Genomic DNA, 72,089 nt, shown 5'->3' with positions numbered 1-72,089 from the left:
CATAGATAACATAAGCACTAAAATTCAAAAAAACAGGAAAGTAAAGAACAAGGAGATTAAAGAACGGGTCCACCTTAGTGATGGCGGCTTGTTCTTCCTCTTGAAGGTCTTATGGAGTGCTTGAGCTCCTCAATGTCTCTTCCTTGTCTTTGTTGCTCCTCTCTCATGATTCTTTGATCTTCTCTAATTTCATGGAGGAGGATGGCATGTTCTTGGTGCTCCACCCTTAGTTGTCCCATGTTGGAACTTAATTCTCCTAGGGAGGTGTTCAGTTGCTCCCAATAGTCTTGTGGAGGAAAGTGCATCCCTTGAGGTATCTCAGGGATCTCATGATGAGAGGGGTCTCTTGTTTGCTCCATCTTCTTCTTAGTGATGGGCTTGAGGTCATGCCTTCTCAGTTGAACCGGCTTTGGATGCCATAAATGGTTATGGAAAAACAAAAAGCAATGCTTTTACCACACCAAACTTAAAAGGTTTGCTCGTCCTCGAGCAAAAGAAGAAAGAAGAGAGTAGAAGAAGAAGAAATGGAGGAGAGGGAGATGGATTTGTGGTGTTTAGGTTGTGTGAAGATGAAGGGGTGAAGAAGGTTTATATAGGGGTGTTGAGGTGATTGGTGAATGGGTGAAGAATAGAGAGAATGGTGGGGTTGGTGGGGATCCTGTGGGGTTCACAGATCCTGTGGTGTCAAGGAAAAGTCATCCCTGCACCGAATGGCATTCAAATTCACGTTTTGAGCCAATTCTGGCGTTAAACGCCGGGCTGGTGCCCCTTTCTGGCGTTTAACGCCAGTCTGGTGCCCCTTTTTGGCGTTAAACGCCCAGAATGGTGCCAGACTGGGCGTTAAACGCCCAACTGCTAGCCTCACTGGCGTTTAAACGCCAGTGAGTTCTTCCTCCAGGGTGTGCTATTTTTCTTCCTGTTTTTCGTTCTGTTTTTGCTTTTTCAATTGATTTTGTGACTTCTTATGATCATCAACCTACAAAAAATATAAAATAACAAAGGAAAATAGATAAAATATAACATTGGGTTGCCTCCCAACAAGCGCTTCTTTAATGTCAGTAGCTTGACAGAGGGCTCTCATGGAGCCTCACAGATACTCAGAGCAATGTTGGAACCTCCCAACACCAAACTTAGAGTTTGAATGTGGGGGTTCAACACCAAACTTAGAGTTTGGTTGTGGCCTCCCAACACCAAACTTAGAGTTTGACTGTGGGGGCTCTGTTTGTCTCTGAATTGAGAGAAGCTCTTCATGCTTCTTCTCCATGGTGACAGAGGGATATCCTTGAGCCTTAAACACAAAGGATTCTTCATTCACTTGAATGATCAGTTCACCTCTATCAACATCAATCACAGCTTTTGCTATGGCTAGGAAGGGTCTGCCAAGGTTGATAGATTCATCCATGCACTTCCCAGTCTCTAGGACTATGAAATCAGTAGGGATGTAATGGTCTTCAACTTTTACCAAAACATTCTCTACAAGTCCATGAGCTTGTTTTCTTGAGTTGTCTGCCATCTCTAGTGAGATTCTTGCAGCTTGTACCTCAAAGATCCCTAGCTTCTTCATTACAGAGAGAGGCATGAGGTTCACACTTGACCCTAAGTCACACAGGGCCTTCTTGAAGGTCATGGTGCCTATGGTACAAGGTATGGAAAACTTCCCAGGATCTTGTCTCTTTTGAGGTAATCTCTGCCTAGACAAGTCATCCAGTTCTTTGGTGAGCAAAGGAGGTTCATTCTCCCAAGTCTCATTTCCAAATAACTTGTCATTTAGCTTCATGATTGCTCCAAGGTATTTAGCAACTTGCTCTTCAGTGACATACTCATCCTCTTCAGAGGAAGAATACTCATTAGAGCTCATAAAAGGCAGAAGTAAGTCCAATGGAATCTCTATGGTCTCATTTTGAGCCTCAGATTCCCATGGTTCCTCATTGGGGAACTCAGAGGAGGTTGGTGCACGCCCATTGAGGTTTTCCACAGTGGCGTCCACCTCCTTTCTTTCCTCTCCAGATTCGGCCATGGTTATGGCTTTGCACTCTCCTTTTGGATTTTCTTCTGTGTTGCTTGGAAGAGTACTTGGAGGGAGTTCAGTAATTTTCTTGCTCAGCTGTCCCACTTGTGCCTCCAAATTCCTAATGGAGGATCTTGTTTCAGTCATGAAACTTTGAGTGGTTTTGATTAGATCAGAGACCATGGTTGCTAAGTCAGAGGGGTTCTGCTTAGAATTCTCTGTCTGTTGCTGAGAAGATGATGGAAAAGGCTTGCCATTGCTAAGCCTGTTTCTTCCACCATTATTGTTGTTGAAACCTTGTTGAGGTTTCTCTTGATTCTTCCATGAGAAATTGGGGTGATTTCTCCATGAAGAATTATAGGAGTTTCCATAGGGTTCTCCTAGGTAATTCACCTCTTCCATTGAAGGGTTCTCAGGATCATAGGCTTCTTCCTTAGATGAAGCATCCTTAGTACTGCTTGGTGCATTTTGCATTCCAGACAGACTTTGAGAAATCAAATTGACTTGTTGAGTCAATATCTTATTCTGAGCCAAAATGGCATTCAGAGTATCAATCTCAAGAACTCCTTTCTTCTGACTAGTCCCATTGTTCACAGGATTCCTTTCAGAAGTGTACATGAATTGGTTATTTGCAACCATTTCAATTAGCTCTTGAGCTTCTGTAGGCGTCTTCTTCAGATGAAGAGATCCTCCAGCAGAGCTATCCAAAGACATCTTGGATAGTTCAGAGAGACCATCATAGAAAATACCTATGATGCTCCATTCAGAAAGCATGTCTGGGGGACACTTTCTGATTAATTGTTTGTATCTTTCCCAAGCTTCATAGAGGGATTCACCATCCTTCTGTCTGAAGGTTTGGACTTCCACTCTAAGCTTACTCAATTTTTGAGGTGGAAAGAACTTTGCCAAGAAGGCATTGACTAGCTTTTCCCAAGAGTCCAGGCTTTCTTTAGGTTGAGAGTCCAACCATATTCTAGCTCTGTCTCTTACAGCAAAAGGGAATAGCATCAGTCTGTAGACCTCAGGGTCAACCCCATTAGTCTTGACTGTGTCACAGATTTGCAAGAATTCAGCTAAAAACTGATGAGGATCTTCCAATGGAAGTCCATGGAACTTGCAATTCTATTGCATTAGAGAAACTAATTGAGGCTTAAGCTCAAAGTTGTTTGCTCCAATGGCAGGGATAGAGATGCTTCTCCCATAGAAGTCGGGAGTAGGTGCAGTAAAGTCACCCAGCACCTTCCTTGCATTGTTGGCATTGTTGTTGTTTTCGGCTGCCATGGGTTCTTCTTCTTTGAAGAATTCGGTCAGGTCCTCAACAGAGAGTTATGCCTTAGCTTCTCTTAGCTTTCGCTTCAAAGTCCTTTCAGGTTCAGGGTCAGCTTCAACAAGAATGCCTTTGTCTTTGTTCCTGCTCATATGAAAGAGAAGAGAACAAGAAAGTATGGAATCCTCTATGTCACAGTATAGAGATTCCTTGAGGTGTCAGAGGAAGAAAAATGGAAGACAGAGGTAGAAAATTCGAACTTATCAAAGAAGATGGGGTTCGAATTTTGCATTAAGGAATAGTGTTAGTCCATAAATAGAAGGATGTGAAAAGAAGGGAAGTAATATTCGAAAATTAAGTAAAAAATTTTGAAAACATTTTTGAAAAACACTACTTGATTTTCGAAAATAAGAGTGGGAAAGAAATCAAATGATTTTTGAAAAAGATTTTGAAATTAGAAGTTAAAAAGATTTGATTGAAAACTATTTTGAAAAAGATGTGATTAAAAAGATATGATTGGTTTTAAAAAGATGTGATTGAGAAGATATGATTTGAAAAACATTTTAAAAAAAGATTTGATTTTAAAATTAATGACTTGCTTGACAAGAAAAGATATGATTCAAAAATTAAACCTTCCTCAACAGAAAAGGCAACATATTTGAAATTTTGAATCAAATCATTAATTGTTAGCAAGTCTCTTTGAAAAAGGAAAGAAATTGATTTTGAAAACATTTGATTGAAAAGATATGATTTGAAAAAGATTTGATTTTGAAAAACTTTGAAAACTTGAAAAAAAATTGATTTTCAAAACAAAATCTTCCCCCTTGTGCCATCCTGGCGTTAAACGCCCAGAATGGTATCCATTCTGGCGTTTAACGCCCAAAATGCTACCTTTTTGGGCGTTAAATGCCCAACCAGGTACCCTGGCTGGCGTTTAAACGCCAGTCTGTCCTTCTTCACTGGGCGTTTTGAACGCCCAGCTTTTTCTGTGTAATTCCTCTGCTGCATGTTCTGAATCTTCAGTCCCCTGTACTATTGACTTGAAAATAGAACCAAGATCAAATAAACAAGGCATGCAAGACACCAAACTTAAGATTAGACACTAGACTCAAGCAAGAAACATAAAGTATTTTTGGTTTTTATGATTTTTATAAAAATTTTTTGTGCTTTTTTCGAAAATTATATGGAAATAGAAAATAAAGGTTTCAGAATTCTCAATTTGAATTTCCAGGAATCATTGCAATGCTAGTCTAAGACTCCGGTCCAGGAATTAGACATGGCTTCACAGCCAGCCAAGCTTTCAAAGAAAGCTTCGGTCCAAAACACTAGACATGGCCAATGGCCAGCCAAGCCTTAGCAGATCATTGCTCCAATAGCAAGATTGATAGAGATCAACAAGCTATTGTGATGATCAGTTGAAACCTCGGTCCAATAAGATTAGACATGGCTTCACAGCCAGCCAGATTTCAGCAGATCACCATGAAACACTAGAATTCATTCTTAAGAACTCTGAAGAAAAATACCTAATCTAAGCAACAAGATGAACCGTCAGTTGTCCATACTCAAGAACAATCCCCGGCAACGGCGCCAAAAACTTGGTGCACGAAATTGTGATCACTACTTTTACACAAAATAATCCCCGGTAATGGCTCCAAGGACTTGGTGCTCAATCCAATGGCATAAACACAACTTCGCACAACTAACCAGCAAGTGCACTGGGTCGTCCAAGTAATAAACCTTACGCGAGTAAGGGTCGATCCCACGGAGATTGTTGGTATGAAGCAAGCTATGGTCACCTTGTATATCTCAGTCAGGCAGACTCAAATGGGTATAGTGATAAACGAATAAAGCATAAAGATAAAGATAGGGATACTTATGTATATCATTGGTGAGAGCTTCAGATAAGCGTATGAAGACGCCTTCCCTTCCATCTCTCTGCTTTCCTACTGTCTTCATCCAATCCTTCTTACTCCTTTCCATGGCAAGCTCATGTAGGGTTTCACCGTTGTCAGTGGCTACCTCCCATCGTCTCAGTGAAAACATTGCCTATGCTCTGTCACAGCATGGATAATCATCTGTCGGTTCTCGGTCAGGCCGGAATAGAATCCATTGATTCTTTTGCGTCTGTCACTAACGCCCCGCCTGCTAGGAGTTTGAAGCACGTCACAGTCATTCAATCATTGAATCCTACTCAGAATACCACAGACAAGGTTAGACCTTCCGGATTCTCTTGAATGCCGCCATCAGTTCTCGCCTATACCACGAAGACTCTGATCTCACGGAATGGCTGGCTCGTTTGTCAGGCGAGCACTCGGTTGTCAGGCGATCAACCATGCATCGTGTATCAGGAATCCAAGAGATATTCACTAAGCCTCATATGCTTGTAGAACAAGAGTGGTTGTCAGTCACTTTGTTCATAAGTGAGAATGATGATGAGTGTCACGGATCATCACATTCATCAAGTTGAAGAACAGGTGATATCTTGGAACAAGAACAAGCGGAATTGAATAGAAGAACAATAGTAATTGCATTAATACTCGAGGTACAGCAGAGCTCCACACCTTAATCTATGGTGTGTAGAAACTCCACCGTTGAAAATACATAAGAACAAGGTCTAGGCATGGCCGTGAGGCCAGCCTCCCAGTGATCAAAAGATTCAAAGATCTCCCGATGTCTAATACAATAGTAAAAGGTCCTACTTATAGAAAACTAGTAGCCTAAGGTGTACAAAGATGAGTAAATGACATAAAAATCCACTTTCGGGCCCGCTTGGTGTGTGCTTGGGCTGAGCAATGAAGCATTTTCGTGTAGAGACTCTCCTTGGAGTTAAACGCCAGCTTTTATGCCAGTTTGGGCGTTTAACTCCCATTTAGGTGCCAGTTCCTGCGTTTAACGCTGTAATTCCTGAGGGTGACTTTGAACGCCGGTTTGGGCTATCAAATCTTGGGCAAAGTATGGACTATCATATATTGATGGAAAGCCCAGGATGTCTACTTTCCAACGCCGTTGAGAGCGCGCCAATTGGGCTTCTGTAGCTCCAGAAAATCCACTTCGAGTGCAGAGAGGTCAGAATCCAACAGCATCTGCAGTCGTTTTCAGTCTCTGAATCAGATTTTTGCTCAGGTCCCTCAATTTCAGCCAGAAAATACCTGAAATCACAGAAAAACACACAAACTCATAGTAAAGTCCAGAAAAGTGAATTTTAACTAAAAACTAATAAAAATATACTAAAAACTAACTAAAAGATACTAAAAACATACTAAAAACAATGCCAAAAAGCGTACAAATTATCCGCTCATCAAGGATCCGTGGACCCCACAGGATCCCCACCTACCCCACCACCCTCTCTCTTCTTCTTCACCCATTCACCAATCACCTCAACACCTCTTCCCCAAAACCCCTCACCTATCAAATCCCATATTTCTCCTCACCACTCACATCCATCCTTCATAAAACCCCACCTACCTCACCATTCAAATTCAAACCACTTTCCCTCCCAAACACACCCTCCCATAGCCGAACCCTACCCCTCTCTTCACCCTATATAAACCCATCTTCACTCCTTCATTTTCACACAACCTAAACACTACTCCTCCCCCTTTGGCCGAACCACAAAGCCATCTCCATCTCCTCTATTTCTTCTTCTTCTACTCTCTTCTCTTCTTTTGCTCGAGGACGAGCAAAACTTTTAAGTTTGGTGTGGTAAAAGCATTGCTTTTTGTTTTTCCATAACCATTTATGGCATCCAAAGCCGGTTCAATTGAGAAGGCATGACCTCAAGCCAGTAGCTAGGGGATGGTTGGAGTTTATCCAACGCTCAATCATTCCCACTAGCAACCGGTCTGAAGTTACTCTATACCGGGCCATCATGATTCATAGCATCATGATTGGAGAAGAAGTAGAAGTTCATGAGGTCATATCCCAAGAACTTTATAAGGTGGCGGACAAGTCCTCTACCTTGGCAAGGTTAGCCCTTCCTCATCTCATTTGTCACCTCTGTTATTCAGTTGAAGTTGACATAGAGGGAGACATCCCCATTGATGAGGACAAGCCCATCACTAAGAAAATGATGGAGCAAACAAGAGATCCCACTCATCATGAAATCCCTGAGATACCTCAAAGGATGCACTTTCCTCCACAAAACTATTGGGAGCAAATCAACACCTCCCTAGGAGAACTGAGTTCCAACATGGGACAACTAAGGGTGGAGCACCAAGAACATTCCATCCTCCTCCATGAAAGTAGAGAAGATCAAAGAATCATGAGAGAGGAGCAACAAAGGCAAGGAAGAGACATTGAGGAGCTCAAGCACTCCATAAGATCTTCAAGAGGAAGAACAAGCCGCCATCACTAAGGTGGACCCGTTCTTTAATTTCCTTGTTCTTCATTTTTCTGTTTTTCGAAAATTTATGCTTATGTTTATCTATGTTTGTGTATTATGATTATTAGTGTCTTAGTGTCTATGCCTTAAAGTTATGAATGTCCTATGAATCCATCACCTTTCTTAAATGAAAAATGTTCTTAATTGAAAAAGAGAAGAATTGCATGAATTTTAAATTTTATAACAGATTAATTATTTTGATGTGGTGGCAATAATTTTGTTTTCTGAATGTATGCTTAAACAGTGCATATGTCTTTTGAATTTATTGTTCATGAATGGTTGGCTCTTGAAAGAATGATGAAAAAGGAGACATGTTACTGAGGATCTGAAAAATTATAAAAATGATTCTTGAAGCAAGAAAAAGCAGTGAATACAAAAAAAAAAGAGAAAAAGAAGCGAAAAAAAAAGAAAAAAGAAAGAGAAAAAGAAAAAGAAAGAAATAAAGTTGTGATCCAAGGCAAAAAGAGTGTGCTTAAGAACCATGGACACCTCTAATTGGGGACTCTAGCAAAGCTGAGTCACAATCTGAAAAGGTTCACCCAATTATGTGTCTGTGGCATGTATGTATCCGGTGGTAATACTGGAAGACAAAGTGCTTTGGGCCACGGCCAAGACTCATAAAGTAGTTGTGTTCAAGAATCATCATACTTAACTAGGAGAATCAATAACACTATCTGGATTCTGAGTTCCTATAGAAGCCAATCATTCTGAATTTTAAAGGATAGAGTGAGATGCCAAAACTATTCAGAGGCAAAAAGCTAAAAGCCCCGCTTATCTAATTAATACTGATCTTCATAGATGTTTTTGGAATTCATTGCATATTCTCTTCTTTTTATCTTATTTGATTTTCAGTTGCTTGAGGATGATGGTGTTTTTGCGGAAAAACGAATTTCCAACACACAAATCTAACCGGCAAGTATACCGGGTCGCATCAAGTAATAAAAACTCACAAGAGTGAGGTCGATCCCACAGGGATTGATGGATCAAGCAACTTTAGTGGGTGATTAGTTTAGTCAAGCTAACATTGGTGAGTGAGAATTGTTGCAGCAGAATGTAAATAGCAGTGAACTTAAATTGCAGAATGTAAATAGGCAGGAAGCTTAAAGAGCAAGCAATGTAAATTGAAGAAACTTAAATGACAAGAAATATAAATTGCAGAAAATATAAAGGGGAATGGGTGCAAAAAATTTAAAGGAAAGCAATAAGCAACACTTAGAATAATTGCAGAATAATTAAATTGCATGAAAATTAAAAGGACTTGGGTGCTGGAAATTAAAATTCAACAAGAGAATGTAAGGAGCAATCAAGCAGAAAAGTAAAAGATGAAATAAGTGCAGCAGATTTAAACAGAAATGGAAAATTGCTTGAAGAAGCAACACAGAATGTAACTCAGCTTGATTTTGAAATTTAAAGAGACAAGATCTCAGGGAATCAATGAGACTAGAAAACAAGTCTAGATCTCAATCCCTTCCTTGATTCAACAGCAAACAAATTGAAGAAGAAATAGAGATGGAAGCAGTAAAGAGAGCCTTGATTTAAATCAAAATTCCTTGAATTATGCAGAAGAACAAAGCATGGATTTCAGAGATTGGAACAGAATTCCTCCAACCTCAATCCAAAATTTCAAAACAGAAATGAAAACTAAGAGAGAGAACTCTCAATTCCTAATGCTCCCTAGTGGAACTAGCCTTTTTTTTTAGTCGAGCTCTCTCCTCTTTGAAATGAGAGTGATGCCTTTATATAGGCTTTTTACAAAATGAAAATAAAATGAAATTGAAATTAAAAACAAATTCACAAAATGAAATTCCTAATCTAGCTTCTCTGTGTGCCTTTGAGTCATGTTGAGTGGGCTTTGCTTGATTTGGATTTGAGGGAGAATGGGTCTTGGATGGCCTTGATTCAATTTGGTGAGGAATTGAATTTATATGAAATTGAACTTTTGGCCCATGATTATTTGCTCCCAGGAGGCTGCCCTGCCCTTGTGGAGGGCAGAGCAGGAAATGGTGCATGCGGCTTCATTGCGTGCGAGCTTGGTGTGTGAGGATGCTGCCCTGCCCTTGTGGAGGGCAGGGCAATGTTGCTTTGGTGTGTCTTGTGCGCGCACCACGTTCCTTGACCGTGCCATGATGCGCTTGTGTGCGCCAAGCCTAAGCCTTTACTTCCTTGAAGGTCTTGTGTTCGAACCTTGGTGAAAGCACTTGAGGAGCAATTTTTTTCCTTGATTTTCCATGAAGAGCACGACATTGCCCTGCTCTCCAAGAGGGCAGGGCAGAAAATTGAGCGCTACTTTGTTTTGGGGTGAGGCTCCAGCTTCGAGCCTTGGTGGAAGCACTTTGGTTTATTTTCGCTTATTTTTGGCCCTTAAAGATACCTTTCGTTCCTGCCTCAATTGTACGCCAAATATGGATTCCTATATATCGTTGGAAAGCTCTGAATGTCAGCTTTCCAACGCAACTGGAAGCACATCAATCGGATGTCTGTAGCTCAAGTTATAGCCCTTTGAAGTAGGCATGGTCATGCTGTGAGCGGCCAGATTTTAACTTAGCGAAAATTTGCTCCAACCTCACTTTGTTTCATCATGATTCTGCCCTGCCCTTGGCAAGGGCAGGGCAGTGTGCGTGCTGGTTGTTTTCCTCTTTAATTTGGTCATGGGCCACGGTTTTAAAAGCGTGGCCTAAGCCTCCAAAGTGTGCTCCAACTTCAAAGTGTGCTCCAAAGCTCTTTTTTTCCTCTTTTTTTGTCCTTCTTTGCTTCTTTTTCTTCTTATTTCCTACAAGATTTATAAAATTAAAAGATCAAGGAAATATACCAATGAAGGACAAAAGAATGCAATATTTAAGCACTAATCATCAATTTCTTGTATGAAAAAGCATAGAAAAATAGGTATATGATGACATATCATCACAACACCAAACTTAAACCTTGCTTGTCCCCAAGCAAGAAAAGAATCATGCGATAGAAATTGACAATCCAAGGTAAGAAGAGTAGCAAGTTAATGTTCATAGCAAGCTAGTTTTCTATGCATGCTTCAATCACAAAAGAAATGTAAATGATTGATGCTTCCATCTAGCTCAATTTATGAAATCTTTTTCTTATAATTCTTCCTTGAAACAAGCTTTTGATTTTTTTTTTTTTTAGCTTCTCCTTTTGAGTGCTTTGCCCCATGAGTTAATAACAAAGCTACGACTTCTAAATGCTTTGTTTTCAAGTATTACCACTTGATACATAAGCACCACAAGCATTTAATTAGAGGACTTCATTAAGCTCATCATTTTTTTTCTTTTCTTGACTCTCTAATCATTGATGCTCAGAACCTTGAGCTTTGAGGGAGTGCTTTTGCACTTGAGCCTAGCCTTGACTTCTAAGTGTTTTGTTTTCAAGCATTTGGCTTGATACATAAACACCACAAGCACTTAACAAATAAATTGCCATTGGTACTCAGAGCCTTCAGCTTTCTCATTCTTTCCCTTTTTCTTTTCTTGCTTTAATTGTATTTGCTTCTTCAAGGTTTTCATGATTTCAAAAGATTTCACAAATGTACTAGATGAAAAACTTCAATTAAATAAAATCCAATGCAATTGAGCAACAATCAATCATACTAGCTTTCCAATACTTGTATGCACATGCTAAGTTCTTCTTTAATGCCTTGTTTGTTTATGATCATGATGATTTACTGCTTTTGAACTCACAGGATTTAAGTTGGTAGTCATAATGGTACAGCACCATGTTATAAATCAAAATTCAAGCTATGCTTATTCATACACACATGTATACAGAGAAGGTAAAGACAATCATGCAGTTTATGAAACAAATGAGAGGAAAAGGAACTTTACAACCTTGTAGTTCATCTTCTCTATTGTTGTCATTTTCCTCCCATTTTCCTCCTTCCCATACCAAACTCAGAATGCTTGTTCATCCTCAGGCAATAATTAGAACAATGGCTATGGGGCTAAGATGGATCATGAATGTCTTACACAATGAAATGTTAGTAGTACATGTGTTTCAAGCAAGCAAAATTGAGGATAACAATCAAGGCACGGAGAAACAAAAACACTATGATTGCAAACATAAGATGGTGTGCATGATACATTGCATAAAAAAAATATAAGTGGCACACCAAACTTAGTGTGACACTTTCACTTGGAATTGATGCAAGTATCTTGTAATGATTGGAATCAAATTTTGTTGCATAGCAACACCAAACTTAGAATACGATCATATGTCAATTTATTTGAATTAAAACTAAACAAAAGAAACTGTTATATGTTAAATACAATCACCAAGCCAAGAATCTGTCATTAATAAAGCTCTCTTGGTAATGTATTAACAAACACAGTAAATAAGCAAACTAAAATAAAAGCATTAAAAACAAAGAATTAACTAAAGTAAACAGAATAACAAAATATCAAACCAAAAGAAAATTAACACTGCAAAGACATTATGGTTATGCAGACAAGTGGTGTTGCTGAATGATTTGCATAGAAAAATAGGTGGCACACCAAACTTAGACTCTTGGTGTGTCACTTTCATTTTTTTGATTTGATGCAATCATCCAAAAAGATTGAAAACAATGTGTTGCATGGAAACACCAAACTTAGAATGTAACCATATGCCAATTTATTGAATTTAAACAAAGCAAAGAAAGAAAACAAAGCAGAGAAGAGAAATTATACCTACGGTTGGGTTACCTCCCAACAAGTGCTCTTTTAGTGTCATTAGCTTGACATGTTGTTCTTCACTTTCTTCCTCTTCTTCCAGTTTGTTAAGAGGAATGACCTTAAGGGGGGGAGAAGATTCAGCTACTGTCCCTTGTCTTGGCCTTTCCTCAGCAAGCTTTCTTTTGCAAATGTCTTGATTGATTTTGCTTGCTAGATTAGGGACAGAATTGGTGTTCTTGCTAGTTGCCTTCACTTCTTTGGATTCATGAATTGGTTGCTATGTGATTTTTGGAGTTTGATCTTCATCCAGAGCCTTTTGAATTGGTGGTTCAATGAGGTTGTCCTTCATGTGCCTCTCTGTTTCCCTTGAGTTTGGACGTTCTTGATTATCCTCCTCACTAGCTTGTTCTTCCACTTCCTCTTTTATACTCAACATTTGCTTTAATAGCTCTTTCATGGAGGAGGTTTGTTGATCTTCCCAAGCTTTCTTCATCTCCTCTTCATACCTTTCAATCATGGATTCAAGTGTTGAGGCGTTTTGGTCCAGGGAAGTTTGTGAGAGTTGTGAGTTGTCATGTGCTCTTGTCATCTCAAGTGCAGTTTCAGGTTCAAATATTTCCACCACCTCTTCCTTCTTCACTAAAAATTCACTTGACTTAGTAGCCTCTTCCTATTGTTTTTCCTCTTTCCTTGTTGCACTCACCAATTGAGCTAACATTATTTCCATGTTTTTGAATAAATTCTCTTGCTCGTTCCAGGATATCTGTGCCTCATTCTCATATTTTTCACACATGGTCTCAAGCTTTGAGAGGCTTTGGTTCATGGAAGTTTGTGTGGGTGGTGAATTTTGATAGAGGCTTTCTGTTGAAGCATGGTCAAGTGATGATATCTTTGGATGAATATCATATGGAGCATTAGAATTTCCTTCCCAGCCACCATTAGAATCATGACTAGCATCATTTTGTGGTGGAAGAAAATATCCCATATGGTTTTCTTGCTCATCTTGTGTCTGTGAAGCAAATCTCCATGGATTGGAGTGCTCAGAATCTGTGATTTCTTGGTGATATTCCCAACCACCATTAGAGATTGGTGATGGTGGGTAATATCCCATAAAATTTGTTTGATCATAAGATGAGTTGAACTCCATTTAAATTTTGGAAAACACAACACCAAGGAAAATTGAAATTACTCATATCAGAGATGAGAATTTCTTAGTGAGGCAAAAACTCAAACACCTTGGTTTCAATTTAAAACAGAGAACAAAAACAAAAAAAAAAGCTTGATCTAGACTTCTCACCCACTTAATCATTGTTGATCTAATCAATCCCCGGCAACGGCGCCAAAAACTTGATGGTGTTTTTGCGGAAAAACGAATTTCCAACACACAAATCTAACCGGCAAGTATACCGGGTCGCATCAAGTAATAAAAACTCACAAGAGTGAGGTTGATCCCACAGGGATTGATGGATCAAGCAACTTTAGTGGGTGATTAGTTTAGTCAAGCTAACATTGGTGAGTGAGAATTGTTGCAGCAGAATGTAAATAGCAGTGAACTTAAATTGCAGAATGTAAATAGGCAGGAAGCTTAAAGAGCAAGCAATGTAAATTGCAGAAACTTAAATGACAAGAAATATAAATTGCAGTAAATATAAAGGGGAATGGGTGCAGAAAATTTAAAGGAAAGCAATAAGCAACACTTAGAATAATTGCAGAATAATTAAATTGCATGAAAATTAAAAGGACTTGGGTGCTGGGAATTAAAATTCAACAAAAGAATGTAAGGAGCAATCAAGCAGAAAAGTAAAAGATGAAATAAGTGCAGCAGATTTAAACAGAAATGGAAAATTGCTTGAAGAAGCAACACAGAATGTAACTCAGCTTGATTTTGAAATTTAAAGAGACAAGATCTCAGGGAATCAATGAGACTAGAAAACAAGTCTAGATCTCAATCCCTTCCTTGATTCAACAGCAAACAGATTGAAGAAGAAATAGAGATGGAAGCAGTAAAGAGAGCCTTGATTTAAATCAAAATTCCTTGAATTATGCAGAAGAACAAAGCATGGATTTCAGATCAAAGATTGGAACAGAATTCCTCCAACCTCAATCCAAAATTTCAAAACAGAAATGAAAACTAAGAGAGAGAACTCTCAATTCCTAATGCTCCCTAGTGGAACTAGCCTTTTTTTTTAATCGAGCTCTCTCCTCTTTGAAATGAGAGTGATGCCTTTATATAGGCTTTTTACAAAATGAAAATAAAATGAAATTAAAATTAAAAACAAATTCACAAAATGAAATTCCTAATCTAGCTTCTCTGTGTGCCTTTGAGTCATGTTGAGTGGGCTTTGCTTGATTTGGATTTGAGAGAGAATGGGTCTTGGATGGCCTTGATTCAATTTGGTGAGGAATTGAATTTATATGAAATTGAACTTTTGGCCCATGATTATTTGCTCCCAGGAGGCTGCCCTGCCCTTGTGGAGGGCAGAGCAGGAAATGGTGCATGCGGCTTCATTGCGTGCGAGCTTGGTATGTGAGGATGCTGCCCTACCCTTGTGCAGGGCAGGGCAATGTTGCTTTGGTGTGTCTTGTGTGCGCACCACGTTCCTTGACCGTGCCATGATGCGCTTGTGTGCGCCAAGCCTAAGCCTTTACTTCCTTGAAGGTCTTGTGTTCGAACCTTGGTGAAAGCACTTGAGGAGCAATTTTTTTCCTTGATTTTCCATGAAGAGCACGACATTGTCCTGCTCTCCAAGAGGGCAGGGCAGAAAATTGAGCGCTACTTTGTTTTGGGGTGAGGCTCCAGCTTCGAGCCTTGGTGGAAGCACTTTGGTTTATTTTCGCTTATTTTTGGCCCTTAAAGATGCCTTTCGTTCCTGCCTCAATTGTATGCCAAATATGGATTGCTATATATCGTTGGAAAGCTCTGGATGTCAGCTTTCCAACGCAACTGGAAGCACATCAATCGGACGTCTGTAGCTCAAGTTATAGTCCTTTGAATTAGGCATGGTCATGCTGTGAGCGGCCAGATTTTAACTTAGCGAAAATTTGCTCCAACCTCACTTTGTTTCATCATGATTCTGCCCTGCCCTTGGCAAGGGCAGGGCAGTGTGCGTGCTGGTTGTTTTCCTCTTTAATTTGGTCATGGGCCACGGTTTTAAAAGCGTGGCCTAAGCCTCCAAAGTGTGCTCCAAAGCTCTTTTTTTCCTCTTTTTTTGTCCTTCTTTGCTTCCTTTTCTTCTTATTTCCTACAAGATTTATAAAATTAAAAGATCAAGGAAATATACCAATTAAGGACAAAAGAATGCAATATTTAAGTACTAATCATCAATTTCTTGTATGAAAAAGCATAGAAAAATAGGTATATGATGACATGTCATCAGAGGACACGCAACAATTTAAGTTTGGTGTTGTGATGAGTGGATAATTTGTACGCTTTTTGGCATTGTTTTTAGTATGTTTTAGTTAGTTTTTAGTATATTTTTATTAGTTTTTAGTTAAAATTCACTTTTCTGGACTTTACTATGAGTTTGTGTGTTTTTCTGTGATTTCAGGTATTTTCTGGCTGAAATTGAGGGACCTGAGCAAAAATCTGATTCAGAGACTGAAAAGGACTGCAGATGCTGTTGGATTCTGACCTCCCTGCACTCGAAGTGGATTTTCTGGAGCTACCGAAGCCCAATTGGCGCGCTCTCAATGGCGTTGGAAAGTAGACATTCTGGGCTTTCCAGCAATGTATAATAGTCCATACTTTGCCCGAGATTTGATGGCCCAAACCGGCGTTCCAAATCAGCTCAAGAATACCCGGCGTTAAACGTCGGAACTGGCACAAGAATGGGAGTTAAACGCCCAAACTGGCACAAAAGCTGGCGTTTAACTCCAAGAAGAGTCTCTACACGAAAATGCTCCAATGCTCAGCCCAAGCACACACCAAGTGGGCCCGGAAGTGGATTTTTATGTCATTTACTCATTTCTGTAAACCCTAGGCTACTAGTTCTCTACAAATAGGACCTTTTGCTATTATATTTTCATCTTGGGATCTTAGATCATCTTTAGATCTTTGAATCTTTGGATCCTTGATCATTTTGAGTCTTTTGATCATGTTTTGGGGGCTGGCCTCACGGCCATGCCTAGACCTTGTTCTTATGTATTTTCAACGGTGGAGTTTCTACACACCATAGATTAAGGTGTGGAGCTCTGTTGTACCTCGAGTATTAATGCAATTACTATTGTTCTTCAATTCAATTCAGCTTGTTCTTATTCCAAGATATTCATTCGCACTCAAGAACTTGATGAATGTGATGATTATGTGACGCTCATCATCATTCTCACTTATGAACACGTGCCTGACAACCACTCCCGTTCTACAAGCAAACAAGGCTTGATTGTTTAACTCTTGGATTCTTTAATCGGAATCTTCGTGGTATAAGCTAGAATTGATGGCGGCATTCAAGAGAATCCGGAAGGTCTAAACCTTGTCTGTGGTATTCTGAGTAGGATTCAATGATTGAATGACTGTGACGAGCTTCAAACTCCTAAAGGCTGGGCGTTAGTGACAGACGCAAAAGAATCAATGGATTCTATTCCAACCTGATTGAGAACCGACAGATGATTAGCCGTGCCGTGACAGGGTGCGTTGAACATTTTCACTGAGAGGACGGGATTGTAGCCACTGACAACGGTGATGCCCATCATACAGCTTGCCATGGAAAGGAGTAAGAAGGATTGGATGAAGACAGTAGGAAAGCAGAGAGACGGAAGGGACAAAGCATCTCTATTCGGTTATCTGAAGTTCTCACCAATGAATTACATAAGTATCTCTATCTTTACTTTATGCTTTATTCATATATCATTCATAACCATTTGAATCTGCCTGACTAAGATTTACAAGGTGACCATAGCTTGCTTCATACCAACAATCTCCGTGGGATTGACCCTTACTCGCGTAAGGTTTATTACTTGGACGACCCAGTGCACTTGCTGGTTAGTTGTGCGAAGTTGTGATAAAGAGTTGAGATTACAATTGAGCGTACCATGTTGATGGCGCCATAGATGATCATAATTTCGTGCACCAGTCCACATAGACCTCTATGATTTTTCCGATGTGGTTTGAGAAGACTTTATTCATTAGCCTTTGATAAGTGGCTCTTGTGTTCTTAAGGGCGAAAGGCATTACGATGTAGCAATAATTTGCTTTTGGTGTGAGAAATGAGGTTTTTTCTTGATCCAGTGGATACATTGGGATCTGGTTGTACCCTGAGTATGTGTCCATGAACGAGAGATACTTATATCCCGATGAGGCATCTACTAGAGCGTCGATACTTGGGAGTGGATAAGGGTCTTTTGGGCAGGCTTTGTTGAGGTCGGTGTAGTCGGTGCATATTCGCCACTTCCCATTTGACTTTCTCACCAAGACGACGTTTGCTAGCCATAGTGGGTATTTAACATCTCTTATGAACCCTGCCTCTAGTAGTGCTTGTACTTGTTCTTCTACAGCTTGAGACCGTTCTGGCCCGAGTTTTCTTCGTCTTTGTTGTACCGGCCGGGATCCCGGGTAGACTACCAACTTGTGGCTCATTAGTTCGGGATCTATGCTTGGCATGTCGGTAGCTTTCCATGTGAAGAGATCGACATTATCTCGTAGGAACCATATTAATGATTCCTTTGCGTCTCCTTTCAGGATTGTGCCAATATTAGTTGTTTTATCCGAGGTATCCCCGATCTGGACTCTTTTTATTTCTCCTTCAGGTCGTGGGCGGAGTTCTTCTTGTGTCTGAACTCTGCCGAGTTCGATTGTGTGGAACTCTTCTCTTTCACCTCGGAGGTTTAGAGTTTCGTTATAACAGCGACGTGCCATCTTTTGGTCTGCTTTTATTGTAGCTATCTCTTCAGCGGTTGGGAATTTCATACATATATGTGGAGTTAAAACTATTGCGTGATGCAGGTGGAAACTGTCTCTCAACAAATTTCCTTCGGCAAGTGTACCGAATTTTTCGTCAAGTAAAAACTCACAATAGAGTGAGGTCGAATCCCACAGGGATTGATTGATCAAGCAACTTTAATTAGAAGAATCTTCTAGTTGAGAGAATTCAGAATTTGGGTTGAGATTTGCAGAAAATAAAATGGCGGTAATGTAAATGACGAAAAAAGTAAATGCTAGAATTAAAGAGCTGGAAGTAAATGACTGAAAGTAAATTGCAGAATTGTAAATGGGAATGGGGTGTTTGCTCATAAAAGTAAACGCAGAAATTAAAGAGAATGGGTAAGATCAGAAATGGGGAGTTCATTGGGCTCATGAGATGTTGCAATTCTCTGGATCAAGTTCATTTTCATCTCTTCCTCAATCAATGCACTCATTGATCTCCTTGGCAATCTTAATTGATCGAATTACAATTTCTTGCAATTCAATCTCTCAAATCTTGATCAATAGCCAATTCCTTGGTTAATTGCTCATGAGAAGAGATGAAGTGTGGTCACTGATTATACCACATGCATTTCCCAAATTAGGTGTTGAGAGGAGTATAGTCACATATCCATCCAAACCCAATTTGGTTCAGTATGAGAAAGCATTTCTAGCTTGATCTCTTCATTCCTCTTCCAAGGTTCAGAAGAGATCCAAGTTTGAATAGCTTCTTTTCCAAGATAACTACCCAATTGGATGAAGATCGAAAGCTTTCAAGTAAAATCAAGAGAAAAGATAGAAGAAGAATAATGAAAACTAGTATTGATCCATCAATTTACAACAGAGCTCCCTAACCCAATGAAAGGGGTTTAGTTGTTCATAGCTCTAGAAAATGAAAACCAAGATGGAGAATACATCCTGGAACTAGAAAAGCAGAGAAAGTAAAAATACAGAGAGTAGTGCTATTTTCCAACCTCTAGAACTTCTTTTTTTAATTCAAAGCTACTCCTATATATACTACTCTTCTCAGCTTCTAGTTGGCTCTTCAAGTCTTGGGCCTTTGGATCTTGAGTTTGAAGCAGTTCTCTTCTTCATTTGGGCCTGGCTTTACTTGCAGAGAGAAAGTGTGAAGTGGGCAGAGACTTTAGCTCAGGACGTTAGGGGTGTTAATGTTTTAGTGAAAGTATGAGTTCGAGAACGTTAGTGACACTTGATGACAAGTCATCATATACCCATTTTTCAAGCTAATTTCACTTGTTTTGTTAGCATTTATGCACCTTCTTGCATCCTAAGTAAGTGATTTGGAGTGAAAATGCATAACTTCTCTAAATCAAGCAACCACTATGAAATTAATGTTAAATCATGAGGTTTAAGCTAATTTTAATTGCATTTTAATTGATTTATAAGCCTCTTGAATTTAGTGATACTTTGAGTGGTTGTTTTGGTTTATTGTAGGTGAAGAAAAGAAAAGAAAATGGAAAGCGTGGCCTAAGAAGCGTAACACAAGAAAAGGAAAGCGTGGCCAAAGAGGAGAGAAGCGTGCCGCATTGCAATGGGGGAAGCAACATTGCCCTCCACAAGGGCAGACTGCCCTCTAGGAGAGCAACATAGAGAACCAAACAAGAATAGGCAACTCTGCCCTGCCCACTACAAGGGCAGAGCACAAAATGGTGCCTTGGGACCAAGAGAAAGCAAACTCTGCCCTGCCCTTGTGGAGGGCAGAATCGGGCTCTATAAGGAAAGAAATTCAAAGGAAAATATCACCCATGCATGCTACAAGGTTCGAACAAGGAACCATGAGGAAGCCAAGCACTAAGGTCCACTACCGTGCCAAGAAGCCAAGAAAAAAATAGCGTGTTTGCCTCCTCCCAGTTTCGAACACGGGCCATGAAGGAAAGGACCTTGCCCTGCCCTTGGCGCGGGCAGGGCAGCATTTGGACTTGCGCACCACACACAAAATTCTGGCGCACCAACTTTGAAAGCTGGCGCACCAAACTCTCGTCCCTGGCAGCATCTGGCGCGCAACGCTCCTCCCCTGGCGCACCAAAGCTTTCCTGCCCTGCCCTTGGCGCGGGCAGGGCAGCGTTTTGCGTTCCTGGCGCACCAAAATCAATTCTGGCGCACCAATCTTCAACTCTGGCAGCACCAACGCGCGCACTCCTCAAATCTGGCGCATCAACTTTTCTGCCCTGCCCTTGGCGCGGGCAGGGCAGCATCTGGCCGCTCCAACTCGCGCCAGACTCGCACCACGCGGCACCAACTCGCACCATGGCCGCACCAATTGCTAGCACCATGCACCAATTTTCTGCCCTGCCCTCCACAAGGGCAGGGCAGCCTCCTGGGAGTGAATTTTCATGGGCCGAAAATTCAAACTAAAATCCCATTTTAATTCATTTCTTCACCAAATCAAAAGCCCATCCAAAACCCAAAATCCAAGAATAGAAAGTGTATAAATAGGAGTTAGTTTGATGTAATTAGGACCTTTATGCTCATTTTTGAATTTTTACTTTTACCTTGGCTTTTGAATTTTTACTTTCACCTTCCTTTGGAGCTTTGGCTCTCTTGCAATTGTTCTTGAGAGAATTGACCGAGCACTAAGAGGATTAAGGGAGAATTGACTGATCTCCTTCCTCATTCTTACTTGGGCAATTCTACTCTTCTGTTTTTGAGTTTTGGGTGTGTGAAATTGGGGAAGTTCTGTCCCAATTCCCATTCAAACTCTTTTCACTTTGTTTTCTGCAAAATTCAATTCTATTTCTGTTCTTCTATTGCTTCTTCTCTAATTTTCTGTCAATTGTTTAGTTAATTCAGATCTGGGAAGGAAATTGGGTTTTAGGCTCTGCTACCTAAGCCCTTGGGATCCTGAGATCATAATTCACTCTTGGTTCTTCTGTGAACCTTTGCTGCATTTTATTTTCTTTCTGTTTGAATGCTATTTGCTTCTGATTTAAATTCTGCTCAATCAATTGCTGCAATTTACTTCTTCTTTGTTTAGATCTTGCAATCCCATTCCTCAATTCCCTTTTATATTCAAGCCGTTTACCTTTCTTGCCATTTAAGTTACTGCAATTTAAGTTTCTTGCACTTTAAGTTTCAGTCATTTACTTTCTTGCTCTTTAAGATTCTGCAATTTTACAATTCTGTTCTTCAATTTACTGCACTTTTCCCTTCCCCCTTTACTTTTACTGTCATTTAATTCTTGTTAAACACAAATTACTCAAACAAAACTTGATTCGCTTGACTAAATCACCCACTAAACTAAAATTGCTCAATCCTTCAATCCCTGTGGGATCGACCTCACTCATGTGAGTTATTATTACTTGATGCGACCCGGTACACTTGCCAGTGAGTTTTGTGTTGGATCGTTTTCCACACATCAACACTCAACATTGTCACTAACATTCCAATGTACCCCTTTTGCTTCACGTTAGAGCCCACATTAACTAGGTTAACGTGGCTTCTAACGTGGCCTTGCCAACCTTCGAGAATGTTAGTGACACTCAACATTGTCACTAACGTTCCAATGTGCCCCTATGTCTCACGTTAGAGTCCACGTTCACTAGGTTAACGTGGCTTCTAACGTGGCCATTCTTAGCCATCCCCAACGTTAGTGACAATGTTGAGTGTCACTAACGTTGGCTCATCTTTCACTCATCAACGTTAGCTTCCACGTTAACTAAGTTAACGTGGCTCCTTGGGGTTTTGTGGTTGCTTCCAACGTAAGTGACAATGTTGGGTGTCACTAACGTTGTCGACCACCCTTGCCTCTTACGTTAGCACCCACGTTAACCAAGTTAACGTGGAAGTTAACGTGGTACATTGCACCTTAGGCCAACGTTAGTGACAATGTTGAGTGTCACTAACGTTGGCTTCCTTCCCCCTTTTAACGTTAGAGGCCACGTTAACTAAGTTAACGTGGACTCTAACGTGGCCACTTATGATCATTGGCCAACGTTAGTGATAATGTTAAGTGTCACTAACGTTGGCTCAAAGTCCCTTCTTCATGTTAGAGTTCACGTTAACTTAGTTAACGTGACTCTTAAGGTGGGCAATGATGGCTTCGACAGCGTTATTGGCAATCACTTTTCTCATTAACTTCGCAAGTTACCTCCCATTCCACGTTAGTGGCCACATTAATTAGATTAACGTGACTGCTAAGTGGTTCTTCCTTGCTTCCTCTGGTCCTGAAATCAAGCAATAGAGTGCATCAAAGTTCTAATCCAAGTCATGGGTAATGCAACATACAATTTGTCACTAAACTCATGCAAAATCCTCATGAAATCATGTAAAATGCACAATGTATGCTTGAATCAAGGTGTAACTGAATATCTACCCAAAAATAGCTTATTTCCTAAGGAAATGCATGAAACAACCCTAAAAACAGTAAAGAAAATGTCAGTGAAACTGGCCAAGATGCCCTGGCATCACAACACCAAACTTAAAGCTTGCTTGTCCTTAAGCAAGTACCGGAACAAGAGAATGATGAATGGAATGCCAAGAGAAATGAGTCATTCTTGTGGAAGTCATGTCACTGATTTTATGGTGGTTTCATGCATAGCAACTTAGGTTCATTCCATTACTGGCTTTTAGACCTTTATCATGTCCTAAAAACACTGGCTTTGCTTACATCCCATGAGACTTTTATTGATCCTTTTATTGTCATTTCAGGGCTTATTTGTGTTCTTCAAGCTAGGTGCTCTGTAAGGGGGCAACTCTTTAAGATAAGCTTTCAGCCAACACTCCCGAACTAGTTGGTTCAAGGTGCTAGGTGTTGAGACACCCCTAAGGACTTACTCCCTCAAGTCTCTCCCCCATACATACACACCACAGGCATCTGGTTCATTTATTTTCCTTCTTGAAACCTTGGTGTCCAGCACCTCTTTGGGTCACTAAATGCTCTGTAGTGAGGGTTACTCTTGATAGTGGACTTTCAGCTGATAATCCCGGGTTAGTTAACCCAAGTTACCAAGTGATAAAGCACTTTTGAGAGCTTATTCATCCAAGTAGATCCCTCACATAGGAGCACCACAGACACATGTCTTAAGATCTAAACCATTGGTGCCTAGCCTTATTGCTTACTCTTTTTCTTTTGTTTTTTTCACTTTCATTGTTCTTTCCCTTTCTCTTATTAGGATCTTGTTATATACTTAGTCTCATGGGTATATTCAAAGTAAAATTTTCAGGCCAAATAGTTGTCATCCCCACCTTATGGTTGAACCAACTTAGCTAACTTATGACTACACCACAAACTCAGAAACTTACTCCATATCATGAACTCCACTCTGGTCTTTTTAAAACACAATCATTCTCTTTTTCATTTGATTCAAAAGGACAAGCATACAAGTAAATAAGGGAAAGATGTAGTGACACTTAAACCAGAAATCATAGACCTAAGCAATGAAAACTTAAAGTGCAGAATTGAAAAGGTTCAAATTAACATGGAAGCATGTTCTATTCCATACAAGATCTTCCTTATTTAAAGCATAGAAAAAAAAATGGAGTAAAGAAGGAACTCCACCACCTTTTACTCTTGTGGCCATCCATGCTCCTTTCCTTGCTTGTCCTCCTTGTTTCATCTTGCATTTCCTCGCATACGTGCCAATCTTGCTTGCTTCCAATCCTCAAGTGCCTTCCTCACTGACTCATGACTCTCTTCCACCCTTTGTCTTTCCTCTCGTGCTAATTCATCCTTCATTTCTTCATACTTGGCGATTCCTGGATGCAGTATTGGCAGCTGTCCTACTAAGTAGCCGAGCCTGGCTTGAGTGTTTATGTGATGCCCTGTCTCGCTCATGTAAACTCCTTCTGCGAATGCCCTTTGCTCGTCCAATAGTTCTGCTTGTTCTATTTGTCTTTGATGCATCTCATGTATGTGTGCCCCTTGATGTGCTTGGATGTTGATTAGCCTCTGGATGGATTCTTGTTGCTCATTTTGCCTTTGTTCCATCCTATTGAATGTTTCTCCTCATTGTTGTCCTTGACTTAGTTGTTGTTCCATCATTTGTAGTTGAAGCTCTTTCTGTGCTCCTTGGCTTTCCAAATACTGTCTAGACAAGCCATCAATGGCTTCTTGCAATTGGTGCATGTCCAAGGTCTGTGGTGCTTGCCCCTCTACGACTTGTCCTTCCACTACTTGGGGGGCTGTCCTCTTCCTTCGCTTCCATTGAGGCAGGGGGGATGCGGCAGCATTCATCCTTCGGACCGTTATTGGAATTCCTTCCTTTATCCACACGGGATTCTCATCTTCAAAATCCACCCCCGCTTTCTTGCATATTCGGTAAATAGTGCTGGTAACCTAACGTTCCTCTTGAGTCACTTTTTTCTGCCATCTTTCTAATGCCTTCAGCTATGAGTTCATGAACCTTGATTTCTCCTCCCTTCAGTATACAGTGCACCATTGTTGCTCTCTTGAGATTCACCTCCGAGTTGTTTGCAGCTGGGAAGATAGACCTCCTCACTAGCTCAAACCACCCCTTGGCTTCAGGAGTGAGATCTGTTCTCTTGATGAACTTTGGTTTCTTTCCCGCACCCCTTTCCCAGTCAGCTCCGGGTACACAAATGTCCTGCAAAATCTGGTCATAATTGGGGTTGTCCAATCTTGAGTGATAACTCTCTTCTTCAAACTGTATGGACCGTAGCTTCAGTGCCCTCATGACACTCATAGGACCAAAATCCACTATCTTTACTCTCACAAAGCTTGTATATGACTCATCTTTCTTATCATATCGGACCGCATTTGCATAAAATTCTCTTATGAGGTTTGCATTCACCTTAGTGACAGGATCGGTGAGGAGCTTCCATCTTCTCTTTTCTACTTTCTCTGTGATTTCTGGACACTCAGTTTTCTTCACTTGAAATCCCATCTTATAAATGATTTCCTTGTCAACCATCCACCCGTATTGCAATGCATGATATAGGCTTCTAAATCTCTTTTCATCATACGGGTGTTGCTCCATGGGTTCCTTTCCCTTCCTTGTTTTAGAACTTGAAGAGGCATGAACGAGAGTTAATATGTGAAGGTGGTAAGGTTTTGGAGACTTTTGGTTGTTTAGGGTTTTATTGCAATGATGAAAGTGAGGGGGAAATGTTTGTACTGTGAGAGGGAGTGTCTTGTGCCGAAATGAAGAGTTGTGAAGAGTGGGTTATGACAATGAATGTGGGCACGGAACAAGGATTATTTATATATGGAAGTTGTGAGAAAATGGAGGGTGTGGATTGATGGAGTGGTTACTTGATGGATGGTTGGGGTTATGCATGGACAAAAGACAAGGATCATCACTTTATGATGGAGATTGCTCGGTCTTTTAGGTGTCCCATTTTTCTAATGTTGCATGGCAACATTTTCCAATGTATTCCCTTTTTAGAACAAGTGTGTAGTCCCTCCTTTTGTGGTGTCCGAACTTTCTTTGTTTGGTTGTCCTATCTATCCCCATCAATGCTCCTTTTCTTTTCCCTAGAAAGATGAAATAAGAAAAGTAAGAAAATATATCAAAACGACAATATGAACTTTACGGCTAGAATTAAAAAAAAGTAAGAACAGATTAAATTGTTTATTCATGAATTCCAACTAACTAACTAACTATTTGTGGGTCCTTATATGCATATTGGTGGCACCATGGGGTGACATCAAACTTAGTTTGGAGCACTATGATGAAAAGTTTTGTTCAAAGCTCCCAAGTCTAGCATGCATCTTGGTTTGCTTTGAACATCAAACTTGTTCTTCACTATATACTGCACAATAAGGTTTTCACCAAGTGTTTGTCAAGTTTGGGTTTGAATTCATAAATGTTGACTTATTCACTATCTTCTAAAAGCATATAAAACATGGGTTGCCTCCCATGAAGCGCTTCTTTAGCGTCACTAGCTTGACGTTTCTCCCTCATCAGGGTGGTTGGTAATGCTTGAAGTCCTCCCCTCTCGCTGTGGACTTGTATCCATTGGTTGTATCAATGATCTCTACATGTTCCAGGGAAAGAACTCTGTTGATTGTGAAGACTTTAGGTAACTGAGATGGTACAGTAGGGAGATTAGGGGGAATATCCGGGAAGTAAGTTGAGATCACTCTATCTCCTGGAGAGAAGTCTTCCGTAGGGATCTTTTTGTTCCTCCACTTTCTTGGTACCTTCTTCCTTGTGTCCTTTGATATTGCCTTGCTCTTGATGACTTCTTTTTCTAAGGGAGTTGTGATGTTGTCTTCACATGCCTCTAGAGGTTTAGGTTCTTCCAACTTTTCCTTGAGCTGTGGTAGTTGCTGTTTCCCTTGTTTATCAACCAAAGGGGTCTCCAGATAGGTTGGGTGTGCTTCAGTCCTTGCTTCCTCCTTCAGCATCTCATTACGATCTTTGCTTGGTTCCTTGTGCTCTTGGACTGCTTCTTGTGAGAGTTTGAAGACATTAAAGCTGAGCCGTTCATCATGGATCCTCAATATTAGCTCCCCTTTCTCCACATCTATGATTGCTCTGGCCGTAGCTAGGAAGGGTCTTCCCAATATGATTGGGTGAGTGTGACTCTCTTCCATGTCCAGGATGACAAAGTCTGTTGGGAGAAAGTATTTCCCAACCTTTAGCAACACATTTTCCACCACTCCTATTGCTTGCTTTTGAGTCTTGTCAGCTAGTCTGATGACTACATCTGTGGACATTATCTCATTGATCTGCAGCCTCTTCGCCAGGGATAGGGGCAATAAGTTGATGCTTGCCCCCAAATCACAGAGTGCTCTATCAAACATTGTTTCCTCTATGGCACAGGAGATGTGAAAACTCCCTGGGTCTCTTCTTTTTGTAGGCAACTCAGGTTGAATGAGGGCACTGCATTCCTTATTCATCACTATAGTCTGGGCCCCTTTGATTGAGCTTTTTCTGGGAAGAAGTTCCTTCATATACTTGATGAATGCAGGCATTTGTTGGATGACCTTGATGAATGGTATGTTCACATGCAGAGATGCAAACAAATCTAGGAACCTTGAGTATATTCTCTTCCCCACAGCACCATTGAGCAGTTGGGGAAATGGTGCATAGAGCTTCAACAACTCTTGTTGTGAGATTTCTGGTTCTTGGTGATCTCTATCCTCCTCCTCTATTGAGTTATCTTCAGGCTGTTTGGAGAGTTTGCTTTGCTTGTCTTCAGCCTCTTGACCACTTGTAGTGACCATTTTGCAATCTTCCCATCTTACTTTCTTTACTTCTCCTTTTGGGTTTTTCTCTGTGTCACTTGGGAAGCCATCAGTAGGTTTGGGAATCTTCTCAGCTACGCATCCCACTTGGAATTCCAGCTTCTTGATGGTCTCTCCCTGGTTCTTAATATTGGCTCGCACCTCCTCTTTGAACACCTTGTTTTCTTGAATCTCTTGGCATATTCCTTCAAGTAAGGTTTCAAGCTTAGAGAGTCTGTCATCAATTGATGGTAGATTGGGATTAGAGGTGGAAGGATGAGAGGTGTTGTTTTGGTTTTGATATGGGTGTGGAGAAGTGTTGTTGTGGGGGTGTTGATATGTCCTCTGTGTGAATTGTTGATGGGCTGCATTGTTGTTGGAGTTGTAACATCTCTGGTCTTGGCTTTGATCTTGCTGATTCCCCCACCCAAAGTTTGGGTGGTTCCTCCATCCAGGGTTCTATGTCTTGGAGTATGGATCATGGTTCTGTCTAGGTGAATTCCCAATGTATGTCTTGGAGTATGGATTGTGGAAGTTAACGTGGCTCCTTGGGGTTTTGTGGTTGCTTCCAACGTTAGTGACAATGTTGGGTGTCACTAACGTTGTCGACCACCCTTGCCTCTTACATTAGCTCCCACGTTAACCAAGTTAACGTGGAAGTTAACGTGGTACATTGCACCTTAGGCCAACGTTAGTGACAATGTTGAGTGTCACTAACGTTGGCTTCCTTCCCCCTTTTAACGTTAGAGGCCACGTTAACTAAGTTAACATGGACTCTAACGTGGCCACTTATGATCATTGGCCAACGTTAGTGATAATGTTAAGTGTCACTAACGTTGGCTCAAAGTCCCTTCTTCACGTTAGAGTTCACGTTAACTTAGTTAACATGACTCTTAACGTGGGCAATGATGGCTTCGAGAGCGTTATTGGCAATCACTTTTCTCATTAACTTTGCAAGTTACCTCCCATTCCACGTTAGTGGCCACGTTAATTAGATTAACCTGACTGCTAAGTGGTTCTTCCTTGCTTCCTCTGGTCCTGAAATCAAGCAATAGAGTGCATCAAAGTTCTAATCCAAGTAATGGGTAATGCAACATACAATTTGTCACTAAACTCATGCAAAATCCTCGTGAAATCATGTAAAATGCACAATGTATGCTTGAATCAAGGTGTAAGTGAATATCTACCCAAAACTAGCTTATTTCCTAAGGAAATGCATGAAACTACCCTAAAAACAGTAAAGAAAACGTCAGTGAAACTGGCCAAGATGCCCTGGCATCACAGCGCCGAGTTGATTTAACGTTGTCCGACCTATTAATGCATTGTAGGCTAAGCTTACGTTGACCACGATATAATTTATCTTGAGTGTTCTGGATTGGTTCCCCTTTCCGAAGGTTGTATGTAACGATACGTATCCCAGTGGCCGTACTAGGGTATCCCCAAGTCCGAACAAGCTGTTCGGGTATGCTCTTAGCTCTTTTTCTTCTAAGCCGAGATTGTCGAAGGCGGTTTTGAATAAGGTGTCGGCAGAGCTTCCTTGGTCAATTAATGTACGGTGGAGGTTGGCATTTTCCAATATGATTGTGATGACCATGGGGTCGTCGTGTCCTGAGATGATTCCGAATGCATCTTCTTTGGTAAATGTGATTGTTGGGATGTCTGGTGTCTCCTTCTTTCCTTCAACATGGTATACTTCTTTGAGATGTCGCTTGCGGGATGATTTGGAGATTCCTCCTCCAGCAAATCCGCCGTGTATCATGTGGAGGTGTCTTTCTGGTGTGCGGGGTGATCGTTCAGACCGTCCGACATCTTCATCCCTTCTTCTTTTTCTTGGTTCTTCGTCCCGATTGGCCAAGAACCGATCTAGTTTTCCTTCCTTTACTAATTTCTCTATGACGTTTTTTCAAGTTGAAGCCTTCGTTGGTGGAATGTCCTCGGACTCGGTGATACTCGCAGTATTCGTTCCGATTTCCTCCTCCCTTTTTGCCTTTGAGTGGCCGAGCTGGGGGTATTTTTTCCATATGGCAGACCTCTTTGTAAACATCTACCAAGGATACCCTGAGAGGGGTGTAGTTATGATATTTTTTATTTTCTCCCCGGAGCGATCTTCCTTCTTCTTGGACTCTTTATCTTTATCTCGGTAGGCAGAACCGAACCTCGAGGCTTCCCCAAGTCGAGAATTCTCCTCCATATTAATGTACTTCTATGCCCGTTCTTGTACTTCGTCTAGGGATGCTGGGGTCTTCTTTGATATAGATTGGCTAAATGGTCCTTCCCGTAGGCCGTTAATGAGGCCCATGATGGCAGCTTCTATTGGTAGATTTTGTATGTCCATGCATGTTTTGTTGAATCTTTCCATGTAGTTACGAAGACTCTCCCGCTCTCCTTGCTTGATTCCTAGTAGGCTGGGTGCATGTTTGGCTTTGTCCTTTTGTATGGAAAATCTGGCCAGGAACTTTTTGGCCAGGTCGTCAAAACTCGAGATGGATTTTGAAGGTAGGTTGTCGAACCATCTAATGGCTGTCTTTGTAAGAGTTGTTGGAAAGGCTTTGCAGCGAACTACATCTGAGGCGTCAGTGAAGTACATCCTACTTCTGAAGTTGCTGAGATGGTGGTTGGGGTCCGAGGTGCCGTCGTACAGAATCATATCCGGAAGTTTGAAATTTTATGGAATTTTAGTTTTCATAATTTTCCTGGTGAATGGATCTTGATCTCTGTGAGAGCTATCCTCTGGGGTGGATCGAGTAGCTTTAGTTTTGAGATCAGCTTCGAGTTTCATAAGCTTATCTTCTAATTCTCGGCGCCGCCTTATCTCCCGATGTAAATCCTCTTATTTTTCGCGTTGGTGTTGGGCTTCTTTCTCAAGTTGCTTTAATCGATCTTGAAGTGCTTCTATCACTCCCGGATTTGATGAATTTTTGTCTCCATTGGATTCCGGAGTATCTTTAAGTATAGCATCCATGTTTTTGTGCGGCGTTCTTTCTTCCAAACCTGAGTCGTGGTCGTTGTCATGGTTGTCCGCCATGGTGTTAGGATGACTTCCAGGGTTCCCCGGCAACGTCGCCAATATTCCGAGGGTTTCCTGAAAATGTAGGTTGATCTCGGTCGAGATCTTCTGTGTTGGTCGGAGCCGACATGTCTGGCAGATGTATAGCAACCGGAGCTGGTGTGTCCGACTTGTGGAATAGAGAGTGCTGCTGATCCTTTATCACCAAAGGGTGGGGGATACCTGCAAGGGACTCCGATGCTTAAGTTAGCAAGGGTATTAAGCAGGTATTGAGTAGAATCAGAGTATGAGTTATACCTGGGTGCTCCAGTGTATTTATAATGGTGAGATGTGGCCTCTTGTGGATAAGAAAAGTTAGTTATCTTATCTTCTCTTTATCTTATCTTCAAGTGAGGTCATCTTATCTTCAAGGGAACCGCCCTTCTCTTGTAGGCTTAGGCTACCTTAGGAGTTGGGGCGTGTTCCTCTATTTGGGCCCTTTGTTTGGGCTTTCTCGTGACTTGGCCGAGCTCTTTAAGAAGAGGTCGGATTGTCCTGACCTGAAGAGGTCGGTCGCTTTGTCTGTAGAACATTCCGGGTCAGACAACTCGACCCATGAAATGAACAGATAGGAGCACCAAAATCACTAGGGATCAAGCAACAGAGGTAAGGAAGAGACATAGAAGAGCTCAAGGACATCATTAGTCCTTCAAGAAGAAGATGCCACCATCACTAAGGTGGACTCATTCCTTGTTCTTTTTTCTCTATTTTTCGATTTTCATGCTATATGTGTGTTTATCTGTTGTGTCTCTACTTCATGATCATTAGTATTCAGTAACTATGTCTTAAGGCTATGAATAATTTCATAAATCCTTCACCTCTCTTAAATGAAAAATGTTTCTAATTCAAAAGAACAAGAAGTACATGAATTTTGAAATTATCCTTGAATTTAGCTTAATTATATTAATGTGATGACAATACTTTTTGTTTTCTGAATGAATGCTTGAACAGTGCATACTTTTGATCTTGTTGTTTATGAATGTTAAAATTGTTGGCTCTTGAAAGAATGATGAAAAAAGAGAATGTTATTGACAATCTGAAAAATCATGAAAATTGATTCTTGAAGCAAGAAAAAGCAGTGAAAAAGCAAACGGTTGCGAAAAAATGGCAAAAAAAATTAAAATTAGAAAGAAAAAGAAAAAGCAAGCAGAAAAAGCCAATAGCCCTTAAAACCAAAAGGCAAGGGTAAAAAGGATCCATGGCTTTGAGCATCAATGGATAGGAGGGCCCAAGGAAATAAAATCCAGGCCTAAGCAGCTAAATCAAGCTGTCCCTAACCATGTACTTGTGGCATGCAGGTCCAAGAGAAAAGCTTGAGACTCAGTGGTTAAAGTCATGATCCAAAGCAAAAAGAGTGTGCTTAAGAGCTCTGAACACCTCTAACTGGGGACTTTAGCAAAGCTGATTTACAATCTGAAAAGGTTCACCCAGCTATGTGTCTGTGGCATTTATGTATCCGGTGATAATACTGGAAAACAAAGTGCTTAGGGCCTATGCCAAGACTCATAAAAGTAGCTGTGTTCAAGAATCAACAAACTTAACTAAGAGAATCAATAACACTATCTGAAATTCTAAGTTCCTAGAGATGCCAATCATTCTAAACTTCAAAGGAGAAAGTGAGATGCCAAAACTGTTCAGAAGCAAAAAGCTACAAGTCCCACTCATCTAATTAGAATTAATATTCATTGATATTTTGGGATTTATAGTATATTATCTTCTTTTTATCCTAATTGATTTTCAATTGCTTGGGGACAAGCAACAATTTAAGTTTGGTGTTGTGATGAGCGGATAATTTATACGCTTTTTGGCATTGTTTTTAGGTAGTTTTTAGTAGGATCTAGCTACTTTTAGGGATGTTTTCATTAGTTTTTATGATAAATTCACATTTCTGGACTTTATTATGAGTTTGTGTGTTTTTTTGTGATTTCAGGTATTTTCTGGCTGAAATTGCGGGACCTGAGCAAAACTCTGATAAAAGGCTGACAAAGGACTGCTAATGCTGTTGGATTCTAACCTTTCTGCACTCGAAATGGATTTTCTGGAGCAACAGAACTCCAAATGGCGAGCTCTCAACGGCGTTGGAAAGTAGACATCCAGAGCTTTCCAGTAATATATAAGAGTTCATACTTTATTCGTGATTAGATGACGTAAATTGGCGCTCAACGCCAGTTCCATGTTACATTCTGGAGTCAAACGCTAGAAACACGTCACGAACCAGAGTTGAATGCCAGGAACACGTTACAACTTGGCGTTCAACTCCAAAAGAAGCTTCTGCATGTGTAAAACTCAAGCTCAGCCCAAGCACACACCAAGTGGGCCTCGGAAGTGGATTTCTGCATCAATTACTTACTTCTGTAAACCCTAGTAGCTAGTCTAGTATAACTAGGACATTTTACTATTGTATTAGTCGTCTTTTGACCTATCCTGGATCTGGGATTGTATTTTTGATCCTGTGATCAGGTTTGGGGGCGGTCCATTCGGCCATGCCTGAACCTTCGTCACTTATGTATTTTCAACGGTGGAGTTTTTACACACCATAGATTAAGGGTATGGAGCTCTGCTGTACCTCGAGTTTTAATGCAATTACTACTATCTTTTATTCAATTCCGCTTGTTCTTATTCTAAGATATTCGTTGCATTTAACATGATGAATGTGATGATCCGTGACACTCATCATCATTCTCACCTATGAAAGCATGACTGACAACCACTTCCGTTCTACCTTAGACTGGGCGCATATCTCTTGGATTCCTTAATCAGAATCTTCGTAGTATAAGCTAGAATTGATGGCGGCATTCATGGGAATCCGGAAAGTCTAACCTTGTCTGTGGTATTCCGAGTAGAATTCCGGGATTGAATGACTGTGACGAGCTTCAAACTCACGATTGTTGGGCGTGATGACAAATGCAAAAGAATCAAGGGATTCTATTCCAACATGATCGAGAACCGACAAATGATTAGCCGTGCTGTGACAGAGCATTTGGACCATTTTCACTGAGAGGATGGGATGTAGTCATTGACAATAGTGATGCCCTACATACAGCTTGCCATGGAAAGGAGTAAGAAGGATTGGATAAAAGCAGTAGAAAAGCAGAGATTCAGAAGGAACACAGCACCTTCATACACTTGTCTGAAATTTCCACCATTGAATTACATGAGTAACTCTATCTTTAGTTTCTATTTATTATTTATTATTATTCGAAAACCCAATAATCAATTATTATCCGCCTGACTGAGATTTACAAGGTGACCATAGCTTGCTTCATACCAACAATCTCTATGGGATCGACCCTTACTCACGTAAGGTATTACTTGGACGACCCAGTACACTTGCTGGTTAGTTGTGCGGAGTTGTGACTAAGTGTGATTCACGTTGGAGAGCGCTACCAAGTTATTGGAGCCATTGTTGATGATCACAATTTCGTGCACCAGACATGCTATTGTTTAAGTGTGGGTAGGTTGATAAACCACTATTTTATGGTTTATCTTGTGCTTAATTGAGTGGATTTTATCAACTCTTTACCCACTTATTCATACTATTTGCATGGTTTTACATTTGCCTTCCTAATTATGTGCTTTGATTGAAAGCATGCTTGTTTGGCCTTAATTTTCATATGTTTAATCCTCTCTTATTACCATTAGATGCCTTGATATGTATGTTAAGTGTTTTCAGATATTATAGGGCAGGAATGGCTCAGAGGATAGAAAGGAAGCATGCAAAAGTGGAAGGAATACAAGAAGTTGGAGAAACTGCTAAGCTGTCTAGCCTGACCTCTTCGCACTCAAACAGCTATAACTTTAGCTACAAAGGTCCAAACGATGCAGTTCCAGTTGCGTTGGAAAGCTAACGCCGGGGCTTCGATTTGATATATAATATGTCATAGTTTCCCTGATGCTGGGCAATGCGAACGCGTGATCCACACGGATGCATCGCAGCTGCGAACTTCAATCCGCGCGGCCGCGTGGGCGACACCTCCGCGTCACTTGCCCGCGACCTGAACGTACCAGAATACGCAGGGGACGATTTTTGGGCTATTTTTGACCTAGTTTTTGGCCGAGAAAACACAGATTAGAGGCTATAAAGTGGGGAAATGCATCCATACATCATTAGGCTTTTGATAATTCACTTTTTAGGATTTAGATGTAGTTTTTAGAGAGGGATGCTCTCTCCTCTCTCTTAGGATTTAGGATTAGGATTTAGATTTAGGATTTTATTTGCTTGAGGATTATTTTTTTATCTTGTTCAATATTCCTTTTTCATTACTTGTTTTCTCAATTTAGTTTATGAATTCTTCTATGTTACAGATTACTCTTTCGAATTAATGTTATTTGAGGTATTTCAGTTAATATTGCCTTATTTTATTCATGTTATTGATTATTCCCAATCTGAAGACATTTTTATTCCAGTAGATTTAATCCCTTTCCTTTTGGTCTTGGTTAAAAAATCAGTAGCTCAGGAGTTATCTTAGCTCAACATAATTGATAACTGTTATCTTTGCTAATTGAATTGAACTTCAATAATTGAATTGAACTTCATTATTATTGATAAGAATAACTAAGTCTGGACTTCCAATTTCTCATACCTTGCCAAAAGGGTTTGCTTTACAGTATTTATTTATTTTAATTTCCATTTAAATTATTTGCCATATTCATTCCTCAATCTCAAACCCCAATTTACAATCTCCATAACTAATAATAAGAACATACCTCCCTGCAATTCCTTGAGAAGACGACCCGAGGTTTAAATACTTCCGTTATCAGTTTATTTAGGGGTTTGTTACTTGTGACAACTAAAACGTTTGCACGAAGGGATTTTTTTTGGTTTAGAAACTATATCTACAACGCGACTTTATAAAATTCTTTACTAGCAAAAATCCTAACGTCAGCCGCTTCCAACTATCCTCATCCACGCGTGCGTGTGATTTGCGCGTGAGCACCGAACTGCAGTTCCCAAAATCCAATTCTTCATGTTCCTTCCTCTTGTGCATGTTTTCCTTCTCCCTTCTAGGCCATTCCTACCATACTAATTCTGAAATCACTCAAACAAATACGTCACGGTATCGAATGGCAATAAAGAGAATAAAAATATAGCAATTCTAAGGTAAAACAAGAATGTTTTCTACAATGGGGAAATATTGGGAAGCGAACACAAAACTATGCATTTCTTGTGAATAAGTGTGAGAAATATTGATAAAAACCCCCAAAATAAGCACATGATAAACCACAAAATCGGGGTTTATCAAATCTCCCCACACTTAAACCAAGCATGTCCTCATGCTTAAAATAAAAAGACTAAAGATCATGGTGAGAAAGGGTTTATGAAATGCAAACTATCTAAGCAAATGTATGCAACTAATGTAAAATTGTCTATCTACTTGGTCAAGGGTAAATCCATCTTCCAAGAACACATGTGTGTATATGGGGTAAAAAATGATGTAATTCATGAATCCTACCAAATTGAATATCATTATGAAGTGCATATGGCTTGCTAACAAACGCTTGTGAAAGCCGGAAACAAGGAGTTGAGCATCGAACCCTTACCGGATGTGTATCCGCTCTATGCGCTAAAGTGTATAGGGTTCATCACTCAATCCTCTCCTATTCATGATTTCTAAGATTTGTCTTTCATCTAACAATCAACAATGACTTAATGCATGCTTACAAGTATCATGAGGTCTTATCTATGGGTTGTAACGTGGCTAGGGTGAGGGTAAGGATACATATGGTCAAGTGAGCTTAAAATTTAAGTCTTTGATTAACCTAGAATCTCACTAGACACATAAAATAATCTATACAACTATGATACATTAACTAGCTACCCCTTGAGTCCCACTTTTTGCACACTCATGTGTTCCCTTCGATTCGTATCCTATATACATTGTTTTCACTACTTTATCTTAGGGCATTTTTGTCCCTTTTTATTGTCTTTCTTCTTCTTCTTTTTTTTTCTTCATATGTATATATATATTCTTTCTTTCCTTTTCTTTCTCATAGACCTTCATACATACACATATGGAATTTCCCCTTTTTTTTTGGTCCCCTTTTTCTTGGGGTTCATATACAAAAATTTCAATGCTTATGGTTCAATCATGCACTACATGAGTATGTTCCCAAATTCCAAAATTCTTAATTACGATACACCTTTATATCTACCCAAGTCCCCACGTATACCCTCCCAATTACATGACACACATCCTAACTCAAATAAGCTAATCAAGGATCTAAATATAAGGACATTCATTGTTTTTCGCTTAGGGTTGTTGGTGTGCTCTTTTTAGAAACAAAGGGGGTTTATCATAGGCTCAAAATTGGTTAGCAATGGTAAATAAAAGGGTTAAGGCCATTTGGGAAAAGTGACTATTGGAATGATGGCCTCAATCATGTAAATGCATTCATACACAAAGTAATGGACATATAGAATCAGAGAAAGCAAGGATTGCAATCATAGAGAGAGAATAATGCACAGAAGAATGGGAATTAATGGTTAAAAGATGTAACCATATAATGGGCTCAAAACTTACATGCTTGTGTTCTTAGCTCAATCACTATGTTCCAATATACATTCATAAAACAAGTTCATAACAAAAAATTTTGGTAGGGTAGGATACCCCAGAACACAGTTCCTTGGAAAAGAAGTTATTATTTGACCAAGCAACTATATAGAGACTAACTCTCATGCAAGAAATATTTACAATCAATATTAGCTACACATGCAATGTACTAACTACTAAGCAAGAAATGAATCCATGGGTATTGAAAGGAAGGGAGTGTTACCCATGGAGATCAGTCGTTCGACCTCCCTACACTTAAAATTTAGCACGGTCCTCCGTGCTACTAAGAATGCGCAAGGGATGGTCGGAACTGGAACCTTCACTATCCTCTTCCTTAGAGCATTCATCACTTGGGTTGGAGGTGGATGTGGATATTTTAGGTTTTTCCATGCGAGGGGTAACACAACACAGAAGCTTCTTGATGTGAGTGTATCGGCGTTGGTTGCACCGCTCATATCTATTAATCTTCTGGTATAGATCTTATATCCTTTGATGAGTGGATCTTTGCTGCGGTGGTGATGATGAGATGGGAGGAACAATGGACGGTGGAGCGGTGTTAAGGCTTGGGTTGTTCATGGGAAGATGTAAGTATTTTTCGGTTGGGACCACATCGCCTTTAGCCAGAACTATAGCTTTCATATATGTGGCTTCTCAAGGAACACCCCCAGCAGCAACTAAATTAGATACCAAAGCTGGAAATGGCAAATTACCCCGGTCGTGGATTTGACCCATTGCTTGCTTGACAAGAAGCGGAATGTTCACCGGTCTCCCAGTGAGAACACACCGAATAAGCAAGGCGAGATCCGTCATGAAGGATGACTTGTGGGTGCTAGGTAAGACATAGTGAGATAGGATCTGAGCCCAAGCTCTAGCTTCCACAGGAAGGTGACGTGCATCAATACACTTGGGTCGCATTCGTAGTCGACCATGGGTCCAAGATGCTTCAGGTTCAGTAATGACTTGTAGGATTGAGTTCTATTTAAATCCAAACTTCTCCTGCTGATGTAAGACCTCTTGGTAGCCATCCATGTCACTTGGAACTGGTGGGACATTAAGCACTTGCTGAATAGCCTCTTCTGATACCGAGACTTGCTTCCGGCGCACATATACCGATTGAAGAGAGGGAAGATGGTAGTTAGTGTAGAACTCTACCACCCATGAGAGGTTGACCTCTTGTGGTTTTCTCAGAAGAAACTCCCATCCTCGCTGTTCAATGCGGGGTAGAATGTAAGGAGCAACTTTGTCCGGTGAAGCAAGTAGATGCTCAGCATGATAGTTCCTCTCAACCATGAAGGGGCACATAAGTTCACAGAAGCGGTTGGGGAACCTTGAAGTATCTTTTGCCGGTTTGCTCTTTTCATTATCATCAATAGGAGCGGGTACTTTCGCCTTTTTAGATAGAGGTTTGGCTCCTAATGAAGAGTGCGCCTTGGAGCGTGACATTGGGGGTGCCCTCTTTGCCGCTGGTTTCCTTGAAGCTATCTCCTTGCCTTTCTTGATGGCCATCCTGAAAGAGAAGAGAAAGAAGGAAATTGGCAAACCCAAAGTATCAACTTAATAAACAAGTAAGTAGAGTGTGTGCCCAAAAGAGATAGTGTAACAAAGTAATCATAGAAGTACGGGCCACAACACTTGGCATGGGATGCATGAGGGAGTAAGGTGATAAACCCTGATTTTGTGGTTTATCTTGTGATTATTTTGGGGTTTTTTATCAATATTTCTCACATTTATTCACAAGAAATGATGGTTTTGTGTTCACTTCCCAATATTGCTCCATTGTAGAAAAAAAATGCTTGTTTTACCTTAGAATTGCTATATTTTGATTCTCTTTATTGCCATTCGATTACGTGACATGTTTTTTTGAGTGATTTCAGAATTAGTATGGTAGGAATGGCCTAGAAGGGAGAAGGAAAGCATGCACTAGAGGAAGGAACATGAAGAATTGGATTTTGGGAATTGCAGCATCGGCGCTCACGCGCAACTCACGCACACGCGTGGATGAGGATAGCTGGAAGCGGCGCGCAAGGATGGACGCATCTGCGCAGGCCAAAGAATTTCCATCGACGTGCACGTGCAACTGGCGCGCTAGCGTGAATCTCAGAAGCAATCGGCGCGAGCGCGCGCATGGCGCGCATGCGCGGGAAGCTGCACGTGACCTCATTAAAAGAAATCATGCCTGGCGATTTCTGAGGCTCAATGGGCCCAAATTCAAGCTGCTTCTGCATGGAAAAGACCCAAGGATGCTAGGGGGAAAGGGGATATCAATCATTTTTGCACTAAGACACAATTTTCTAGTTTTTCTTAGGTTCCTTGTTCTCTAGAGGAAGAAACCTTTTTTCTCCTCTAGATCTAACTTTGATTTGATCTTCCTTGTTAATTCTGAATTGGGTTTTGTTAATTGCTATCTTTGATTGTTTAATTTGAATTTCTTAGTATATTTTCACTCATATCTTGTGTTAGTTTATGAATTTTGTCAATTGTTACTTTATACCCAATTCATGAATGTTGTGAATCTTGACTTGTTGATGTTTGATTGATGATTTTTATGCTACATTGTGTTACTTGAGCTATTGTAAGTTGATAATTGTTAATGGGTAATTGTTAATTTCGATTTAATTGCAAGTTGAACATGTCTTTTGTTAATGCTTACCAAGTGTTCGATGAATTGTTTACTTTGATTATGGAGTAGTTCTTTTTACTCTTGGCTTAGGCCAACGGAATTGGGTAAACTTGAGTTATTGGGTCTAATGAATTTGATGAATTGAGAGTCCTTAGTGGTCAATTTGATACTCATTAACACTATCCTACTACTAGGTTAATTAGTAGTGAGGTGAGGCCTTATGGGTTGATGTTGACCAAACCATTTGACGTACTTCAAGTTTGGAAGTAGACTTAATGAGTTCGACTCCTCATAATTGTCAAGATATGGTTGTTAGACAAGGATAGTGACCCCAATTCCAATGCCTAACCAAGAGTTGCTTTTACTATTCATATTTGAAAACCAATTTCTCAATTGTCTTGCTTAATTGTAGCTATTGCTTAGTTAAGAGTAAAATTAGATTGAATATTGTTTTCTTAGTTTTAAACCATTCATATCTTGCTCATTGTTGGATTAGTTCTTTACATTTTCAATTGCTTGTTTGTTAAGATTCTCAATTTACTTTCTTGTCAATGAACAACAACCCCGGATTTCTAACCAATGTTGAAGCACATGTTTGCCTATTCTTCGTGAGATGACCCGAGGTTTAAATACTTTGGTTATTTTCATTGGGGTTGAACTTGTGACAACCAATTGCATTCTAAATTTGATCTGTGTGAATTGTTGTTGGTAGAGCTATATTTGCAACGCAACTTTCATTGAGAGAATCTCTTCCAATACGGTTCCCGCGTGCCCATCAAATTTTTAGCGCCGTTACCTGGGAATGGTTGCAATATATGCCTTAACATTGGTTGCGTGAATATGTGAATAGTGTATATAGCTTGTTTGTTTTGTTTGTTTTCAATACTTAGTTATAGTTTAGCTTCCTTTATTTTTGTCCTATGATTCTCAAGTGTGATGACTCGGTCCCAACCGAATTCTAGCTTAGCCAATTTTGATCCTGAAATCGAAAGGACTTTGTTACACACTCGGCAAGCTAGACGACGGTTGAACTACATGCCTAGTACTTCGGTCCCCCTTGAGGAACATACCGAATCACTAGATGGTACCGAGAGTAACTTGGAGTCCTCTACTTCCTATTTTTCTGTTGACATTACTGATACATCTTTGCATTCTACATGTGAACCACACATGGCAGAGCCACGCCGGATCACTTTACATGAACAAGGAGCTCCGGATATTGTGCTCCAACCATTGCAAGCGAGGTATCCCAACCTTGATCCGAAATTTGAATTGAAGAGTAGCTTGATAAATCTACTACCTAAGTATTATGGGTTGCCGGGTCAAGACCCCATCCGACATCTAAAGAATTTTCAGGTTGCTTGTTCTACTACTAGAAGGCATGGAGCCGATGAGGTGGCTATCATGGTCTTTGTTTTTCCTTTCTCCCTTGAGGCGCAAGCAAAGACATGCTTCTATTCGCTACTAGATGAGATTGCTACCAACTGGGATTTATTGAGAAGAGAGTTCTTAAACAAGTTCTTTCCACCAGAGAAGACCGACTACATCCGGAAAGAGATTTCAGGCATAATGCAAAGAGATCAAGAGAGTTTGTATGAGTATTGGTCTAGATTCAAGAGGTTACTAGAGTCTTGTCCACACCATGGAATGAACACTCACTTGCTCATTAGCTACTTCACCAGAGGTCTTTGTGTGGAAGATAGAAGATTGCTCACCGCTTCTAGTTGTGGTTCCCTTTCGAAAAACAAGACGGAGGGAGAAGCTTTGAGTTTGATAGAGGATGTTGCCAAAGCTACGCAACACACAAGAGTGAGAAGTAACCCTCTCAAGGGTGTGGTAGAACTGTCCCCCTCCGAAGCAAGCCTAACCAAAGCACTTGGGGATATGACAACCATTCTCACCCAAATACAAAAGGATCAAAAGGAGTTCTGCTCCATCTAAGCCGTCCAAACCCCACCTCCCGTTGCCTAACTTGAAGGCCCTCCTAGGATTTGTGGTTTGTGCTTTAGCACCATTCATTACACCGATCAATGCCATCAAATTCAAGAGGAGCATGCCCTTGTAGTGGCCAATGTGAATTACAACAATCGTCTACCCTACCCCTATCAAAGCCAAAACCACTACCCTCATGGTAGTAATCAACACCGAGGGTGGAGAGACAATACACAAGGGAACAACAAAATCCAAAGATGGAACAACTCTTCTTCTCACCACAATAACAATTACCAAGCCAACCAAAACCACCACAACCAAAACCAAAATAACTACACCAAGTACCAAGCACCACCCATAGACAACAACCCAACCATACCTCTCCACCTCCCACCAACCGAAGAGCTTAAAGCTGTTGTGGGTAAAAGAGATGAAAGCTATAAGACTCAATTTGAGGCTATGAATGCTCAATTGGCCAATCTTGCCGAAATGATTTCAAAGATGTCCATGTCCTCTTCCAACAATACCAATCAACCCTCAAGTTTTTCTAACCTTCCATCCCAACCCCAACCAAACCCAACGGGCAGTCTCAATGCCATCACTCTACGGTCGGGAACTACATTGGAGGAGATATGATGAGCGGATAATTTATACGCTTTTTGGCATTGTTTTTAGGTAGTTTTTAGTATGATCTAGTTACTTTTAGGGATGTTTTCATTAGTTTTTATGCTAAATTCACATTTCTGGACTTTACTATGAGTTTGTGTGTTTTTCCGTGATTTCAAGTATTTTCTGGCTGAAATTGAGGGACCTGAGCAAAACTCTGATAAGAGGCTGACAAAGGACTACTGATGCTGTTGGAATCTGACCTCCCTGCACTAAAAATGGATTTTCAGGAGCTACAGAACTTCAAATGGTGCGCTCTCAACGGCGTTGGAAAATAGATATCAAGATTTTTCCAGATATATATAATAGTCCATACTTTATTCATAATTAGACGACGTAAACTGGCGCTCAACGCCAGTTCCATGTTGCATTTTGGAGTCAAACGCCAGAAACACGTCACGAACCAGAGTTGAACGCCCAAAACACGTTATAACCTGGTGTTCAACTCCAAGAGAAGCCTCAGCTCGTGGATAGATCAAGCTCAGCCCAAGCACACACCAAATGGGCCCCGAAAGTGGATTTATGCATCAATTACTTACTTCTATAAACCCTAGTAGCTAGTTTAGTATAAATAGAACTTTTTACTAGTGTACTAGTCGTCTTTTTACCACATCTTTGGTCCCTTTCCTATTATTCGATCTTTTGACCACGTTTGGGGGCTGGCCATTCGGCCATGCCTGGACCTTCATCACTTATGTATTTTCAACGGTGGAGTTTCTACACACCATAGATTAAGGGTGTGGAGCTCTGCTGTACCTCAAGTTTTAATGCAATTACTACTATCTTCTATCCAATTCGATTTATTCCTGTTCTAAGATATTCGTTGCACTTCAACTTGATGAATGTGATGATCCGTGACACCCATCATCATTCTCACCTATGAACGCGCGTGACTGACAACCACCTCCGTTCTACCTTAGGCCGGGCGCATATCACTTGGATTCCTTGATCAGAATCTTCGTGGTATAAGCTAGAATTGATGCCGGCATTCATGGGAATCCGGAAAGTCTAACCTTGTTTGTGGTATTCCGAGTAGGATTCTGGGATTGAATGACTGTGACGAGCTTCAAACTCCTGAAGGCTTGGCGTTAGTGACAGACACGAAAGAATCACTGGATTCTATTTCAACCTGATTGAGAACTGACAGATGATTAGCCGTGCTGTGACAGAGCATTTGGACCATTTTCACTGAGAGGATGGGATGTAGCCATTGACAACAGTGATGCCCTACATACAGCTTGCCATAGAAAGGAGTGATAAAAAAAACTAGAAGGAAGAAGTAGAAAAGCAAAGATTCAGAAGGAACACAGCACCTCCATACACCTATCTGAAATTCCCACAATTGAATTACATGAGTAACTTTATCTTTATTTTCTATTTATTTTATTATCATTATTTAAACCAATAATCTCTTAATCCATTTAAATCCGCCTGACTGGGATTTACAAGATGACCATAGCTTGCTTCATACCAACAATCTCTGTGGGATCGACCCTTACTCACGTAAGGTATTACTTGGACGACCGAGTACACTTGCTGGTTAGTTGTGCTGAGTTGTGATAAAGTGTGATTCACGTTTGAGAGCACCAAGCCTTAGGAGCCATTATTGATGATCACAATTTCTTCCACCAAGATTTTGGCGCCATTGCCGGGGATTGTTCGAGTATGGACAACTAACGGTTCATCTTGTTGCTCAGATTAGGTAATTTTCTTTTCAAGAAAAAAATAATAAAAATACAAAAAAATCATAAAATCATAAAAATCAAAAATATTTTTTGTTTCTTGTTTGAATTTTGAGTCAACTTTTAAGTTTGGTGTCAATTGCATGCTTTAAAAAATTATTATGCATTTTTCGAAAAATTCATGCATTCATTGTGTTCTTCATGATCTTCAAGTTGTTCTTGATAAGTCTTCTTGTTTGATCTTGATGTTTTCTTGTTTTGTGTCTTTTATTGTTTTTCATATGCATTTTTGCATTCATAGTGTCCATGCATTAAAGATTTCTAAGTTTGGTGTCTTGCATGTTTTCTTTGCATCAAAAATTTTTCAAAAATATGTTTTTGATGTTCATCATGATCTTCAAAGTGTTCTTGGCGTTCATATTGACATTCATAGTATTCTTGCATGCATCATGTGTTTTGATCCAAAATTTTCATGTTTTAGGTCATAATCGTGTTTTTCTCTCTCATAATTAAAATTTCAAAAATCAAAAAAATATCTTTTCCTTATTTCTCTCCTAATTCTCGAAAATTTGAGTTGACTTACTCAAAAAATTTTAAAATTAGTTGTTTCTCATGAGTCAAGTCAAATTTTCAATTTTAAAAATCTTATCTTTTCAAAATCTTTTTCAAAAATTAAATCTTTTTTATTTTTTTATTTAATTTTCAAAAATCTTCTTAAATATTTTTCAAAAAAAATCTTTTTCTTAATTTTATCTTGATTTTCGAAAATTATACTAACAAGTAATATGATTGATTCAAAAATTTGAAGTTTGTCACTTTCTTGTTAAGAAATGTTCAATCTTTAAATTCTAGAATCTTATCTTTTAGTTTCTTGTTAGTTAAGTAATTAATTTTAATTTTAAAAATTAAATCTATCTTATCTTATCTTTTATATCATATCTTTTTCAAAATTTTATCTTTTTCGCAAATTTGATTTTAAAATATCTTTTCTAACTTCTTATCTTCTTATCTTTTCAAATTTGATTTTCAAATCTTTTTCAACTAACTATTTGACTTTTTGTTTGTTTCTTATCTTTTTCAAAACCACCTAACTACTTCTCCCTCTCTGTTCATACCCTGGGTCGAGCTGTCCGACCCGGGATGTTCGACAGACAAAGCGACCGACCTCTCCAGGTCAGGACAACCCGACCTCTCCTCAAAGAGCTCGGCCAAGTCACAGGAAAGCCCAAATGAAGGGCCCAAATAGAGGAACGCACCCCAAATCCAAGGGTAGCCCAAACCCATAGGGATAAGGGCGGTTCCCTTAAAGATGACACCACTTAAAGATAAGATAAAGATAAGATAAGATAACTAACTTATCTTATCCGCAGAAGGCCACATCTCACCATTATAAATACATTGGAGCACCCAGGTATAACTCGTACTCTGATTCTACTTAATACCTGCTTAATACCCTTGCTAACTTAAGCATCGGAGTCCCTTGCAGGTACCCCCCACCCTCCGGGGACGAAGGATCAACACCACCGCCAAGTCCAACAAGTCGGACACATCAGCTCCGGTCGCTGTACACCTGCCAGACATGTCGACTCCGACCACACAGAAGATCTTGTCCGAGATCGACCTACAGTTTCAGGTAACCCCCGGAACATTGGCGCCGTTGCCAGGGAACCTGGAAGTCATCCCATTAAACATGGCAGATGACCACGACAATGACCACGATTCAGGTCTGGAAGATAGGACGCCGCATAAAAATGCGGACACAACACTCAAAGATACTCCAGAAAATAATGGAGACAAAAATTCATCAAATCCAGGAATCATAGAAGCACTTCAAAATCGATTGGAGCAACTCAAGAAAGAAGCCCAACATCAATGTGAAAAAGAAGAAGATCTACACCGGGAGATAAGGCGACGCAGAGAACTAGAAGATAAGATTGTAAAACTCGAAGCCGATCTTAAAACTAAAGCTACTCGATCATCCGCAGAAGATAGCTCTCAGAAAGATCAAGACCCATTCACCAGAGAAATTATGAAGACCAAAATTCCAAAAGATTTCAAGCTTCCAGATATGACTCTATATGACGGCACCTCGGACCCCAACCATCATCTCAGCAACTTCAGAAGTAGAATGTACCTCACAGATGCCTCAGATGCAGTTGGTGGACGAAATTGTGATCAACAATATTGGCTCTTTGGTATGTACACAAAAACTATTGTGAGAGGAATCATTATTATGGCACTGGTTGAATTCACAACTCCGTTCAACTAACCAGCAAGTGTACTGGGTCGTCCAAGTAATAAACCTTACGTGATTAAGGATCGATCCCACAGAGATTGTTGGTATGAAGCAAGCTATGGTCACCTTATAAATCTCAGTTAGGCAGATTAAATTGGTTTAGGTTTCGAAAATTAATAATAAGATAGAAATAATAAAAGGGATAGAATACTTATGCAGATTCATTGGTGGGAATTTCAGATAAGCGAATGGAGATACTGTATGGCTCAAGGACGCCTGCCCTCCTACTGCTTCAACTCAATCCTTTTTACTCCTTTCCATGGAAAGCTGTGTATAGGGGTTCACCATCAGCGGTGGCTACTTTCAATCCTCTCGGGAAAATGGTCCTCTGCGGCTGTCACTCGCATGGCTAATCGTCTGGAGGCATCACCCATGGTTGATGGCTACATCCCATCCTCGCAGTGAAAACTACGCTCACGCGCTCTGTCACAGCACGGCTAATCACTGGTTGGTTCCTGCGCCTACTGGAATAGAATCCCTTGATTCTTTTGCGTTTGTCATCACGCCCAGCACTTGCAAGTCTGAAGCACGTCACAGTCATTCATTACCGGAATCCTACTCGGAATACCACAGACAAGGTTAGACTTTCCGGATTCCCAGGATCCTACTCGAAATACCACAGACAAGGTGAGACTTTCCGGATCCTCATAAATGCCGCCATCTATCTAGCTTATACCACGAAGATTCTGTTGGGGAATCTAAGAGATACACATTCAAGCTCTGTTGCATGTAGAACGGAAGTGGTTGTCAATCACGTGCGTTCATAAGTGAGAATGATAATGAGGGTTATCTAATCATCACATTCATCATGTTCTTGGGTGCGAATGAATATCTTGGAATAAGAATAAGAGAGAATTGAATAAAAGATACTAGAATTGCATTAATACTTGAGGTACAGCAGAGCTCCACACCCTTAATCTATGGTGTGCAGAAACTCCACCGTTAAAAATACATAAGCAAAAGGTTCAGGCATGGCCGAATGGCCAGCCCTCAAAACGTGATCAAAAGATCTCAAAGTGATCAAAAGATGTAACGTGGTCAAAAGACGTCTAATACAATAGTTAAATGTTCTATTTATAATAAACTAGCTCCTAGGGTTTACATGAGTAAGTAATTGATGCATAAATCCACTTCCGGAGCCCACTTGGTGTATGTTTGGGCTGAGCTTGATCAATCCACGAGCTGAGGCTTCTCTTGGAGTTGAACATCGAGTTATGACGTGTTTTGGGCATTCAACTCCGGATCATGACTTTTTTCTGGCGTTTAACTCCAGACAGCAGCATGAACTTGGCGTTCAACGCCAAGTTACGTCGTCAATTTCCGAATAAAGTATGGACTATTATATATTGCTGGAAAGCCCTGGATGTCTACTTTCCAACGCCGTTGAGAGCGCGCCAATTGGAGTTCTGTAGCTCCAGAAAATCCATTTCGAGTGCAGGGAGGTCAGATTCCAACAGCATCAGCAGTCCTTTTGTCAGCCTTTTTCAGAGTTTTGCTCAAGTCCCTCAATTTCAGCCAGAATTTACCTGAAATCACAGAAAAACACACAAACTCATAGTAAAGTCCAGAAATGTGAATTTAACATAAAAACTAATGAAAACATCCCTAAAAGTAGCTTGAACTTACTAAAAACTACCTAAAAACAATGCCAAAAAGCGTATAAATTATCCGCTCATCACAACACCAAACTTAAATTGTTGCTTGTCCCCAAGCAACTGAAAATCAAATAGGATAAAAAGAAGAGAATATACTATAAATTCAGAAATATCAATGAATATTAATTATAATTAAATGAGCGGGACTTGCAGCTTTTTGCCTCTGAATAGTTTTGGCATCTCACTTTTTCCTTTGAAGTTAAGAATGATTGGCTTCTCTAGGAACTTAGAATTTCGGATAGTGTTATTGACTTTCCTAGTTAAGCATGTTGATTCTTGAACACAGCTACTTATGAGTCTTGGCCGTGGCCCTAAGCACTTTGTTTTCCAGTATTACCACCGGATACATAAATGCCACAGACACATAACTGGGTGAACCTTTTCAGATTGTGACTTAGCTTTGCTAAAGTCCCCAGTTAGAGGTGTCCAGAGCTCTTAAGCACACTCTTTTGCCTTGGATCACGACTTTAACCACTTAGTCTCAAGCTTTTCACTTGGACCTTCATGACACAAGCACATGGTTAGGGACAGCTTGATTTAGCCGCTTAGGCCTGGATTTTATTTCCTTGGGCCCTCCTATCCATTGATGATCAAAGCCTTGGATCCTTTTTACCCTTGCCTTTTGGTTTTAAGGGCTATTGGCTTTTTCTATTGCTCCTTCTTTTTCTATATACTTTTTTTTTTCGAATGCTTCTTCTTTTTCACTGCTTTTTCTTGCTTCAAGAATCAATTTCATGATTTTTCAGATCCTCAATAACATTTCTCTTTGTTCATCATTCTTTCAAGAGCCAACAATTTTAACATTCATAAACAACAAGATCAAAAGACATATGCACTGTTCAAGCATTCATTCAGAAAACAAAAAGTATTGTCACCACATCAATATAATTAAACTAAATTCAAGAGCTATTTTCGAAATTTATGTACTTCTTGTTCTTTTGAATTAAAACATTTTTCTTTTAAGAGAGGTGAAGGAGTAATGGATTTTATTCATAGCTTTAAGGCATGGTTACATACTAATGATCATGAAATAAAGACACAAAGCATAGATAAACATAGTACTAAAAACCGAAAACAGAAAGAAATAAGAACAAGGAATGAATCCACCTCTAATGGCGTCTTCTTCTTGAAGGACCAATGATGTTCTTTAGCTCTTCTATGTCCCTTCCTTGCCTTTGTTGCTCCTCCCTCATTGCTCTTTGATCTTCTCTTATTTCTTGGAGAATGATGGAGTGCTCATGATGTTCCACCCTTAATTGTTCCACATTGTGACTCAAACCTTCTAAAGAAGTGTTGAGTTGCTCCCAATAGTTGTTTGGAGGAAAGTGCATTCCTTGAGGCATCTCAGGAATTTGTTGATGATGAGCTTCTTCATGTACTTCTTGAGGGCCGTGAGAAGCTTCTCTTGCTTGCTCCATCCTTTTCTTGGTGATGGGCTTGTCTTTTTCAATAGAGACATCTCCTTCTATGATAACTCCAGCTGAGTAACATAGATGGCAAATAAGGTGAGGGAAGGCTAGCCGTGCCATGGGTGAGGGCTTGTCGGCTATTTTGTAGAGTTCATTGGAGATGACCTCATGAACTTCTACTTCCTCTCCAATCATGATGCTATGGATCATGATGGCCCGATCCACAGTAACTTCGGATCGGTTACTAGTAGGAATGATAGAGCGTTGAATGAACTCCAACCATCCTCTAGCCACAGGCTTGAGATCCAGTCTTCTTAGTTGAACTGGCTTGCCTTTGGAATCTATTCTCCATTGGGCGCCTTCCACACATATGTCCATTAGGACTTGGTCCAACCTTTGATTAAAGTTGACCCTTCTTGTGTAGGGGCGTTCATCACCTTGCATCATAGGCAAGTGGAATGCCAACCTTACATTTTCCGGACTGAAATCCAAGTATTTCCCCTTAACCATTGTGAGATAATCCTTTGGACTTGGGTTCATACCTTGGTCATGGTTCCTAGTGATCCATGCATTGGCATAGAACTCTTGAACCATTAAGATTCCAACTTGTTGCATGGGGTTGGTTAAGACTTCCCAACCTCTTCTTTGAACTTCATGTCGGATCTCCGGATACTCATTCTTCTTGAGCTTGAAAGGGACCTTAGGGATCACCTTCTTCTTTGCCACAACATCATAGAAGTGGTCTTGATGGCTCTTGGAGATGAATCTTTCCATCTCCCATGACTCGGGGGTGGAAGCTTTTGTCTTCCCTTTTCCTTTTCTAGAGGATACTCCGGCCTTAGGTGCCATTGGTAATGGAAAAAAAAAACAAAAAGCTTATGCTTTTTACCACACCAAACTTAAAATTTTGCTCGTCCTCGAGCAAAAAAGAAAAGAAGAGTAGAAGAAGAAGAAAATATGGTAGAGAGGGAGAGAGGTAGGTTCGGCTATATGGGAGAAGAAGGGGTTGTGTTGTGTGAAAATGAAGTGGAAGGGAAGGGTATTTATAGGGAGAGGGGAGGGTGGGTGTTCGGCCATTTTGGGAGGGAATGGGTGGGAAATTGAATTTGAATTTTATGAAAGTGGGTGGGGTTTATGGGGAAGAGTGGGTTGATGTGAATGGTGAATGGGGTAATTGGGAAGAGGAATTGAGGTGATTGGTGAAAGGTGTTGGGAAGTGTGACATGGGGAAGAATGAGATTTGGATTAGGAGAGTGTGATTAGGATTAAAAGGTAGGGTGGGAATATGTTAGGTGGGGATCCTGTGGGGTCCACAGATCCTGAGGTGATAAGAAATACCATTCCTTCACCCTATAGGCATGTAAAATGCCTATATGCATCATTCTGGCATTCAAACGCCCATTGGTGCATGTTCTGGGCGTTCAACGCCCATGTAATGCATGTTTCTGGCGTTGAACGCCAGTTTCATGCTTGTTTCTGGCGTTTAGCGCCAGTTTGTCCTCTCTGTGCACGTTCCTGGCGTTTAACGCCAGGTTGTTGCTTGTTTCTGGCGTTCAGCGCCAGAATGGTGCTCTGTTCTGGCGTTGAACGCCGGCCAGATGCACCTTACTGGCGTTGAACGCCAGTCTGCGCTACCTCCAGGGTGAAAAATTTTTTCTTCTGTTTTTGACTCTGTTTTTAATTTTTTTTTATTTTTTTTCGTGACTCCTCATGATCATGTACCTAATTAAACACAAAAATAACAAAGAAACAAAATAAAATAAAATTAGATAAATAAAATTGGGTTGCCTCCCAACAAGCGCTTCTTTAATGTCAATAGCTTGATAGTGGCTCTCATGGAGCCACAAGGTGATCAGGTCAATGTTGTATAGTTGTCCACACCAAACTTAGAGTTTGGATATAGGATTTTAACACCAAACTTAGAGTTTGGTTGTGGCCTCACAACACCAAACTTAGAGTTTGGCTGTGAAGGCTCTTCTTGACTCTGAACTGAGAGAAGCTCTTCATGCTTACTCTCTTCTGTCACAGAGGGATGGCCATGTGCTTTAAACATAAGGTATTCTTCATTCAATTGAAGAACTAATTCACCTCTGTTGACATCTATCACAGCTCCTGCTGTGGCTAGGAAAGGTCTTCCAAGGATGATGCAATCATCTTCTTCCTTCCTAGTGTCTAAGATTATGAAATCAGCAGGGATGTAAAGGCCTTCAACCTTTACTAGCACGTCCTCTACTATTCCATAAGCTTGTCTTAATGATTTGTCTGCCAGTTGTAATGAGAACAAGGCAGGTTGTACCTCAATGATTCCCAGCTTCTCCATTACAGAGAGTGGCATAAGATTGATCCCTGACCCCAGATCACACAGAGCTTTTGCAAAGGTCATGGTGCCTATGGTACAAGGTATTAAGAACTTGCCAGGATCTTGTTTCTTTTAAGGTAGAATTTTCTGAATCCAAGTATCCAGTTCATTAATGAGCAAGGGAGGTTCACTTTCCAAGGTCTCATTACCAAACAACTTGGCATTCAGCTTCATGATAGCTCCTAAATATTGAGCAACTTGCTCTCCAGTTACATCTTCATCCTCTTATGAGGAAGAATAGTCTTCAGAGCTCATGAATGGCAGAAGGAGGTTTAATGGAATCTCTATGGTCTCTAAATGAGCCTCAGATTCCTCTGGATCCTTAATAGGAGACTCCTTCTTGCTTGAGGGACGTCCCAGGAGGTCTTCCTCACTAGGATTTTCGTCCTCCTCCTCCCTTGTGCATTCGGCCATATTGACTATGTCAATGGCTTTGCACTCTCCTTTTGGATTCTCTTCTGTATTACTTGGGAGAATACTGGGAGGAGTTTCAATGACTTTCTTACTCAGCTGGCCCACTTGTGCCTCCAGATTTCTAATGGAGGATCTTGTTTCATTCATGAAACTGAAAGTGGCCTTTGACAGATCAGAGACTACATTGGCTAAATTAGAAGTGTTTTGTTCAGAATTCTCTGTCTGTTGCTGAGAAGATGATGGATATGGCTTACTATTGCCCAGCCTATTACGTCCACCATTGTTAAAGCCTTGTTGAGGCTTTTGTTGATCCTTCCATGAGAAATTTGGATGATTTCTCCATGATGAGTTATAGGTGTTTCCATAAGGTTCACCCATGTAATTAACCTCTGCCATGGCAGGGTTCTCAGGATCATAAGCTTCTTCAGAAGTTGCCTCTCTAGTACTGTTGGATGCATGTTGCAATTCATTCAGATTTTGAGAGATCATGTTGACCTGTTGAGTCAACACTTTGTTCTGAGCCAATATGGCATTCAGAGTATCAATTTCAAGAACTCCTTTCTTCTGAGATATCCCGTTGTTCACGGAATTCCTCTCAGAAGTGTACATGAATTGGTTGTTTGCAACCATGTCAATGAGCTCTTGAGCCTCTTCAGGCGTTTTCTTCAGGTGAATAGATCCACCTGCAGAATGGTCCAATGACATTTTCGAAAATTCAGAGAGACCATAATAGAATATATCTAAAATGGTCCATTCTGAAAACATGTCAGATGGACATCTTTTGGTCAGCTGCTTGTATCTTTCCCAAGCTTCATAGAGGGATTCACCATCTTTTTGTTTGAAGGTTTGAACATCCACTCTCAGCTTGCTCAGCTTTTGAGGAGGAAAGAATTTATCCAAGAAGGCAGTGACCAGCTTATCCCATGAGTCCAGGCTATCCTTAGGTTGTGAATCCAACCATATTCTAGCTCTGTCTCTTACAGCAAAAGGGAAAAGCATGAGTCTGTAGACTTCAGGATCAACTCCATTCGTCTTTACAGTCTCACAGATCTGCAAGAACTCAGTTAAAAACTGATAGGGATCTTCAGATGGAAGTCCATAAAACTTGCAGTTTTGTTGCATCAAGGCAACTAGCTGAGGTTTCAGCTCAAAGTTATTGGCTCCAATGGCAGGAATGGAGATGCTTCTTCCATCAAACTTGGACGTTGGCTTTGTGAAGTCACCAAGCATTCTCCTTGCATTATTATTATTTTTGGCTGCCATCTCCTTCTCTTGTTCTAATGTTTCTGAAAGGTTACCTTTAGAATAATTTAATTTAGCTTCTCTTAATTTTCTCTTCAGAGTCCTTTCAGGTTCTGGATCAATTTCAACAAGAGTGCCTTTATCCTTGTTCCTGCTCATATGAAAGAGAAGAAAACAAGAAAAGAGAGAGAAATCCTCTATATCACAGTATAGAGATTCCTTTATTAGTAGAAAAAGAAGGGGTAGAAGAATGAAGAGGGAGATTCGGATTTTTGGATGAAGAGAGGTGGAGAGAAGTGTTAATAATTAAATAATTAAATAAAATAAGAAAAGAGAAGAGAGAATTCGAAAATAATTTTGAAAAAGAGGTTAGTGATTTTTGAAAATTAGAGATAAATTGTAATTAAAATTAAAACATGAAACAATTAGCTAATTAAAAAGAATTTTTGAAAAAGAGAGAGATATTTTCGAAAATTAGAGAGGGAAAAGTAGTTAGGTGGTTTTGAAAAAGATAAGAAACAAACAAAAAGTTAGTTAGTTGATTGAAAAAGATTTGAAATCAAATTTTAAAAAGATAAGAAGAAAAGAAGTTAGATAAGATATTTTGAAATCAAATTTTTTTTTGAAAAAGATAAAATTTTGAAAAAGATAAGATAAAAAGATAAGATTTTTAAGAAAAAGATATTTTGAAAAAGATTTAATTTTTAAAAAGACTTAACTAACAAGAAACTACAAGATAAGATTCTAGAATTTAAAGATTGAACCTTTCTTAGCAAGAAAGTAACAAACTTCAAATTTTTGAATCAAAACATTAATTATTGATTATATTTTCGAAAATATGATGTAAAAGATAAGAAAAAGATTTTGAAAAATATTTTAAAAAAAAAAATTTCGAAAATTATAAAAAAAATGAAAAAGATGTGATTTTTGAAAAAGATTTTGAAAAGATAAGATTTTTAAAATTGAAAATTTGACTTGACTTGTAAGAAACAACTAATTTTTTAAATTTTTTTGACCAAGTCAACCCAAAATTTCGAAAATTTGGAGAAAATTAAGGAAAATATATTTTTTTGAATTTTTTTGAATTTTTAATGATGAGAGAGAAAAACATAAAATGACCCAAAACATGAAAATTTTGGATCAAAACACATGATGCATGCAAGAACACTATGAATGTCAAGATGAACACCAAGAACACTTTGAAGATCATGATGAACATCAAGAACATATTTTTGAAAAATTTTTGATGCAAAGAAAACATGCAAGACACCAAACTTAGAAATCTTTAATGCATGGACTCTAACAAACGAAAAATGCATATGAAAAACAACAAACAACACAAAACAAGAAAACATCAAGATCAAACAAGAAGACTTGTCAAGAACAACTTGAAGATCATGAAGAACACCATGAATGCATGAATTTTCGAAAAATACAAGAAAAAAATTTTAAAGCATGCAATTGACACCAAACTTAAAAATTGACTCAAGACTCAAACAAGAAACACAATATTTTTGGTTTTTTCTATGATTTTATGATTTTTTTTGTATTTTTATTATTTTTTTCGAAAATTATATTAAAAAAAACGAAAATAATAATAAAAAAATATTTTTGAAAGATTTTAGAAAATTTTTTGAAAAGAAAATTACCTAATCTGAGCAACAAGATGAACCGTCAGTTGTCCATACTCGAACAATCCCCGGCAACGGCGCCAAAAACTTGGTGGACGAAATTGTGATCAACAATATTGGCTCTTTGGTATGTACACAAAAACTATTGTGAGAGGAATCATTATTATGGCACTGGTTGAATTCACATCTCCGTTCAACTATTGTGAGAGGAATCATTATTATGGCACTCGTCCAAGTAATAAACCTTACGTGATTAAGGATCGATCCCACAGAGATTGTTGGTATGAAGCAAGCTATGGTCACCTTATAAATCTCAGTTAGGCAGATTAAATTGGTTTATGGTTTCGAAAATTAATAATGAGATAGAAATAATAAAAGGGATAGAATACTTATGCAGATTCATTGGTGGGAATTTCAGATAAGCGAATGGAGATACTGTATGGCTCAAGGACGCCTGCCCTCCTACTGCTTCAACTCAATCCTTCTTACTCCTTTTCATGGCAAGCTGTGTATAGGGGTTCACCATCAGCGGTGGCTACTTTCAATCCTCTCGGGAAAATGGTCCTCTGCGGCTGTCACTCGCATGGCTAATCGTCTGGAGGCATCACCCATGGTTGATGGCTACATCCCATCCTCGCAGTGAAAACTACGCTCACGCGCTCTGTCACAGCACGGCTAATCACTGGTTGGTTCCTGCGCCTACTGGAATAGAATCCCTTGATTCTTTTGCGTTTGTCATCACGCCCAGCACTTGCAAATCTGAAGCACGTCACAGTCATTCATTACCGGAATCCTACTCGGAATACCACAGACAAGGTTAGACTTTCCGGATTCCCAGGATCCTACTCGAAATACCACAGACAAGGTGAGACTTTTCGGATCCTCATAAATGCCGCCATCTATCTAGCTTATACCACGAAGATTCTGTTGGGGAATCTAAGAGATACACATTCAAGCTCTGTTGCATGTAGAACGGAAGTGGTTGTCAATCACGTGCGTTCATAAGTGAGAATGATAATGAGGGTTATCTAATCATCACATTCATCATGTTCTTGGGTGCGAATGAATATCTTGGAATAAGAATAAGAGAGAATTGAATAAAAGAAACTAGAATTGCATTAATACTTGAGGTACAGCAGAGCTCCACACCCTTAATCTATGGTGTGCAGAAACTCCACCGTTAAAAATACATAAGCAAAAGGTTCAGGCATGGCCGAATGGCCAGCCCCCAAAACGTGATCAAAAGATCTCAAAGTGATCAAAAGATGTAACGTGGTCAAAAGACGTCTAATACAATAGTTAAATGTTCTATTTATAATAAACTAGCTCCTAGGGTTTACATGAGTAAGTAATTGATGCATAAATCCACTTCCGGGGCCCACTTGGTGTATGTTTGGGCTGAGCTTGATCAATCCACGAGCTGAGGCTTCTCTTGGAGTTGAACTCCGAGTTATGACGTGTTTTGGGCATTCAACTCCGGATCATGACGTTTTTCTGGCGTTTAACTCCAGACAGCAGCATGAACTTGGCGTTCAACGCCAAGTTACGTCGTCAATTTCCGAATAAAGTATAGATTATTATATATTGATGGAAAGCCCTGGATGTCTACTTTCCAACGCCGTTGAGAGCGCGCCAATTGGAGTTCTGTAGCTCCAGAAAATCCATTTCGAGTGCAGGGAGGTCAGATTCCAACAGCATCAGCAGTCCTTTTGTCAGCCTTTTTCAGAGTTTTGCTCAAGTCCCTCAATTTCAGCCAGAATTTACCTGAAATCACAGAAAAACACACAAACTCATAGTAAAGTCCAGAAATGTGAATTTAACATAAAAACTAATGAAAACATCCCTAAAAGTAGCTTGAACTTACTAAAAACTACCTAAAAACAATGCCAAAAAGCGTATAAATTATCCGCTCATCAGCAGTCCGCTGCAAAGCCTTTCCAACAACTCTCACCAAGACAGCCATTAAATGGTTTGACAACTTACCTCCAAAATCCATCTCGAGTTTCGACGATCTGGCCAAGAAGTTCCTGGCCCGATTCTCCATACAAAAGGACAAAGCCAAACACGCACCTAGTCTACTAGGGATCAAGCAAGGAGATTGGGAGAGCCTTCGCAACTACATGGAAAGATTCAACAAAACATGCATGGACATACAAAGTCTACCAACAGAGGCTGCCATTATGGGCCTTATAAATGGCCTACGAGAAGGACCATTTAGTCAATCTATATCAAAGAGATATCCTACATCCTTGGACGAAGTACAAGAACGGGCACAAAAATACATCAACATGGAGGAAAACTCTCGACTTGTTGAAACCTCAAGGTTCGGCTCTACCTACCGAGATAAAGAATCCAAGAAAAAGGAAGATCGCTCTGGAGAGAAAATCAAGAAATATCATAACTATACTCCTCTTAGGGTATCCTTGGTAGATGTTTACAAAGAAGTCTACCATACAGAGAAAATCCCTCCAGCTCGGCCACTCAAAGGCAAAAGAGGAGGAGAAAATCGGAACGAATACTGTGAGTATCACCGACTACGAGGGCACTCCACCAACGAATGCTTCGACTTGAAAAACGTCATAGAAAAACTAGTAAGAGAAGGAAAGCTAGATCGGTTTTTGGCCAATCGGGATGACGAACCAAGAAAAAGAAGACGGGATGAGGATGTAGGACGATCTGAACGATCACCTCGCACACCGGAAAGACACGTTCACGTAATACACGGCGGATTTGCTGGAGGAGGAATCTCCAAATCATCCCGAAAGCGACACCTCAAAGAAGTATACCACGTCGAAGGAAAAAAGGAAGCCCCAGACATCCCAGCAATCACGTTTACCAAGGAAGACGCATCCGGAATCGTCCCGGGACACGACGACCCCATGGTCATTACGATCATATTGGCAAACGCCAACCTTCACCGTACATTAATTGACCAGGGAAGCTCTGCCGACATCCTATTCAAAAGTGCCTTCGACAAACTCGGTCTAGAAGAAAAAGAGCTAAGAGCATACCCGAACAGCCTGTTCGGACTAGGAGATACCCCAGTTCAACCGTTGGGATACGTATCGCTGCATACAACCTTCGGAAAGGGAAACCAATCCAGAACACTCAAGATAGACTACATCGTAGTTGACGTAAGCTCAGCCTACAATGCCTTAATAGGTCGGACAACATTAAATCAACTCGGCGCAATAGTTTCAACCCCACATCTATATATGAAATTCCCAACAGCAGAAGGGATAGCTACAATAAAGGCAGATCAAAAAATGGCACGTCGCTGTTATAACGAAAGCCTAAACCTCCGAGGTGAAGGAGGAGAGTTCCACACAATCGAGCTCGGTGGAGTCCAAAGGCGAGCAGAATTCTGACCACAACCCGAACGAGAAGTAGAAAAAATCCAGATCGGAGACACCTCGGATAAAACAACTAACATTAGTACGATCTTGAAAGGAGACATAAAAGAATCACTAATACGGTTCCTACGAGATAATGTTGATCTCTTCGCATGGAAAGCTGCCGACATGCCAGGTATTGATCCCGAACTAATGAGCCATAAATTGGCAGTCTATCCGGGATCCCGGCCGGTACAACAAAGACGAAGAAAACTTGGACCAGAATGAGCTCAGGCTGTAGAAGAACAAGTACAAGCGCTACTTGAGGCAGGGTTCATAAGGGAAGTCAAATATCCACTATGGCTAGCAAACGTCGTCTTAGTGAAAAAGTCAAATGGGAAGTGGCGAATGTGCACCGACTACACCGACCTCAACAAAGCCTGCCCAAAAGACCCCTACCCACTCCCAAGTATCGACGCTCTAGTGGACGCTTCATCGGTTATAAGTATCTCTCATTCATGGACGCATATTTAGGGTACAACCAAATCCCCATGTATCCACCGGATCAAGAAAAAACCTTGTTCCTAACACCGAAAGCAAACTACTGCTACATCGTGATGCCTTTTGGTCTCAAGAACGCAGGAGCTACTTATCAAAGGCTAATGAATAAAGTTTTCTCAGATCACATCGAAAAAATCATGGAAGTTTATGTAGACGAAATGTTGATAAAGACACAAAGTGAAGATACATTGTTATCCGACCTGACTCAAGTGTTTTCTACTATCAGAAAACACAACATGCGGCTCAATCCCGCAAAATGCACATTCGCAGTAGAAGCCGGAAAATTCTTGGGCTTCATGCTCACACAAAGGGGGATTGAAGCAAATCCAGACAAATGCCGAGCCATACTCAACATGAAGAGCCCAACCTGTATCAAAGAGGTACAACAACTCAACGGGAGGTTAGCCGCTCTATCCCGATTCTTAGCAAGAGCTGCGATAAGATCTCTTCCCTTTTATGCTACCTTAAGAAAAGGAAAACAGTTCGAATGGACGACAGAATGTGAGCAAGCCTTCCTAGACTTCAAGGAGTTCTTAGGACGGCCACCTATCCTGTCTCGGCCACGAGAAGGAGAACCGCTCATATTATATCTCGCAGTAGGGAGCCGGGCAATAGCCTCAGCACTAGTCAGAGAAGACGAACATGGGCAAAAACCCGTCTACTTCATTAGCAAAGCATTACAAGGATCCGAGCTGAACTACCAGAAAATAGAAAATTTTGTCTACGCTCTGATCCTCACATCTCGGCAGCTTCGCCCATATTTCCAAGCGCATACCATTAAAGTCCGAACTAACCAACCCATAAAAGGAATATTACAGAAAATAGATCTAGCAGGAAGAATCCTACAATGGGCAATCGAGTTGTCCGAATTCGACCTCCAATACGAGGCACGTACAGCAATCAAATCGCAACACCTGGCCGACTTCATCGCAGAATTTACAGACGTCCTGGAAATCCCCATATAATGGAACATATACGTAGACGGATCCTCGAATAAAACAGGAAGCGGTACGGGTGTGATAGTTGAGAACAACCAAGGAACTCAACTGGAGCTCTCCCTTAAATTCGGATTCCCGGCCTCAAACAACCAGGTAGAATACGAAGCACTATTAGCTGGTCTGAAGCTGGCTAGGGAGGTTGGAGCTCAGAAGCTCAATATCTACAGTGACTCACAAGTCATCACCTCACAAATAACAGGAAACTACCAAGCCAAAGATCTGACCATGAAGAAGTATTTGGATAAAACCAAAGAACAGCTCTGACAACTCGGGGAATATACGATCCACCACATACCCCGTGAGAAAAATGCCCGAGCTGGCGCCCTTTCAAAATTAGCCAGCACCAAACCAGGGGGCAACAACAGAAGCCTCATCCAGGAGGTACTACATAACCCGTCAATAGCGGAAGAAAAAAGAATCCTAGCCATAATAGGTCAGGATCAAGGATGGATGACCCCCATAATAAACTACCTCAAAACAGAAGAACTCCCTACAGATGAAAAGGAGGCAAAGAGGCTGAAAAGGGAGGCACAGTACTACACTATCATAAACAACACGCTGTACAAAAAAGGGATATCAACACCTTTACTAAAATGCGTACCAACTTCCAACACAAAGGAAGTCTTGGAGGAAGTACACAGTGGCATTTGTGGAAATCATCTCGGAGCGCAAGCTCTCACCAAAAAGGTACTCCGGGCGGGATTCTATTGGCCAACTCTACAAAAGGAGGCTACAAAATTTGTAAGGACATGTCCACCATGCCAGAAGCATGCCAACTTTCACATTGCCCCACCAGAAAAGCTCATCAGCGTAACCTCACCCTGGCCATTTGCGAAATGGGGACTCGACCTACTCGGACCCTTCCCACAGGGATCGGGACAAGTAAAATTTCTCATAGTAGGAGTAGACTATTTCACGAAATGGATCGAGGCAGAACCCCTAGCCAACGCCACCGCTCAAAGAAGTCGAAAATTCCTATATAGGAACATTATTACGAGATTCGGGGTACCATACTCCATCACCACGGACAACGGTACCCAATTTACAGAGACAGGCTTCAGAAAACTGGTGGCCGACTTGAACATAAAACACCAGTTCACCTCCGTCGAACATCCCCAAGCCAATGGACAAGCCGAAGCGGCCAACAAAGTCATATTGGCCGGATTAAAGCGGAGGCTACAAGAAGCAAAGGGAGCTTGGGCCGAGGAACTTCCACAAGTCCTATGGGCATATCGAACAACACCCCATTCTACTACAAATGAATCACCATTCCGACTAGCATACGGAGTGGAGGCAATGATTCCAATAGAAATCAAAGAAGGATCTCCCCGAGTAATCCACTACAATGAACAAGCAAACTCCCAACTTCAGAGAGAAGAGCTCGATTTGTTACCCGAAGTCCAAGAAAGAGCTCGGATCAGGGAAGAAGCTCTAAAACAACGAATGGGTTCTAGATATAATCAAAAGGTAGTGCCGAGAAGTTTTGCAGAAAATGATCTCATCCTAATCAGAAATGACATTGGAACAACTCGACCCGTAGAAGGAAAGCTGGCAGCTAACTGGAAAGGACCTTACCGAGTCATTGAAGTACTGGGGAAGGGCTACTACAGACTGTCCGAGCTTGATGGACGAGAGCTTCCTCGATCATGGCACGCCTACAACCTAAGAAGGTACTACAGTTAGAAAAGGTAAAGGATCTCACTAAATGGATGCGCTATTTTTCCTGAAAAGGTTTTTTAATGAGGCACCATGTCGAGACCTAGGAACAAGGAAATTCCCACATGTATATATTTGCATTTTTCTAAAGTTTATTTAGATATTCTACAAAGATTCCAAGACGCATTGATCTGAAGTATTCATCGTCTGATTATAAAGCAACAGGTCGGCAGAAAGTGAAAAAGAAATTCACTGCGCGACCACGATAAAAACAATCGTTCGATAAAGGTGAAAACGCGATTCACCCAAAGGACGATCTAAAGACGCCAACCATTTTCTACAAATCGGCAAAGATGAACACAGAATAATGTAAGAAGTTATCGAAAGCAATCCAAAAAAAAAAGAACCTGACGAGGTCTTACGGATAGCTAATATAATAACTTAAAGACTGGCCGACGTTCAGAAGTCGGACCAAGTCAACCCAAGTTATAAGTAAACCCTGGAAAGAGGTCTGGCCAACCCTATTAAAGAGGATTACTTTAACTTAGAAGGGCCTGATATAACAAAGTCAGCCCAAAATTAAAAAGTTATCCAAGTAGTCCCTGAAAGAGATCTGACAAAGATCCAAGAAAGAGGACTACAAAAAATAACTTAAAGGAGACCGATATAACCAAGTCAGACTCCTACCACTAAAAAGTTATCCAAGTAGTCCCTGAAAGAGATCTGACAAAGATCCAAGAAAGAGGACTACAAAAAATAACTTAAAGGAGACCGATATAACCAAGTCGGACTTCTACCACTAAAAAGTTATCCAAGTAGTCCCTGAAAGAGATCTGACAAAGATCCAAGAAAGAGGACTACAAAAAATAACTTACAGGAGACCGATATAGCCAAGTCGGACTCCTACCACTAAAAAGTTATCCAAGTAGTCACCAAAAGAGATCTGACAAAGATCCAAGAAAGAGGACTACAAAAAATAACTTAAAAGGAGACCGACATAACCAAGTTGGACTCCTACCACTAAAAGTTATCAAGCATAATCCCTGAAAAAGACCAAGCAAAGGCTCAGAAAAGGGGATCACAAAATAGCTTTTGAGGGAGACCAACATAAAGAAATCCGTCATAAAGGCGCTAAAATACAAACAAGAGCGAGGAAACCGGGAAACAAGTCGGACCCCCCACAGGTACAGGCCTCAAAAGGATCCAAATTACAAACGATAAGCAAAAGCAAAACAACCTAAAGAGGCCAGACAGCAAAATTTCAACAGATATCATGCATAATACGATAAAAAGCTTCAAGAGGTCACCACAAAACCAACCTCAGGAGCTACTTTTGTTTTTCAGAAAGAGTTGTAAGACAGACAACTAGAAGTGTCCAGCAGAACAAATAAAACAAAGTTCAAAAGCCCACAAACCGGGCTATGTACACAAATATCCATAAAAAGATCAGCTAAAGATCGGGAGCTTTCCCGGCAGCATCAGTATGAGGAGAGGAGGACGAGTCTGAAGGGGCACAGCATCTACGGTTCCATCATCCCGGTTCAGAATCTGGCAATCTGGATCAGATGTAACGGGAGGAACAGAGGAAGTTGACACCTTAAGAGAAGGCACTGGGGGAGGATCAGTCTCTTCATCATCTTGGTCATCAGGAACAATCTTACCATCCCTCACGACATTATCCAGGCTGATGAGAGTCAAGTCGGCATCAGGAGCAACAATCCGAAACTGCTCCATCAGGTTCTCGGAGGCAACAGTTACACTACCCACAAGGTGACCCTGAAGCTCACCATAATTAACCCGAGCTGTTTCCAACTCCTCCCGAAGACGCATCAATTCCCTATAAGCCGAGACATAGCTATCCTTATGCTTCAAAGCCATGTCTTCGGCCAGCTTCAGAGAAGCAGCAAGGGCAATAGAGCTGGCCTTCTCACCCTCCAGTTCCTTCTCCACCTTGGCCAACTTCACCTCCAACTCCTCCTTCAGACCCTTGATTCGATCAAACTATGACTTGGCCTCTTCCATAAAAGATTTGGTAGCATGAACCGGAATCCCCTGAATTGTTCGAAAAATAGCCGCACCCATATGGGCCATCTTTACACTATTTTGAGTAATAAAATACAAATGCTTTAACAGAGACACGTCGTCCATGGAAAGCCCACCATAGGGGGCAATTTGCTGGTCTACAAATTCAATGGCGTCAAAGTTGGGAGCATCCAAGTTAAAGGGTTCGGATGTTTTTTGCTTTTTCAAGGGAGGGGCACCAGAAGCAGCAGCAGAAGTTTGAGGAGGATCGACCTGATGAAATTGGGGAGTAGGAATCACTTTCCTCGGCCCAAGGGAACTCGGCACCGGGGGCTTCAGGGGGACCTGTGAAGATCCCTCACCGGCCACCTTGGCCGAGATGTTCAGAGCAGCAGTTGCCTTCTTTGCCCTTTTAAAGGCCTTCATAGAGTCGTTATTCTTTGTCATCCCTACAAAACACAAAAAAGTCACGACAAAGAGCTACAAGGAGGAAGAAAAAGGAAATAAGTACAGAAACAAGTCAGATAAATACCCAAAACAGTCCGAACTAAGGATGGGTCATTCAAAAATCTTTTTGTATCAAGATGGGGCGGTTTTCCCCATAGATCTTCAAGAACAACAACGAAAGCACGCTCAACATCATCAAGCATCTCCCAAGTATAACGAGACACTCTCACATCCCTCTGCCACTCTAGAGGGAAAGAAGGCTCATCATTTTCGTCAAGAAAAAAGGGGCGGGCCCCCTCGACAGCACGGACCTTAAAGAAGTAATTCTTGAAATCCTTAAAGGACTCATCATACATAGCAAAAACTTTGTGGCCCTGGGCGGACCTGAAGGAAACCCAGGAAGCCTTCTTTTTTGAAGTACCGCCAGGCTTGGCAGAAATAAACAGGTAAAGAAACAAAGTCTGGGAAGGTGTTACATCTAGTTCACGGCAGAGAAGTTGAAAAATTTTAATAAAACCCCAGGAATTGGGATGAAGCTGGGATGGAGCAATATTACACGACCACAACAGGTCGGTTTCAAAAGCAGTAAAAGGAAAAGTAACATTCAACTGGCTGAAAAAGTATCCATATGCATAGAAGAAGGGGCACTCCCTCTCAATGGAAGTCGGGAAGCAAATCCTCTCATCAGAATCAGGAGCAACAAGCTCATAATCCCCCTCGCGAGCATTGTTTCCACAAATCCTATGACGCTTCCTCAGCTCTGTGCAAAATTCAGCGTCCACAACGGAAACACACAACAAAACAAGGGAGTCCAGCCAATCGGACATCCCCTCGGGAACTTTGGAAGACATCTCTACAATGTTATTGCGAGAAGACATGAGGCCAACTAAATCCTACAAGCAAGAAAAGAAAATGAGGTTACTACAAACATCTCGGACAAAGGAGAAAACAGCTTGGTCAACTACTTCTCAGGCAATGAAAAGCAAGAATAGGAAAACCCCAAGACTCAAAACCAAAGTCCTGGGGCATCCTTTGGAGGCAGTAACAAGGCAAGGTTTCCAGGAAAATAATGTGAAGTTCGCATCCCAGCATTTTTCAAAGAACAAAACCTCAAAACAAACAAGCATTTTCAAGAAGCATAAGTCATCACAGTGTACCAAACAAAAAGCATTTCCAGAACGTCAAAACGCGCCAAAGCAGAAATTGCTAAAGGTATGAACTTTGTCAAAGTCAGAAACAAAAATGATCAAGCAAAGCAAGGAACAAGATGTAGATTCTCTATCAGAAGCAACAAACAAAACCCTAGGAAGCCTCGACGAAAATATCAAAAGAGTGCACGAAAGAAAGCCAAGGAAAACACGTTTACAACGGCAAACAAACAAGATCATGAAAAGGTTCAAACTTTCAAACATGCAAAATCAAAGCTTCACCAAAAAATGAAAAGTAAAGCCGCGAAAGAAGCAAGAAAGTTAGTACCAACCTGAAAAAGAAGCGAACTTCAAAGAAAACGAAGATGGAAATCTGGGAACACCTTCTCGCAAAGAAACGCGAACAGTGAGCAAATGTCGCAGGGAGAAACACGAAACTCCAGGTGAAAACAGAAGCTCCAGAAACACCAAACGACGCCGCAAACTCAGAAAAAGGAGAAGCACGAAACAAGAAAATAGAAGAGCGGAGAGAACGGAGAAAAGAAGTTATGAAAAGAGGAAAAGAAGAGAAACCATTTCTGGGCTTGCAAAATCAAAATAAAGAGCCAAAAGGAAACGGGGCAATTAATGCTAAAATTAAGGAAAGCATTAAACCCTCGCACGTTCCCAAAACGCCAATATAAAAGCGCGCGCCTTTAGAGGAAACGTTCTACATTCAAAAGATTCTACAAAAGAAGAAATCGACAAAGTGCTTGAGTTCGGCTTCATCATGAAAGGACCGAAGTCAAAAAATCGACCTCAACAGAAAGACCGAGCTCAAGCAGGGGCACTGTTCATACCCTGGGTCGAGCTGTCCGACCCGGGATGTTCGACAGACAAAGCGACCGACCTCTCCAGGTCAGGACAACCCGACCTCTCCTCAAAGAGCTCGGCCAAGTCACAGGAAAGCCCAAATGAAGGGCCCAAATAGAGGAACGCGCCCCAAATCCAAGGGTAGCCTAAACCCGTAGGGATAAGGGCGGTTCCCTTAAAGATGACCCCACTTAAAGATAAGATAAAGATAAGATAAGATAACTAACTTATCTTATCCGCAGAAGGCCACATCTCACCATTATAAATACACTGGAGCACCCATGTATAACTCGTACTCTGATTCTACTTAATACCTGCTTAATACCCTTGCTAACTTAAGCATCGGAGTCCCTTGCAGGTACCCCCCACCCTCCGGGGACGAAGGATCAGCACCACCGCCAAGTCCAACAAGTCGGACACATCAGCTCCGGTCGCTGTACACCTGCCGGACACGTCGACTCCGACCACACAGAAGATCTCGTCCGAGATCGACCTACAGTTTCAGGTAACCCCTGGAACACTCTCTAAATTTCGAAAATACCTCATCCCTTTTTCAAAATTCTTTTTAAATTAATTGATTGTTTTAAATTTTAATTTCAATTCTATCTCATCTTTAATTTTCGAAAATCACTAACTCCTTTTCAAAAATTAATTTTCGAATTCTCTCTCTCTTCTCTTCTTCTATTTATTTATTTATTTACTAACACTTCTCTTCACCTCTCTTCATCTCCAATCACTGCCTCTATCCTCACCCTTGTGATTGGATTCTCCACTCTTATTCTTTTCTTCTTCTACAAATAATAAGGATCCTCTTTGTCCAGATATAGAGGATTCCTCTTCCTTTTTCTTTTTCTCTTCTCTTTCATATGAGCAGGAATAAGGAAAAAGTCATCTTTGTTGAAGCTGATCCAGAACCTGAAAGGACTCTGAAGAAGAAATTAAGAGAAGCTAAATTACAACAATCCAGAGGCAACCTTTCTGAAATTTTCAAACAAGAGAAGGAGATGGTAGCCGAACCTAACAACAATAATGCAAGGAGGATTTTTGGTGATTTCCAACGTCCAAGTTTGATGGAAGAAGCATCTAAATTCCTGCCATTGGAGCAAACAATTTTGAGCTGAAACCTCAATTAGTTGCTTTGATGCAACAGAACTGCAAGTTTTATGGACTTCCATCTGAAGATCCTTCTTAGTTTTTAACTGAGTTCTTGCAGATTTGTGAGACTCTTAAGCCAAATGGAGTAGATCCTGAAGTCTACAGGCTCATGCTTTTCCCTTTTGCTGTAAGAGACAGAGCTAGAACATGGTTAGACTCACAACCTAAAGATAGCCTGGACACCTGAGATAAGCTGGTCACGGCCTTTTTGGATAAATGTTTTCCTCCTCAAAAGTTGAGCAAGCTTAGAGTGGATGTTCAGACCTTCAAGCAAAAAGATGGTGAATCCCTCTATGAAGCTTGGGAAAGATACAAGCAGATGACCAAAAAGTGTCCTTCTGACATGTTTTCAGAATGGACCATATTAGATATATTCTATTATGGTCTATCTGAGTTTTCCAAAATATCATTGGACCATTCTGCAGGTGGATCCATTCACTTCAAGAAAATGCCTGCAGAAGCTCAAGAACTTATTGACATGGTTGCAAATAACCAATTCATGTACACTTCTAAGAGGAATTTCGTGAATAATGGGACGCCTCAGAGGAAGGGAGTTCTTGAAATTGATGCTCTGAATGCCATATTGGCTTAGAACAAAGTGTTGACTTAGCAAGTCAACATGATTTCTCAAAGTCTGAATGGATGGCAAAATGCATCCAATAGTACAAAAGAGGCAGCTTCTGGAGAAGCTTATGATCCTGAGAACCCTGCAATAGTATAGGTAAATTACATGGGTGAACCTTATGGAAACACCTATAATTCATCATGGAGAAATCATCCAAATTTCTCATGGAAGGATCAACAAAAGCCTCAACAAGGTTTTAATAATGGTGGAAGAAACAGGCTAAGCAATAACAAGCCTTTTCCATTATCTTCTCAGCAACAGACAGAGAATTCTGAGCAGAGCCCCTCTAATTTAGCAAATTTAGTCTCTGATCTGTCTAAGGCCACTTTAAGTTTCATGAGTGAAACAAGGTCCTCCATCAGAAATTTGGAGGCACAAGTGGGCCAGCTGAGTAAGAAAGTCACTGAAACTTGTCCTAGTATTCTCCCAAGCAATACAGAAGAAAATCCAAAAGGAGAGTGCAAGGCCATTGATGTAATCAATATGGCCGAATGCACAAGGGAGGAGAAGGACGAAAATCCTAGTGAGGAAGAGCTCCTGGGACGTCTCTCAAACAAGAAGGAGTTCCCTATTGAGGACCTAAAGGAATTTGAGGCTCATATAGAGACCATAGAGATTCCACTAAATTTCCTTCTGCCATTCATGAGCTCTGAAGATTATTCTTCCTCAGAAGAGGATGAAGATGTGACTGGAGAGCAAGTTACTCAATATCTAGGAGCCATCATGAAGCTGAATGCCAAGTTGTTTGGTAATGAGACTTGGGAAGGTGAACCTCCCTTGCTCATTAGTGAACTAGATACATGGGTTCAGAAAACTTTACCTCAAAAGAGACAAGATCCTGGTAAATTCTTAATACCATGTACCATAGGCACCATGACCTTTAACAAGGCTCTGTGTGACCTGGGGTCAGGCATAAATCTTATGCCACTCTCTGTAATGGAGAAACTAGGGATCATTGAGGTACAGCCTGCCTTATTCTCATTACAATTGGCAGACAAGTCAGTAAGACAAGCTTATGGATTAGTATAGGACGTGTTAGCAAAGGTTGAAGGCCTTTACATCCCTGCTGATTTCATAATCTTAGACACTAGGAAGGAAGAGGATGAATGCATCATCCGTGAAAGACCTTTTCTAGCCACAGCAGAAGCTGTGATAGATGTTAACAGAGGAGAATTAGTCCTTCAATTGAATGGGGACTACCTTGTGTTTAAGGCACACGACTATCCTTCTGTAACAAGGGAGAGTAAGCATGCAGAGCTTCTCTCAGTATAGAGTCAAACAGAGCCCCCACAGTCAAACTCTAAGTTTGGTGTTGGGAGGCCACAACCAAACTCTAAGTTTGGTGTTGAATCCCCACAACCAAACTCTAAGTTTGGTGTTGGGACTATACAACATTGACCTGATCACCTGTGTGGCTCCATGAGACCCACTGTCAAGCTATTGACATTAAAGAAGAGCTTGTTGGGAGGCAACCCAACTTTTATTTATCTAATTTTATTTTTATTTAATTGTTATTTTGTGTTTTAGTAGGTTCATGATCATGTGGAGTCACGAAAAAAATATTAAAATTAAAAACAGAATCAAAAACAGCAGAAGAAAAATCACACCCTGGAGGAAGGGCTTACTGGCGTTTAAACGCCAGTAAGGAGCATCTGGCTGGCATTCAACGCCAGAACAGAGCATGGATCTGGCGCTGAACGCCAGAAACAAGCAACATCCAGGCGTTTGAACGCCAGGAATATGCCCTGAGAAAAGCTGGCACTGAACGCCAGTAACAAGCATGGAACTGGCGTTCAACGCTAGAAACATGCTGCACATGGGTGTTGAACGCCCAGAACATGCATCACTTCGGCGTTTAAACGCCATAATTGCATGCAAAGGCATTTTACATGCCTAATTAGTGCAGGGGTGTAAATCCTTGACACCTCAGGATCTGTGGACCCTACAGGATCCCTACCTAACATATTCCCACCTTACCTCCTAATAATCCTATAACACACTTTCCCAAAAACCCTTCACCAATCACCTCAATCTCTCTTCCCAATTACCCCCTTCACCACTCACATCCATCCACTCTTACCCATAAACCCCACCTACCTTCAAAATTCAAAAATCTTTCCCACCCAAACCCACCATAAATGGCCGAACCTACCCTCTCTCCCTTCCCTATATAAACCCCTCCATTCTACTTCATTTTCACACAACACAACCCCCTCTTCTATACCTTGGCCGAATACACCTCCCCCTCACTCTCCTCCATATTTTCTCTTCTTCTTCTTCTTTTCTTTCTTCTCTTGCTCGAAGGCGAGCAATATTTTAAGTTTGTGTGGTAAAAGCATAAGCTTTTTGTTTTTCCATTACCATTGATGGCACCTAAGGCCGGAGAAACCTCTAGAAAAGGGAAAGGGAAGACAAAAGCTTCCACCTCCGAGTCATGGGAGATGGAAAGATTTATCTCCAAAGCCCATCAGGACCACTTCTATGATGTTGTGGCCAAGAAGAAGGTGATCCTTGATGTCCCTTTCAAACTCAAGAAAAATTAGTATCCGGAGATCCGACATGAGGTCCAAAGAAGTGGTTGGGAAGTTCTAACCAACCCCATCCAACAAGTTAGAATCTTAATGGTTTAAGATTTCTATGCCAATGTATGGATCACTAGGAACCATGATCAAAGTAAGAACCCGAACCCAAAGAATTATCTTACAATGGTTCGGGGGAAATACTTAGATTTTAGTCCGAAAAATGTGAGGTTGGCGTTCAACTTGCCCATGATGCAAGGAGATGCACGCCTCTACACTAGAAGGGTCAACTTTAATCAAAGGTTGGACCAAGTCCTTATGGACATATGTGTGGAAGGAGCTCAATGGAAAAGAGATTCCAAAGGCAAGCCGGTTCAACTAAGAAGGCTGGACCTCAAGCCTGTGGCTAGAGGATGGTTGGAGTTCATCCAACGCTCCCTCATCCCCACTAGCAACCGATCTAAAGTTACTGTGGATCGGGCCATCATGATTCATAGCATCATGAATGGAGAGGAAGTAGAAGTTCATGAAGTCATCTCCCATGAATTCTACAAAATAGCCGATAAGCCCTCTACTTTGGCAAGGCTAGCTTTTCCTCATCTTATTTGCCATCTATGTTACTCAGCTGGAGTTATCTTAGAAGGAGACATCCTCATTGAGGAGGACAAGCCCATTACTAAGAAAAGGATGGAGCAAACAAGAGAGCCCACTCATGGAACCCAAGAGACGCATGAGGAAGCTCATCACCAAGAAATCCCGGAGATGCCTTAAGGGATGCACTTTCCTCCCAACAACTATTGGGAACAACTCAACACTTCCTTAGAAGATTTGAGTTACAATGTGGATCAATTAAGGGTGGAACATCAAGAGCACTCCATCATTCTCCATGAAATTAGAGAAGATCAAAGAGCAATGAGGGAGGAGCAACAAAGGCAAGGAAGGGACATAGAAGAGCTTAAGGACATCATTGGTCCTTCAAGAAGAAGACGCCACTAAGGTGGATTCATTCCTTGTTCTTAATTTTTCTGTTTTTCATTTTTATCTATGTTTTGTGTCTCTACTTCATGATCATTAGTATGTAGTAACTATGTCTTAAAGCTATGAATAAATTCCATAAATCCTTCACCTCTCTTAAATGAAAAATATTTTTAACTCAAAAGAACAAGAAGAACATGAATTTCGAAAATTGTCCTTGAAATTAGTTTAATTATATTGATGTGGTGACAATACTTTTTGTTTTCTGAAAGAATGCTTAAATAGTGCATAAGTTTGATCTTGTTGTTTATGAATGTTAAAGTTGTTGGCTCTTGAAAGAATGATGAACAAAGTGAAATGTTATTGATGATCTGAAAAGTCATGAAATTGATTCTTGAAGCAAGAAAAAGCAGTGAAAAAACAGATTGTGAAAAAAAATATTGGCGAAAAAAAAAAGAAAAAGAAAAAGCAAGTAGAAAAAGCCAATAGCCGTTAAAACCAAAAGGCAAGGGTAAAAAGGATCCAAGGCTTTGAGCATCAATGGATAGGAGGGCCCAAGGAAATAGGTCTAAGCGGCTAAATCAAGCTATCCCTAACCATGTGCTTGTGGCATGCAGGTCCAAGTGAAAAGCTTGAGACTGAGTGGTTAAAGTCGTGATCCAAAGCAAAAAGAGTGTGCTTAAGAGCTCTGGACTCCTCTAACTGGGGACTTTTGCAAAGCTGAGTCACAATCTGAAAAGGTTCACCCAGTCATGTGTTTGTGGCATTTATGTATCCGGTGGTAATACTGGAAAACAAAATGCTTAGGGCCACGGCCAAGACTCATAATAGTAGCTGTGTTCAAGAATCAACAAACTTAACTAGGAGAATCAATAACACTATCTGAAATTCTAAGTTCCTATAAATTCCAATCATTCTAAACTTCAAAGGAGAAA

At 40.6% G+C, this 72,089-nt stretch overlaps 1 protein-coding gene and 2 non-coding genes across 3 annotated transcripts; 1 reads left to right on the top strand and 2 right to left on the bottom strand.

The window, feature by feature from the left end:
- The first annotated feature begins 2,776 nt into the window (after positions 1-2,776).
- LOC130959722 (small nucleolar RNA R71) lies at positions 2,777-2,884 on the top strand. The gene has a single exon (XR_009078789.1). It is a non-coding gene; the product is annotated as a small nucleolar RNA R71 (small nucleolar RNA).
- Positions 2,885-26,092: 23,208 nt separating this feature from the next.
- LOC130957295 (uncharacterized) lies at positions 26,093-27,361 on the bottom strand. Its single transcript, XM_057884162.1, has one exon. It carries the CDS (start codon positions 27,359-27,361, stop codon positions 26,093-26,095), a length of 1,269 nt encoding a protein of 422 aa, XP_057740145.1.
- A 39,915-nt stretch (positions 27,362-67,276) lies between these two features.
- On the bottom strand, positions 67,277-67,380 carry LOC130959214 (small nucleolar RNA R71). The gene has a single exon (XR_009078309.1). It is a non-coding gene; the product is annotated as a small nucleolar RNA R71 (small nucleolar RNA).
- Between the last annotated feature and the right edge of the window lie 4,709 nt (positions 67,381-72,089).

Source organism: Arachis stenosperma, chromosome 10, assembly GCF_014773155.1.
Source record: "Arachis stenosperma cultivar V10309 chromosome 10, arast.V10309.gnm1.PFL2, whole genome shotgun sequence".
Lineage (NCBI taxonomy): Eukaryota > Viridiplantae > Streptophyta > Magnoliopsida > Fabales > Fabaceae > Arachis > Arachis stenosperma.
This window is presented reverse-complemented; position numbering and strand designations above follow the sequence as displayed.

Bases quoted from the DNA above. Each gene is read 5' to 3' on its own strand.
- LOC130957295 (XM_057884162.1), bottom strand. From the start codon at position 27,361: ATGGTCACTACAAGTGGTCAAGAGGCTGAAGACAAGCAAAGCAAACTC.